Raw genomic sequence first — 72089 nt, 5'->3', positions numbered from 1 at the left:
TAGAAAATCAAACAAATGATTTTCAAATACATGAAAGAATGATTTTTAGACATCGGCCAGCAGGCAGCCTTGAACAGTGATTCCTGAAAGAAGGATAACAAAGGAGGTGAGTCCCAGAATATTGCCAGGAGGGTATTGAGGCTACAGCTTAGGGAGGGAGATCCCAATCAGAGCCCACTGGTCTCTTTGAGTTCAAGAGACAGAGTTCAGAATTTAGGGAGGCCAAGAAAACTAGAATTTGCAGGACAGAAATTCCACGAGGAAAATGCTGCGTGCAGAGAGAACTCCGGAGATCTATGAAGGGTTTCCTCTGAGTCTTCAGCCAAGTATTCATGTGTTCATGTATGTGAGAAACTGTCTGGGGCTGGGAAGAGTCACCAGAGTGGAAGAGATGGAGCAATCCAAGACCACATAGGGCTGGAAATAGTTCCTGTTCTCACCTGCTACAAGAGGAGGAACTCCTAATGTATAAGGCACTGAGTAAAGTCCTCGGAAGGATATTGTCTTAGTATTGGGGCCAAATGAGCCCTAGACTTAAAGCTACTCTCGACTTATCCGGACAAAGTTTAAAAGCTAGTCTTGACGGGATCAAACTGATCAGCAGTAACTTAACTGCATCCCAGAACAATGCCCAGCAATATTGAGGCAAATACAACAAAATCCAGTACCTGAAATTATAAAATTCAAAATGTCAGTCCTCCAATTAAAAATTACCAGTCATGCAAATAAGTAGGAAAATACAACCCGTAACTCAGAGAAAAATCAATCAGTAGAAGCAGACAGAGAAACGACAGAGATGATGGGTAAGAATGTTAAAAGAGCTACCATAAATATGCTCTGTATAATCCAGAAATATGTACAACAACTTGTATTAACCTAAAAAGCATTATATGAAGTGAAGGAAGACAGACATAAAATGCGACATAGTGTATGAGCCCACTTATACGAAATTCTAGAAAAGATAAAACTGCAGTGAGAGAATGCAGAATGGTAGCTTCCAGGTGCAGAGTAGGGGGAGAGAGTTTTTCGGACAGTGAAAGGAGGAAATTTGCGGGGGAATTGAAATGTACGTTATTCTGATTTTGTTAGTGGTTTATGACTACATTTGTCAAAACTCATTTACTTGTACGTTTAAAATTCATGAATTTTTCTGTGTATGAATTACTCCTTGAAGCTCATAAAGAAGCCAAAACATTGGAAGGATACCTATGTGGAAAGGGAGGAAGGGATCTTGGGTGGAGGGATAAAAGGGAACAAACAAATAAGTGAAATGAAAAAGGGGCCAAATAAATGTATAAAATAAAAAAATAAAAGCAGTGAAAGGTGTATCTTTGTCTTGTTTATTACTTTACTAGAAGTGTCTTTGGTGCTTCCAAATTAAGCATGCTCCTTATCTTCAGTTTTTTTGTTATAGTTTTATATATTGATTCTCTATTATTTGATCCAATATTTTTATTCACAAATGCTAATTAAGTATCACTGCTCTCTATCCTATATATGTGCCATCTTTTTTTCCCTCATTTTTCTCCCAGTTCCTTGCTTTCTTCTGCATTTTTGGAGAGTTTTTTTCTCTGCCTTCCACATCACAGCCTGGAATTTACGCAATGTCGATCTGTCCATTACTGCCTCTATAGCAAATTTTAAGTCTGCTATTGCATTTTAACTTCCTTCTATTATTTTCTTATTTTGTCCAGCTCCCATTTGTTTATGCCTGACGATAAACCCATATCTGAGAGAGCAGCTAAGTGGGGGAAGATCCCCGTGGGAGACTCATATTTCCAAATTTGGAACAGTATATTTGACTGTTTTATTATTAACTTATCTTTTATCTTTTGCTTCATAGTCCAAATTTTCCCAAAATTTTATTGAGAGCGAAAAATAGAAATGGTAGAAATGGTTTCTTTTTTATATAAAAATATTTTTTCAGATGTATATATGCTTTTTTTTTTTGACTCTGCAGTGCGTTATTGTCCATTGTTGTCGCTACGGTTTTTATTTAATTGGGAATGTTCTCAATGTCTATTTATTCATCCTTGCATATAGGTGAATGGATGACCTTTGGTCCTCATTCGTCCTAGAGGACGGCTGAATGGATAATCATTGCTTCCCTTCTCTGTTCACCTTGTTCCCCACATCGTAGGCTGGAGGGCAAGTTGAAGGGAGTATTTATTTCCAGTCCATTGATAAAGCAGCCAGAGGGGAGAAGGAAGAGAGTTTGAAGCTATGAGCCATCTCATCTTTGCTGTTCTCTGTGTTTGTTTAAACCATGGTTCCAAGGGTCACCTTTCTGCATAGGATTTCCCATTTAACCTTGTTTCTTGTCCAGGTACAACGTATGCCTGTAGCCAAGTACCAGGGCCTGGTGAATGGAGGAAATGTCTGTTCGTTCGCTAACTTTCTGGCAAAGCTGCTGCATCAAAACCATAGTAATTACCATAAAATGATAGTATACATAGAATGCAGAGCTTCCTCTGTATCCTGTGTCTTCTTGTTTTTCTCCATTTGGAAATTTCAAGGCCCTGCATGGATCTCCTCCGCTTACTCGCTTTCTCAGATGTGGGACTGACAAGTTAGTTCTCACTGACTTCCTTTCAGTTTTTGGTCCCACCTAACAGAGTTCCCTATAATAAAGGGATTGTTCGCTAAAATGCACACATGCAGGCTTTTTCTAAATTTTAAAAAATGATCTTGTGGTAATTTCAATAGGGATGTAGGAGGGGAGAAGTTACATCCTTTTCTCGAGTCACATCTTATTCGGGTATCTTTGGGTAATATTTGCATTTTAACAGGATATTAAATGCTGTAAGGAAATAAAGACAAAGTAGTGTATATTTCCACCTACCACTGAGAAACATTTTTGGGGGATCAGGAAGGACTTTAGAGCTTTTCAAATTCTTCTCTTTATCCATAAGTTTAATCCCAGCAATAAGTAGAGGAACCCCTTTAAATATTAGCCCTGTCACAGCTAAATTGTTTTATTCCACTGGACTTTGAAAAAACAAAAAGCTGTCAGCATGATTTTTATAATTACTTTAAGGAGCTTTTGAGTTGTCCGGCACTATTCCAGTGGGAAGCAAGCCTTGTTCCCTTCTTGGATTATAAACAGTGCAACAAAGGACATAGGAAGCCCTCATGCGTGTGCTTGGAAGAGCCTGCAATATAACCCATCCTTCAAGCATCCTTTTTGACCTATAGACACATCTTCATATATTAAAGAGGATTTAGGGAGAGTCTGTGAGCCAAAAATTCCACATGTACTGACCCCCAGTACAAAATAGTGTTGAACTGAATATTTTCTACATAAACTACTATGACCATCCCAATGTGCTTTGAGAAAAACCAACCCTCTTCCTGGACACAGTCAATTAGAAAGATGAGCTGAAAGGAGGCCAGCTATTTCTGAGATGTCTCGGTTGAAACTTTGACCAATGGAAATATTTCATACTGAGGGGCAGCAAATTGAGCCAATTAAGTCTTCTTTGGGGGAGAGAAAGTTGTAAGTGCTAGGTTAGTAAGGGAAAGGGTAGTCACTTCAGCTTAGGCTGCTGCCGCAGGAAAACTGAGCAAACCTTCCAGTTTCAATAAACCCCATGCCCACCTCCAGTACAGAAGTATTGAGACCCAGGGGTCTCATGACTATGGCTCATGCCACAGTTCCCAATGTGTGTCTTTTCCTTGCACTCTCATTGAGCAGGACATGACTATTAAGTCAGTCCAATATTTTAGTGGTTAAAGAAAGAGAGTTTCACATGCTTTTCAGACAGGAGAACATTGGTCTTGAAAAGAACAGTCCAATACAAATGTTTTATTCTTTCAGGAAAGGAAGCCTAAACAGGGTCCCCACTCCACGCACGCCATCTCCCAAAGAACTCTATGCTCTCTCTTGTGATGAGAGAAAAACACATCAGGATCTAGCAGCATAAAACCTAGGCAAATGTGCCCTTTGACTTGTTTAATGGGATTATCCCTTGTAGTATCCTGAGAGCTAACCCCAGTTCAGATGAAGACAGTCTAGAAAGTTGGATGGGGTTTCTGTTGACAGTATTAACTTGGCGCTAGATGCGTTATTACACATCCGAGCATTGGAAGATCATTTTATGACTAACATTTGGGTTAAATCTGTAAACGTTGTTTATCTTTGACATTATTTTCTTTAAAAAAAGGCAATAACAGCCACATTTTCTCCCCGTCATTTTGGCCTGCATGAGGAGCAGGAGGTTGGTGGAATAAGGGTGAGGAAGGCAATGATGACAAGATGTTGAGCCTGCTATCTCTCCTCCTATCTTCCAATTTTGCTGGTAGAGGGAAAAAATTGTTGACGTGACACAGAAGTTCTTGCCTCAGGGAGTCTCACGAGTGAAAATTGATGGATGTTCACCACCAAATCCTTTTCTTTAGGGGATGTTATCATGTCACATTTCTGAAGATATGGAATGCACCCTGGATAATATTTTCACATATGCTGATAAACACAGTTGCCAAGAAAAGCATGCTTTAAAAAAAATCCAAGAGATGTTGAGGGTTGTGGCTTTCCTTGAACAGAATTTATATTTTCAGTGTCCTTCTTAATTCTCTCAGTGATGTTATAAGGTTTACCAATAACTCTCATTGCTTACTCCCACCTTAACTTTGTCCAGAAAGGGAAAATTGGAAGTAATTAAAGCTTGATTCTTAATTTTCTAATAATAGATGGTGATGAAGATAAAAAATTTGCTCCATTTTGAGTGAAAAAGCTCACACACACACAGCTAAACCAAACCAAAATGAAATACAATTTTAAAAATGGGAAACAAAATCATAATAAAACATCATAATATTTTGATTTTTATTTTCTAGTCATCAGTTTATATATTTTGCATCAATGTGATCATTTTGAATTCCACCCTGCAAGTTTCATTGAGGAAACTGAGCCAATTTGGCAAAGTCATGATTATCATTTTTTATGTCTCCAGAGTAAACAACGGAAAAGATGTTCTATATTGTAACTAGTTATTGCCACATTTTTGCATAACTAGCTTGCTTTTTATTTAACCAGTCATAGAATTACAATGACCATCTTTATTCTTTGGCCTTTGTTTTTGTTTTAATCGAATCACTTTCTTAGGAAAAAATTTAAGAATTTTGAATATTGGTTATTAACATTTTTGCCACTTTTGCCAAATTATTTTCCAAAAGAGTTTTGCTGAGAGTGTCTGTGGGTACCATTCTCTATCCCTAATTTCAAGTAGCAGGACAGCTTTACATCGACATTAGGGCTTTGCTAAAGTGTTCACAGACACAAACAGCAGATGTGAGAACTCAGGTGATTAGGTGACGGAAAAAGGAAATAAGGACCCCTGCTTATTCTGATGCACGGTCAATGGATGACACTTGGAAAAACACTCAATAACCAATTGCTTTTCTCTTTGCATTGTCTCCTATGACATATAGCCTATCTTAACCAGAGTGTAGAATTACAATGGCTTAGTTCTCATGGATTAATCATACTGCTGGTGTCATTTGATTTTTCTGCTCTTATTTTTACTTAATCCCATTTTCTTCCATTATTTATTTTTGTATCCATGTTTCTCCAATTATTGCTATATGATCATCTTTTGAACTAGATCAGAATAATTAAAAAAAAGAATTCTAAGAAAATACTCGGATGTAGCATGTGCTCAGTGAATAATTGTTGAATAAATAAATAAATACACTGTTTAGAAGGATCTTGAATGTTAAAGAGCATTTGTTTTGTTTTGTTTTGTTTTTTTAATGCTCATTTTTGTTAAATAAAGCTAGGCAACATAAATCCTGACCTTCTAATTTAGGTTCTTGCTAATTTAAATTTTTACTGCCATGCCATTTTATAGTTTAAAAAGTTATTTCACTTCCATTATCTCATTTGATCCTCACAAGAGTTCTGTGAGTTAGAAGAGGCTGTCATTACTTTCTTCATTTCACAGAAAAGTGAATAAAACCAAGAAAGAAAAGAAAGGCTTTGAGGACTGACACCAGGTCATACCCCATCCTAGGGGCTTTACCTATTTTAAATAGTGACATATCATTATCCGATTTTACCAAAAGCCATTGGAATTTCAGAGGAATTAAGTAGCTTGTCTAGGAGCAAGAAGAGCACCCAGGCCAGTTGGATCCCAAGGCTCATGCTGCACTTTGTACATCACCCCATTGATCATTCAAGGCATGATTTGGCAGACCTATGACTACTCTTCTTTTGCAGATAAGGAACTGAGGCTCAGAAAGTGTTGTAACTTGCCTAAGCTCATGCAGCTCGTAAATGGAGCATCCAGAATGTAGATCACAATCTCTGTCAAAGAAATCTGTGCTCTGCTCATGACTACAGTGGAAATACAGAATCTTAGCATCTGAAGTCACCTTTGAGGTCATCTGGTATAACAACAGTACAAACAAAACAGCTAATATATTGAGTACGTATTTTGAGTCAAGCATCATGCTAAGTATTATATATACATATATATGTGTGTGTGTGCATGCGCACACACACATACACACACACAGAGTTCTCACAAGAACCTTATGAGGAAAGTACCATACTTTCCCTTTTATAGATAACAAAACTGAGGCCCAGAAATGTTAAATAACTTGCCTATGGCCACAAAGTTAGTAAAGGCAGAACAAATCTTGTGCCCTGTGTGTGAATTACTCTGTACAGCTCAAAAAGCATTCTCTGAGCCCGTGCACCTCCAGAGATGAAGGCTCTCCACCTGATGAGGCAGTCTATTGAGGGTGTGGGAAAATTCATCTGACATCTGCCTCCATGAGACCCCACTTAGCACCCTGCCTGGCACATAATTAGCACCATAAAATGCTTGTTAAATAAATGCGTATATTTCTTTTAAAGTCTTGCTCTGTAGATCTGTTCACCTTTCCCTGCTGAGGCCCTTCTGAGACTGTAGTGCTGGGATCATGTTTTTCTGATTTACCTTTTCTCCAGAACACGTGTTCTCATCTCATTTTTCCCAAATATTTCTCACCTGTCATGTTTTTCAATGCTTTCGTTTATTCTTCTAGAACTTCAATATAGAATGAGTACTACAAGGCCAATGTTATCTTCTATAAATTACATAAAAACATCCTAAATCTGGAAAATACATGTTCTCAGTTAACTAACATAGATACACTTCCTATTTCGTGACCCCTCATTTCCATTCCTGAACTCCTAGAGTAGAGGAAATCCACTGGCTTCATGGTAAAATAGACACAATGACTTTGTGACTTCTTTTCTCTTGGTGATAAATCCCCAAATGAAGCTTGGATGATCTGTCCATTAAAACTTTTTAGCATATTCCCCCTCATTAATGTAAAATACTTTTTATTATTAAAGATATTATAATATTTATTATGTTAAATCATTTTTTGTACCTATAAAAGTTGAAGATATGCATAACCATTTGTCCAGCAATTTCTGTTCTAAGTACAAGTCCTGCATTGCTTAACAACCGGGATACATTCTGAGAAATGCATCGTTAGTCAATTTCGTCATTATGCAAACATCACAGAGTGCACTTACACAAATCTAGACGGCATAGCCTTCGACAAATCTAGGCTATATGGTACTATCTCATGGGACCATTGTCATATATGTGGTCTGCCATTAACTGAAATTTAATTATGTGGTACATGACTGTATATACCATAAAGAATTGTGTACACATATATATTAGGAAATTCCAACACAGATGTTTATGTTAGCATTGGTCCAAACAGCCAAAAATTAGGAACAATGAAAATGTTCATCAACCAGTAGAATGGATCAACATGTCATAGGGTATTTTTATGAGGAGGTATTATATAGCAATAAAAACAAGTCAGTTATAGATACATGCAATACCATGGATGAATCTTAAAAGCATAATGTTAGGTAAAAAAAAGTTGTACTCAAAAGCACACACACAACTTGAGTCCATTTATATAAAATTTTAAAACAGACAGAGTATAGTGTTTCAGGAGGTGTAGAAAAATGGTTAACCGATGAAGATAAACAAAGTCACTACCGTAAGAGTCAGGAGGGTAGAGATCTTTGGGAATGGGAAGGGATGGGTATTATGAGCAGGAAGCACACCTTCTAAGACACGAGTGACTATCTCTTGACATGGGTAGTGGCAAATGAGTATTCAACAACGTTCTATACACTTTATGTCTACAGGTTTAAACCTCTTTATTTATATACATATATTTCACATTAAAAAATCTGTAAATAATATACTGATGGCCAACAGGCACATGAAAAGATGCTCATCATCGCTGATCATCAGGGAAATGCAAATCAAAACTACACTAAGATATCACCTTACACCCGTTAGAATGACAAAAATATCTAAAACTAATAGCAACAAATGTTGGAGAGGTTGCGGAGAAAAAGGAACCCTCATACACTGCTGGTGGGAATGCAAACTGGTGCAGCCACTATGGAAAACAGTATGGCGATTCCTCAGAAAATTAAAAATAGAACTACCATACGATCCAGCCATCCCACTACTGGGTATTTATCCAAAGAGCTTGAAGTCAGCAATCCCAAAAGTCCTATGCACCCCAATGTTTATTGCAGCACTGTTTACAATAGCCAAGATGTGGAAGCAACCTAAGTGTCCAGCAACAGACGAATGGATAAAGAAGATGTGGTACATATATACAATGGAATACTACTCAGCTGCAAAACAGAACAAAATCATTCCATTTGCAATAACATGGATGGACCTTGAGAGAATTATGTTGAGTGAAATAAGCCAGTGAGAGAAGGATAATCTGTGTATGACTCCACTCATATGAGGAATTTAAAATTATGGACTAAGAACAGTTTAGTGGATACCAGGGGAAAGGTGGGGTGGGGGGTGGGCACAAAGGGTGAAGTGGTGCACCTACAACATGACTGACAAACATTAATGTACAACTGAAATTTCACAAGATTGTAACCTATCAATAACTCAATAAAAAAAATGAAAAAAATCTGTAAATAAAATAGCAAATAGGAGAAAAAATAAATTGCCACATGACTACTACTCAAATCCACCAGTGAAAACATTTCAGTGTATTTTGCTTGCAATCAAGAAAATACACTTCTGGCCCCTCATCTGCTCTCATGGCTTCTGTAAGGTATAGCCAACGAGTGAGGAGAAGAGTGAAGGTCTCTTTTGTTTGCTTGCATTTTAGTTTTTTTCTGCTGTATTTGAATGAGCCACATTGAATAAACAATGAGTTGATGGAGAAACATGTGTCTAATTAAGGTCTTGCTTCTCTGATGCATTTCAGGTCCCTAACATTTACCATGTTAAAGACAATGAAATGTTATATTGCCATGTACTGCTCTCCTCTGGTGAGACCTCCTTTTATGAGACAGTAAACAAACTGCTTGGCTGTGGGATTTTATTAGAAGCAGTAAGTAGTGGCAGGAATAATAAGCAGTGCCCAAGTGATCCTAGCTTTCAAGGATCCTTGATCTCAAGTGATGCCTGTCAGCCTTGCTCCCCTCTGTGAGGGAATCGAGGGGTTCATTTCCACTGTGTTATATAAACTGAGAAACAGAATCATGATGCATTGATGGACTGCACTCAGCTGCCTTCTTGCCGAGTCTTCCAAGACATCTAGCTTCTCCCTGAAACGATTCCCCAGGCGGGCATCTGGTATGCAGTCTATATGCTCCTTCACTGACCCCCACATATATCACAAAACATTTTTGTTTTATGTGGATTGCACCATTGCCTAAATATTTGTTCTTATTTTTCTAAGATGCATGGAAACTGGATGAAGCTGAAGATGAAGCAAACCAGGCCTGTCTAATTCATCCAAGCCAGTCTCATTAACATCCTCCCATTCGCTCAGATCTGAGGCTCATTTTGAGTCCTTCCCATGGTGACTAAGAGTGGGTCTCAAAACATCAACAGCTGCTAGGTCATACATCTCCATGAGGTGCTTTTACCAAGGCAGGGCATATCTCGACAATTTGGGGTGGTTAACGAGCTGGCATGATATGTCTGTCTTCCAGACTATTCGGTGTGCTCTTTTGAATTAGACAATGACTTCAGTAGGGCAAATGCATTTGTATCTGGTTAAATTTATTCAGGACCACATTTACCGAGCATCCACTATGTGCCAGGCCCTGGCTTTGTGCTGGAGCTCAGAGCGAAATTAAATTTCACAACTGACATGGAGACAAACACGTCTCAATCAAGTGAGAGAAATGCAGTGTTAGGGGTGTTTATGGGGCATTGAGGAAAAAATTATTAATGATTAATACTGAAAAGGGCAAGGGCAGGGAAAGCTTGACAAGAGAATGATATTTCCCTAAAGGAAGGAAGATTCATTATAGCCCAACAAAGCAGTTTGGAAAAAGTGAAACTAAATCATCCCTGGGCAAATCGAGGCACTTAGCTGTGAAATGCCCCAAGAAACCCTCCTAGGGAAGAAAAAAAGAACAGTAGGTAGCTAGGAGCTCAATAATTCCTTCAAGGTGATTAAAAATGAAACACAACAAGCAAACAGCAATTAAAAAACCTCCAAGATCCTTCATAATGGAAATACAGCTTAGTCAATATTCCTCTATGACTTGCTCATTGTTGTATTCTCAATACCCAGTGTGTCTCAATAAATGCATATTGATGGAATGAATGGATGATTTATTATAAACCCTGAAAATATGTATATATACATGTATAGAAAGTATGTGTGGACAGGTACCATGTGTATAATATGTGGAAACAAACATGGTAGCAAAGAGGGCTAGCTCTAACTGGCCCAGCTGTTGAAAGCACGGTGCTAATAATAGCTTGGTTTCAGCACTGATTTTTGGGTAACTTAGAGAGTATACTCAAACTGCCCCAGCCACCTGTGGTAGTCTTTACTCTATTGTTGCTTGAAAAGGAGGTTGGGTGAGAGAAAAGAGACACATAGATGGGTTTCTGTTCATTGTTTTCCATGATGGTCTGTTGCATTAAGAACAGTGTCAGGGCCCATTAGGGAGAAACAGTCATAGAGCAAACAAAAGGCAGAAGTTCAGTTTCTGAGCCATCCTTCAGTTGACCATTCCTCTGCCTTCCTTTGGCCACCCCAGCCAGACTTCACTGTGTTTCTCCAGAATAATCTGGCTAAATGAGTTCTAAATGGCTTGGTGACCACCTCAGGGGTAAGTTCAGTAGCTTTTCCCATCCCACAATATTTGAATAGGATGTTCTCTCTCCTTCCTTGGAGTGGTGTTTGATCATGAGTCTTGGGACTTGCCTGCCAGACTGCATCCTGTTAGCTCTCACATGCGGCCCTGGCTGGGATCAGCTCAATTTCTCCCCACTGGGATAGATATCTCACAGCTGGATTAGACACATCCATTCTTCCTCTGGGACAACCCAAATCCCTCTGTGTCCACCCTCACTGGTGCTGGGTGAGCAACGCATCACTGTGCATGTGGAACTCTGAGCGTCCAACCCTGCCTCAAAGCATTGCCAGGCAGAACGAGTCACTGCAAGGACACATCTTCTTTTGATGACAGAAAAATGCCCTACACTTTTCTCTGTCATTCCCTAAGGGGCAAAGCTGTTGCTGTCAAGTAGCTGTCCTGGATCTGAAAGAGGTGGGCACTTGGACAGGGAGATACTCTTTAAAAGGTGGATACTGTTTAAAAGGAGGATACAGTTAGGCTGGAAGGAATCAGCTGGAAGCGTGATCATGTGAGGGCCAGGTGAGGCTGGAAGACACAGGAGAAAAGGTAGAAACACATACCCACTCATTGTTTGGGGAGACAGATGATTGACACAATCTGCTTCTCTCTGTCCAGGCTTGTGCAATCGTCTCCAGCCACACAATAGATTTGTCACTGTTGTAAATGGAAAATTCTTTGGCTGGACTTCAGACCATGTTCTTATACTGACTAAGGATGAGATGATGGGCGGGTTACTTCACATCTCTGGGCTTCAGTCTCAATCTATAAAATGACTGAGGTTTGTAACGTAATGGTCTTTCTAGTTATTATAATCTATTAAATTTCAACGTGTTCTCAAAGATGTAGTTTGGAAGGAAAAAAAAGAATTTGGAAGAAAAGAAAGTTCAGAAGCAGAACAAACTCTCAAGTCTTTTCATTTAGGAAAACAAAATTGCAGACACAAATTCCAACAGTGTCTCTTATTCAGTGACTTCCCATAATATCTTTTTTCAATAAAATGCAAATGACGGCAACAAAGCCCTCTGCATGAAGGGATTGCCAATTTCAGCATTCCAGCTTCTTAATAACACATCCTCTCAAAGATTTTCTATTTACAAGTTATTACTTCCTTACCCCTTTCTCAAAAGAAAATAGAATTTGGAAACACAATGTCACAGTTCAAGTAAATGAAACAGGGGACACTTCACTCCCTTTAGATTTCTAAGAGAAGCATCTTTATGACTACTTCTGCAGTGGCTTTAGACACCAATTCCTGTGGCTTCCCCTGGTTATTGGATCTTGCTTTTTAGATATCCCACAAACTCAGCACGTGTAACACTAAACTCCTAACCCCTGCCCCCTCTGCCCTTCAGTTTTCAATAATAATTGCACTTTATGTCTTAAAAGAACTTTACAATTTAGAAAGCATTTTCACATGCAGTCTTTATTTGATTTCTATTTTAAATCATCCCCATTTTTCAGGTGAAACAACTGAGGCTCAGAGAAGTTAAATGTCTTATAACTAAGATGATACAGGTTGTTTCCAGAACATTAGAGATGCTTTTCTTGACCTCATTTGTCTGTTAAAAATCCCTTGCTGGCTTCCTGTCACCTATAGAACAAAGTTCAGTCTCCTTAGCCTGGAATTCAAGGACTCCATCACACCCAACCCTCTCTCCAGTATTATTTCCTGTAAATTTAGACATTTTTCCCTCACATGACTCCAGACAAATCACCATTCCTAATCCACTTGCTGGTTTTCCCTTACACATTCTGTTCCTTCCATCCTACTGGGATCTTATCCATTGTTTAGGACGGTTCAAATACTGGGCCATAATCCTTTATCCAAAACCCTTGGGGCCAGATGTATTTTGAGCCTAGAACCTTCTTGGATTTAAGAAAAGAATAGAGCTTATACACTCTATATTACAAAATGTCTCCAAGAAATCTAGCGCAGCACCCTGCATTCAAATGCACTAACGTTTTGCAGCGAAGCATATGAATACCTATGCTAAGTGGAATAAATAAAGCTACTAAGTGGGTTAAGTGAAGTTTTGTCATCTAATCAGTTAAGAAAAGACTTGGTTTTTGGAGTTTTTGACTTTGGAATTGCTCATAAGTGACCACTGACCTGCATTGCTTTTTTCTGCCTCCCTGATTTGGCTTCCTCTCTTCTCAGGCCACCCTCCTTTCTGGCCCCTGAGAATTTTGTTCTATATATTCATTAATTCAGTTACTTATTCTGTAAATATTTATTGTGTATTATGTTAGATACTGAGAATCATGTGATAAATCAGATAAATCAGGCCGCCTCCTGCAGTTCCTGGTCTGGTAGTGAAAGCAGACACATAAAAAGGCAAAAACAGGTGGGATGAGTGCTAGGATGGAGCTGAGCACAGGGAATTATGGGAACAAAAAGGAGGCACCAACTCAGTCTGGGGTAGAAGGTGGAGGGGAAAACAGTAAAGATTTTCCGGAAGTGAAATCATCTGGGCTGGACCTTGAACAAGGTGTAGGGGATAGCCAGGCTAAGAAATGGAGAAGGGAACTGAAGGCAGAGAGAACAGGATGTTAATAACATGGAGGAAAGGCAAAGCTAGGGTGATTGGCATCTGCAAGTATTTTGGCTTCAGAGGATTGAAGGATGTGTCGAGGGACAGGGCAAGAAGTGCAATTACTGAGCTTGGCTGGTGCTAGAACTTAGAATACCTTGTATGGGTGCTAATGAGTTAATAATACTTTATCCTTAAAGGCCATGAGTATAGGACACAGCATTAACCGCATCGTGGAAAATGAACTGGAGGGAGGCAGGACTGGAGGCAGGACTCTTTAAGATGCTCTCGTTGTAACCAAGGGTTGGGGGCAACACTGAGGAAGGGGAGGCTCTAGGACTTCTTCCCCCCCGTGACAGCACTTGTCCCAGATTGCCTTGTGTCCAATTTCATTTTACCAGTGAATGATCTTTCAGGCAAGGATCATGTCCTAATTTATTCATTCAACACATTTTCTGGAACATCTGCAATGGACTGGGACCGCTCTAAGCCCTGGGGATACTCTGTGAAGAAGCCAAGCCAGACTCTTCTTCTCAGGGAGATATTTATTCAAAGGGTTTGGGGTGGGGTGTCAAACAATAAAAAATAGACAAACAAGCAAGCTAAATTCAGACGGTGAGAGGTAGGTGTTGCGAATAAAATAAAACAGTTATGTGATAGTGTGAGTGGAAGGAAGGGAAGCTCTCTCAGAGGAAGCCATTCTGTCTGAGTCCTGAATGAGAAGTGTCAGCCATGCAAAGAGTGGGGGAAAGAGCATTCTAGGGAAAAGCAACAGTGATTGCAGAATTCTTGGGGTGAGAACTGTCTCGTGATCTAGGCAGAGAGAAGTGCCCAGAGCAGTTGGAGCATAGAGAGCTTAAGGGGTAGTGATGTGTCAGGAGTGGGATGAGGGACAGGAACTGGGTCACGTGGGGCTTTCTTGCTGATGGTAAGAAGTTTGGATTTTATTGTGAGGAACTTGAGAAGTCATCAGAAGGTATTACACAAGTGAGTGTTATCACACAGTTTAGATTTTACAAAGTTCACTTGGCTGCTGTGCAGAAAATGGATTGAGAGATGACAAGAATGGAATTAGGAGATGTTTAAGTCTACTGCAAGGATCCATGTAAGAGGTAATTGACCAGAGCTGGAGTGGTGAGATGGAGAGAAGGTAAGAGATCGTGGCTCTGTTTTGGACTTGCCTATGGAGCGTGTGTGTGTGTGTGTGTGTGTGTGTGTGTGTGTGTGTGTGTGCGCGTGCGCGCGCGCGCGCGCGCGCAGGAGAAAGAGAGAGAGAGAGGGAGGGAGAGAGAGAGAGAGCGGGAGGGAGAGAGAGAGAGGGGGAGAGAGAGAGAGGGAGGGGGAGAGAGAGGGAGAGAAGTAAAGGCTAATGCAGATATCAAGGGTAATGTGGTCACCTCAAGACAAGGCACGTAAGTAGCCCTAAAAAAGTGTGTGATGCATTGAAAGCATGTGTTTCTCTTTATTTAAAAAATATCTTCCCTCTGAACAGTGATTTAATAATTTAATGATTTAATAATTTAATTTTACACAGCCTGTGCATCATACGAGCTTAATGAAAGTGTTCTGAGAGGTTTTTCAACAAAATTGCATTTAGAAGTAAATATTTACTGCAGTACAACTCACTTGTGAAATTAAGTCATCTTTATGAGGCACACAATTATTTGTTTAACTAGTCAGCAGCATAATATCTATGGAATTATAAAATGTGAAGTCTTTCTAACTATTTACCTCACTTGGAAAACATAAACATAGACTTTTTTAAAAAGTGCAGTCACAGACAAAACAAGTTTCTAAGCACCTCAAAAACATCTAGCAAGTATATGTGCCCTGCCTGACTGGGTACAATTAGAAATCTTGGAAAATCGGGAAGCCATGACTTCTTCTGTGCCTTTTCCCAGTTATGAAGCAAATTCCAAGGTCCTGGAATAAAATTCAGTTGTGCATCTAGGCTATTGTGTCCGTGCATAACATTTCCCAGACTCACTGAGGACACTGAGAGGAATGAGAAATGATCTCTGCCCTAGAGGAATTCCTAGGTTAGTGGAGAGAGAGAGAGAGCCATATGAAGAAACCACCAATAACTGGGTATGATAAATGCTAAAGATAGATGCAAACTCAGGGTGCTGCTGTGGGAGCCCAGAGGGCAGCCAACCCATGGAGGAGTGGATGAAGGGTATAGTCAAGGGTCCGAGGAAAGGCTTCCTCAGGGGTGGGAGGCATGATTAGAATCTTAAAGGGTGAGCCCAGGCTATGCAGATGAAGACAGGGGAAAGGCAGAGAGAGCAACCTGGGAAAGGGTGGGGAGGTGAGAAAACCTAGTGAGGAACTGAGATGGAGGTGAGGAGGGTCATAACAGCAGAGCCCAACAAGTCACAGAGGATCTTGTCTGCTGTGCTAAGGACCTCATTCAGAGGACCATAAGGAGCCCCTGAAGGGAGTAAGCTGTAAGAGGAATGAGCAGATTGGCCTTTTACAAAGGTTTATTTGTTATCAGTGTGGATTGTTATGAGGGAGCATTGAAGGGTAGCTTGAAGGCCAGTGTCTAGAGGCAGGAAGAAAGAGTAGGAGGCTGCTGGGCCCCCAAACAGACAAACTGAGGCTCTGGGGTCAGGAGGGGGTAATCAGGAAGTAGGATAAACAATGGGAACGTGAAAGGAGGATGATGAAGGAGGAGATAAGGCTGCCTTAAATTTAGGCTAAACCTAGATTACTTTATATTTTAACAAAAAAGCAAGTAAGTGGCTCATCAAAGGGAACGCTCTCAACCTTAAACAACTACCAAGGATAACAACATCACATTTCCAGGCAAAAATAGTTTTTTCTGATTTTAACTCGTATTTCATAGATGAGAGCCATGACCCGTGAGTGTCATTTTACATTTGTTAGTGTTGTTTGATGCTAGTTCATGAGTTTGAAGATATTTTTTCAAAATGATATTTGTATTGCCTCCTAAGTATTTGACTTTAGCAAGGCATTGGATAAGAATCATGAGACTCAAATTTGCTGTCTGGGGGCAGAGCGGCGTGGTGAAGGAGCCTCGTTCTGGAAGCACCTGGGGAGCAGACTCACAGCCTCTAATAAGATACACGAGCTACTTTCCCCTTACCAGGCTGTCTTCTGCTTCTCTGTAAAGTGGAGTCATAAAAGTTATCTTGATACCCTTTGAGTTATAAAATGGGGTGTATTAATTTGAGATGTTTATTTGAACTTACTTTATATTTTAACTCCCTTTAATCCTCAAAACACTCCTCTGAATCTATTATTAGTCCCCTTTTATAGAAAGGTTCAGTCACTTGCCCATGGTCACCCTGCAAGGACATGGAAAATGTGGGTTTGGAAGCAGGCAGCCTGGCTCCAGGGCCTTCGCCCTTCACCCCCGCGCTCTACAGCTGCTCCCTTGTCCCGGATTAATTTTCCATTCTGCTCTAGAGGGACTTTTAAGTTGATTTTGGTTTTTCTGCGAATATGAACACTGCTTCAATAAACATGCTTTCATGTAACTCCTTGTTTTCACATGCAAGTGTCTCCCACAGACAATTGTTAAATTAGTGAAACGAGGCCATTAGACTGAGGTGGCTTTAATGCCTTAGTAGCCTACAAAGGCAAACCCAAACCTAAGCCTGAAATGCCTCAAGTTTAAGAAATCAAAACCTAAGGACATGCAATCACAAACAGCCAATTAGGCTTTTCCAAATAAGGCATCCCTTAAGCTATAGCCAATCAAACGATTCTTTGCTTTGCTTCCGCATCTTCTCTATAAAAGTCTTTCCCCTGGCTTCTGTCGTGGAGCACTCTGAACCACTTCAGGTTTGGTCCTGCTTGATTCAAATCAATGTTTGCTCAAAAAAATTCTTGAAATTTTTAATATGACTCAGTTAATTTTTTTTAACACTATTAATGGAATTGCTGAGTCCTGGGGTACCCATTCACTCTATAGACTACTACACACTAGTTTCTGTCCCCATTACTCCACCAAAGCTGCTCCTTCACAAGTCATTGAAAGCCTCCATGCTGCCATCCCCAGTGGAACATGTCAGCCTTCTGTCTGACTTGCCATCCCAGCAGTGTTTGATGCCGCCTCTGATCACTGCCCACTTCCTCAAACACGTCTTTTTCTCCAGCTGCACCACATTCTCATAGGGTTTTTTCCCCTCCTTCCTTTCTTAGTCCCCCTGGTCAGCATCTCTAGATCTTCCTACCCCTTAAATATCGGAGATCCTCAGGACTCAGTTCCTGGTTCTCCTCGTGCTCTCTAACCAATCTCATTCGCACACATTGATCTTAAAGATCATCCACCCACTGACAACTCTAAAATTTACATCTCCAGCCCAGACCTCTTTGGAGCTCCAGAATTGTACTTCAGACTGCCTCTTTGACAGCTCCACTTGCAATGTCCCCAGGCATCTCAAATCTAACAGATGAGGGTCCGGCATGGTTGTGTAGTGGTGGGGTTCGTGCACTCCACTTTGGTGGCCGGGGGTTCACAGGTTCAGATCCCGGTGCGCACCTATACAGCACTCATCAAGTCATGCTGTGGTGGCGTCCCACATACAAAATAGAGGGAGACTGGCACAGATGTTAGCTCAGGAACAATCTTCCTCAAGCAAAAAGAGGAAGATTGGCAATGAATGTGAGCTCAGGGCCAATCTTCCTCACCAAAAAAACAAAACCAAACAAAACAACACCTAACAGACGCAAAACCACTCTGGACTTGCTTCTCCTTCATTTATTTCCACCTAAATGGTACCACCATCTACCCAGATGATTATCTCAGAAGTTCCGGAATCTTGGAAATCAAGTCTCCAGGAGCCCTACACAAATACATTACCCATTGATTCAACCTCCCAAATATATCTTGATTCCTTGCACTTTCTCCATCTCCATTGCTAATACCCCAGCTTAGCCTCCATTTTCTCTTCTGGGCTATTGAAAGTCTGCTCACTTGCCTCCCCACTTTTGATCTCCATACAGCATCCTGAGTGATCACCTAAAAATGCAGATCTGATATTGTCTCACTTCTTGCTTAAAAACATTCAGTTAAAAAATTGCCTTCCCATTAGTAGAAAATTGAAACAACTTATCCTGTTCTAAAAGGTCTAGCCCAGTGGTATTCTTCCTCGGTTGTACATTAGAATCACCTGGGAGCTTTTTCAACGTTCTTATATCCAGAGCCCACTTCAGAGCAACTATTAAGATCTCTGCTGGGGGCCAGCCCGGTGGCACAGCAGTTGAGTTCGCACGTTCCACTTTGGCGGCCTGGGGTTCTCTGGTTTGGATCCCGGGTGCAGACATGGTATCGCTTGGCAAACCATGCTGTGGTAGGCGTCCCACGTATAAAGTGGAGGAAGGTGGGCACGGATGTTAGCTCAGGGCCAGTCTTCCTCAGCAAAAAGAGGCGGATTGGCAGCAGTTAGCTCAGGGCTAATCTTCCTCAAAGGAAGAAACAACAAAAAAAGATCTCTGCCTATGGGACCTGGGCACCGGTACTTTTTCAAACCTCCCCCCAGTGATTTTTAGGTGAAGCCAGGGTTGAGGACCACTGAGCTACCCTTTTTTAACTCTCCACCTAATCTCACATTTCTCTCCCATGTGAAAAAATACACTCTGACCTCGATAGAGTCCTGGCAGTTTTATGCTTTCAAATATGTCCTTCCCTGTGCCTGGAATGCCTCATTCTGGGTCTGGCTAAATCAGACTCACACTTTGTTTCGCCTACACTTTCCTTCAGCAGTTAGGACTTCTAAATCCTTGCCCATCTTAGTTATTTCCCGTCTGTCTTATTCTCTAAGAGACTTAGTTGTTTCATTTCATCGTGTCATTTATCATAGTGTGTAATTACATGTTTATCTGGATGGTTATTTACTAAATGTCTGTGTTCCCCAGTGGTCGGTAGGCTCCTGGAAGGCAGGGACCAGATTGGCTTGAGCGAGCTCACTCTCAGCATCTACCACAAGGCCTTGCCCACAGCAGGCGCTCTGTGGGTCCCAGGGACACGGAGAACAGTGATTCGTCCAATAGCAGTTAGCTGTGCCATTTACTAACCTCCTGATAAAGGGAAAATCCTTGATCTCCTTCAATCTCAGTGTGAAACATGGCTAATAATCACTATCTTGCTAACTTCAGAGTCATCTGAGATTCAAGTAAGATGATGGATCAGAATATACCATGTGTATCATAAGGTATTAATAAATACTGGAAAAATTGCTAATATTTTCCAGTAATTATCAGCTCAACCCATCTGTAAATAGAGTCTGATTTTTTTGTAGATCAGGAAAGTGGTTCAGGGAGCTCAAAAAATTGTTCTTAGTTGCCAAAGGTGCTGACTCTCGAGCGGGGGGTAACCAGATGCTGGCACAACCTAGCTCTTCTCCCTTCTCTCCTCCCTTCCCCCCTCTTCCCTCCTTCCCTCTTCCTTCTCTCTTGGCTCCCCATTGTCTCAACTCCCACCCCTGTCTCTCCACATAATTACTTTTTAACACCGATAATCCTTACTTGACCTCATCCTCAAAACTTTTACGCACTAGGGGACGGTTTCCTACAACTCACTGCTACAGGAAATTATTTAATAATGCCCAGTGTGCTGCTGAGAGCCAAAGCAGCTCCGCCAAATGACGATGGAACCAGGGACCACGGGGGTCTGGCCCCTTCACAGCCTCAAGTCATTCAATTAGTCTCTTGTCAAACCGGAAGAACAAGGAGTGATAAAGCAGTGGAGAACTCATTCACAAATGGGATTTGCTTTAAGATCCTGAAGTATTTTTAAGGGGAAGAGCGAGGAAGTATGAAAACATCTTTCATTCAATAGACACTTAGCGTTTACCGCAGTAGGAGCTGGTGTTTATGCCAGCACTCTATCAAGTTGTATCCTCTTCCTTGTCTGATTTGAACAACAGCTCTGTGAATGTCATTTTATAAAGGAAAAAACTCAAGAAATGCTCTATAAATGTCTCCAGGTCACAGAGCTGGGAAGTGGTGCTGATGTGACTAGAAATTCTTAAGCCAAATCTTGAATTTTTTTTTCCATTGTAGCAAGCTACCAGATGCTGAGAAGGCTAACATGGGATATCAAAAATTCAGGAGGCATTTTTGAACTGTCCTTTCTGCCTGCTTTGCCCCTGCCACCACTACCTAATCCTCCTGGTGACCACCACTTCTTGGAAGAGCTCTGCTTCTTCTGAGAGCTGTCCCTTTCTCTGGGAGTCCTCTTCCTGTTGCAGTCCCTCCATGTCCCTTTACCCCTCCCTTCCTAGAGGGCTTGTGTGAACATGGACCTCCCAGCTGGTTGGATGCTGCAGATTCTGATTGTGTATCATCCAGACCTTTCCCTCGACTTCCTCCCACTCAATCTGTAGGCCATTTCTCTGAATTTCAAATAATCAGCTGGAAAACAACTGAGGGATGGATGCCACTCTCCTTCAAGCTGCCCCTTCCCAAAGCCATGGCTGTCCTGGGATCCATCCCAACCAGAGTTGCCAAATAAAATACAGGAGATGCAGTTAAATTTGAGTTTCATATACACAGTGAATAATTTTTTTTTTGGTATAAATATCTCCCAAGTATTGCTTGGGATATACATATACAAAAATTTGCTTGTTTATCTGAAATTCAAGCTGAACTGGGCACCATGTTTTGGTTTTTGCTAAATCTGGCAACCCTAATCCCAACTCTTCCATTTCCTGGGGACCCAGGTATTGGGAAGGAGCTGTGTGTGGGGAGAGGTTGTTTGGGCTGGGCTATAGGAGGCTGCTCTGGTCCTAACTCTTCTATATACTCACTGTGAGGCCTTGGTGGAGTCTTTATCCCTCTCAGTGACTCAGTGTCCCCATCTGCACAGTGGGAGGTTAAATTGGGTGGTCTCTGAGGAGATTACTGGCATAGGAGAGTAGTCCTGTATTTTCCATGCTCCTACCACCTTGCTCAGATGATAAAAGGGGACGGTTAGTTAATTATGGCACATGCTCCCACTAAGTACAAACTTCTAAGTGCAAGAATTGTTTTCTATTCACAGGCAGTATGATATATTGTAGGGAAAAACCAAAACAACAAGATTTTGACATTCTGAGTTGAAGACCTGGCAACACCATTTACAAGTTACTTAACCTACATAAGCCTCAGTTCCTGCATCTTATTACAATTGGAGGGTTGATGTAAGTTCCTAGCACATAACAATCACTTAATAAGCAGTAGCTATTATCACTGAGTTTGGATTTCCAGAGCCTGGCAAGGGTTCTGACCCAGGATTGGCACTCTAAGTATTAGATGTAAAAAAAAATGAAGGGGTAATTGGAGAGCTAAACTTAAAGATTAACTGGCCATTAGCACCGAGGGATGCCTGGAAACTTCCTTCTTGTGGAAGGATTCCAGTAGGGCCACATATACTGGGCTTCATGAGAAGGTAGTTGCCTTAGAGCCCCTGAGCAGGCTCACAGTCAGCTCACAGGGATGGGTAGGGCCTGGGGCCCTCATCCAGGCTCAGCCAATCGGTTCAGAGTAATGGATCTTTGAGCAGGAGATTTCTTGCAACTGTCAGGGCCTGGCTCCAGTGCACAAACTCCAGGCTCAGGATATCTGGCCACTTCCCAGGCAGTTGGAAGCATCCAGTACATTCTTGGCCACAGCACATAATATGTAGATGAGGAAGTGGGAAGCATAATTTATTCTTTGGGCAAACTAGGGCTGATGAATGGGTATGTTGACTGAACTTTCTGATTGGAGTGCCAACTGCAGAAGATAAATGAAGTCCTGAATCTGGGGGAGCTGAGAGTGAGAGCCAGTCCAGGGAGAAGGGTGGAGGAAATTGAGAAAGATGGGGAGAACTGGCATCCAAGAGGGTCAGCGCCTAGGTATGCTGGGCTATCTGTGCTGCTTGAAGCAACAGCAGAGAGGCAGCCTGCAGGTGGGAGAGCTCTGGTCTTTTGGTGGAATTGGTCCACTCAGAACAGAGTTCAGGCCCCTGGCAGGTACCATGTCACTATGAATAACAACATTAATAACTAACATTTATTCGGCATTTACTGTATGTCAGGCATTGTACTGAGTACTTAACATGGATTGTGGAATCTAATCATGATGATTGGTCTCTGAGCTATTTACTAATAGCAGGGCTCATAGTAGCTGATGTAGCTGGGTGTTAAAATATTGAAATAATTCAAATCCAGGTAGTAAATTGCTGCTGCTTCTGGATGCCTCTGCCTCTCCCATGAGGCAGGAAAGCAGGGGACTGTTCTGAGGGATCTGGTGCTATGCTACACTGGTTGACCCACATTTTTAATGTGGTCGTGGTAGACTGAATAACGGCTCCCAAAGATATCTAGGTCCTATCCCCTGGGATCTGTCAATTACCTTATGTGTCAAAAGAGACTTTGCAGATGTGATTAAGCTAAGGATGAGATGGGGAGATTTCCCTGGATTGTCTCGGTGGGCCCTAAATGCAGTCAGAAGTGTCCTTATAAGCGGGTGACAAGGGGAGATCTGACACAGAAGGCTGAAGGTGACGTGATGATGGAAGCAGAGGGAGACTTGAAGATGCTGTGCTACTGGCTTTGAAGCTGGACAGAGTAGCCACAGTCCAAGGAATGCAGCTCTCAGAGCTGAAAAGGAGCAGAACAGGGCTTCTTTCCTGGAGCCTCTGGAGGGAGCACAGCCCTGCTGACACCTTGCTTGTGGCCCAGTGCAACTGACTTCAGACTTCTGGCCTCTGGAACTGTAAGCATATAAATTTGTCTTGTGAAGCCACCAAGTTGGTGATAATTTGTTCGAGCAGCATAGGAAACTAATACAGTTGTCTTGACTAATAACAGTTCAGCAAGGAGACTACAGCTTGATGGGGTAAGTGATTTGCTCCAAGTTGACGGTCTGTGTTTGAATTTGGACTCCTAACTCCGGAACCCATATTCGTAACCACTAAGCTGCCTCGCAATAATGCTTCAAGGAAATTATCATTAAACCCTTTTCGACATGAGACCCATCCATCGCACAGAATTACATCAGTTTGTCCAAGGTCAGAGCTTTGCCTAAAGACAGAGCTGGGATTGGGAATGCAGGGGGATCTCGTTCTAATGATTTCTATATTACAAAGTCCTCCTGCCCTGTGGCCTGGGCTAAATAATGGCTGCAACTCGGAGGTTTGTAGGTATCTAGAATTCAGCCCAGGTCAGCAGTTGCTGGCCTCTCAAGGGGCAGCCAGTATCCCTCAAGTGCTGGTGGCAAGATTGCAGGTATTCATTTTGGCCAAGTGGGGTGGCTTAGGAATGTAGGTGGAGAAGCAGCCTGGGCCTGCTGGTTGTGCTGCTACAGGGAGCTGCGAATACTGGGGTGGGGGAAGGAAGTGGCCCTGACTCAGCCAAACCACATACTGCTCTTGCTCTGGAAGAGACCACTTTCGGGATTCGGCAATATCCAGAAAAATCAGTGGGAGGATGCTGCTTGCCTGGCAGGCAGGCTGAGGCACACACCTCAGAGGGACCCATGGGACGTCCGTTAGCCAGGGCTTTCCTGGCCAGCTGTGGTTAGTTTGTGCCAGTGCCTCCATTCAATCTTGCATTCTGTGAGAGGCTTCCTTGCGCCAGATCACTATGTAGATTTCAGGTAGGGCCAAAGAATGAATGCAGAAACTCTATAGTTGTGAGAGACTATGCATACATAAAGTAGGATCTTGGGCCCAAGTTAACATTCTCATCTCCGTGCACAATTCATTTCTCTTGTTCATTTTCTCCAAATTACCACATCTATGAGGCAGTATAAGACAAGTACCAAAAGAAGGAGACTGATTCCTGATAGAGTGGAGGAAGGAAGGGCCCCATAGGGCACAGTCACCAAGGATATTAGACTGAGCCTTCAAAAATGAATAGGTCCTGTGGTGGGTTGAGTTATGTCTGCCAAAAAGATATGCTGAAGTCTTAACCCCAGGCACCTGTGAATGTGACCTTATTTGGAAACAGGGTCTTTGCAGCTGTGATCAATTTAAGATGAGGTCATTAGGGTGGGCCCTTAATCCAATACGACTGGAGTCCTTACAGAGAGGACAATGCCATATGAAGGCACAGAGACACATAGACATGTAAGGAAGAATGCCGTGTGACAACAGAGGCAGAGATTGGAATGATGCAGCTGCAAGCCAAAGAACACCAAGGATTGCTGGCCCCCACCGGAAGCGAGGAAAAAACAAGAAAGGAGTCTACCTTGTAGAGAAGGCAGGCTCTCCTGACGCCTTGATTTCAAACTTCTGGCCTGCAGAACTGGGAGAGAATAAATTTCTGTTGTTTGAAGCCACCCAGTTTGTTGTACTTTGTTCTGGCAGCCCTAGGAAAGTACTATAGGCCAGAGGGCTCATGCCTTAAGGTAGCCCATTCTTTTTCATGTCTCCTTCAGCCCTGCCGCACAGAGGCTCAAACTAGAGCTGAAAGTAGAGATGTGGGAAGAGCTGTATGAGCAAAGGGCTAGTGGCTGGAAGATCTGGATTATGTTTGAGGGAAAAATGAATTTGGCTGCAGAGCAGACAGCTATGGCGAATGAGGCTGGATAGGCAGGCTGGGGCCAGATTGTGACTGGCCTCGTTGCCAAGCGAAATATAATATTCTCAGCTTTGGGCTTCCTCTTTCTCAGAGGAGTATAGCATGTGAGTCTCACGTAAATTACCGTGAAGACAAAAACATCAGAGCAACCTTCCCCTCCTCCATACCTTACGCAGACACACTGGAGTTTTTATTTTGAAAATTCCTGCTTGACTGTTCTGAAAAGTTGATAACCTCCCTAATTTCTACCTACAGTTGGAACAAATTGAGAGGCAGATGCAAAAGTCAGCATAGTGGATATCAAAAGATGACTTTCAATATGATAAAACCTTGTTTGGATGCATGATTTAGTGTGAGAGCCACACGCGCCTGACCGTGGAATAGTTAGACCGTAAGGAAGTTGGAGTCTGCAGAACAGACCTGCTAAACCACAGTCACTACTTGCTCTGGTTTGGAGTGGCAGGGGAGAAGTTGAGTGAATCCCCAGGCTCAGGATTTTTGATGAAGATGCCCATAGGGAGCCATGGAGCAAGTGCTGTTGCCACCAACTAGAGGACTCACTGCCCCTCTGGAGGGAGGAGTCAGGGCTGGGCAGGAGACCAGAGTGCCCAAGGAAGGTCAGAGGTGTGGAGAATACGCTTTCCACTCCTTGAAACCTTACACTTTGACTGCATGTGTCTATGGGACACCATCCTAGGTGAGAGAGGGCTCGAGTGGGAGAAGTGGGAAGGGGAGAGGAACAGCCTTCAAACCCACATCGAGATGGTGAAGGCCTGTGGGACACTGAGGAGGAACCAGGTGAGACAGAATACCCGGGTTAGAGTCAGAAGACATGGGATATTTTTAGCTTTGCCATAAACTTGTTAACTTTCTTGCAAGCTCCTTCTCCTTTTGGGCATCAGTCTGTCAGTGGACCAAAAAAAAAAAAAGTTCATGTGTGTATGTGTGTGTATGCTATATATTTGATATGTATAGTATACATTTACATATGATATATATCATATGTTCATACATATATCTATATGTATATATGATCCTTCTAAGTCCAGAGCTAAGGTCATGATCTTGGGGACAGGGGCCTGACTGAAATGTCTCTGGAAGAAAATATATAGACAACTCTTTAACTGGACATTGATAGAACAAATGCCCACCAATAAAACTTTGCCTGGATGAAAAGAGAGAAATCTGGTCCATCACTGCCAGTTTCCAAGCATCTCACAGGGCAGTCTATTTTTCATGCTGGCATTTGGCATCACTTTGACATGGCCTGAGAGCAGTGCTTGGAGTGATAAATAGAAAAGGATTTGACTCCTTCAGGCTTCACCAGGATGGGGCCATTCTACGGAGAAATGATGGTGTCCATAGAGCTGGGAGGCAGGGGAAATTTCCCCCCAGCCTCGAGCCCCACTCTGTCTTGGTGGGAGAAGGTGGAGGAGGCAGGACCCTGGGCTCCTGGGTAGGAGGTAGCCTTCCCCAGGGCTCTGGGCTCCTCATGCGTCTGTCTGCCCCTAACTGAGCTCTAGGACGGCTCCCAGATCTCCATCCTCAGTCCACAGCTCTTCTCTTTGTAAACTCTCCCAGACTGCTTTAACCACCTCCTATACGATGCTGAAGACTCCTAGATTTGTGTCTCCAGGCTGCTCCAGGCTTGGTCTTCTTATTGCCTGGAGGACATCTCTACCTAGATATCCCAGAGGAGCCTCAAACTCAACATGTTGAAGACTGTAGTCAGTATCTTTCTTCCCTGTCCCCAGATCCGTTTTCCTTTCTCAGTGAATGATGCAACCTCTACCTGGTCACCCTAGAGAGAAGCAGAGAGTCATCTGAGCACCCTCCCTCCATCCCCCACCAAACACTGAGTCCTGACAATTCTATTCCCTTGACATCCCCCTGTATCTGCCCCTCCTCTCCATCCTCAGTCTACTGGCTCCTGGCAGGCTCCTAACTGCTCTCCTTGCCTCTGAACTCACTTTCTCCTCCCTCTTCCTCCAGAAAAGGGGTCAGCAATTTTTTTCTGTCAAGGGCCAGATGGTGAACATTTCTGGCTTTGTGGGCCCAATGGTCTCCATCACGACTACTCAACCCTGCCTTTGCAGTGCGAAAGCAGCACAGACAATATGCAAAAGAATGAATGTGGCTGTGATCCAACAAAACTTTATTTACAAAGACAGGTGGAGGGTGAGATTCGTCCCACAGGCCATAGTTGGCTGGCCCCTGCTCTACACTGGGATCAAAGTGATCTTTTTAAAAGTCAAGTCACATCATGTTCTCTGTCTTGCTTAAAGGCCTTCAGTGCCTCCCCATCAGCTCCAAGCTCTTCCCAGAGCCCGGTGGATCTGGCCCCTTGCCAGCTCTCACACTGGAGATTGCACTACAGCCCCTGCATTATTTGTGGCTCTGTCTTGTTTGCAATTCCCAGAACACGTGGTTCTATTTGTCAATGCCATACTTTTGTACACCTATCCCCTCAACCTAGAAAGCTGCTTATCTTCCTACCACCAAGCTTCTGGGGATGCTGCTCATCTTTGTAAACTCAATCCAGACACCCTTCTTTCTTGACTTCATTCATTCATGCCTTCATATGTGTATTCCCTTAGCATTTATTTATAAGCCATTTGGCGAGCAGTTACCATGTGCCAGGAAGGGCCAATACAAAGCATAGTGACATGGGGGTGGAAGCTGAGGACTGCTTAGCATGGGCTTCATATGAATAGATTGAGGTTTGAGGCATTTTTTCCAAATGAGGTTACCTACGGGATTAAGAGAAGTCATTTATCATGCAATTTTAAATTTGTGTCCCATTACAGGAACATATTGTCCAAGGTGTACTATAATTCAGTTTCTAAAAAATACTTGAATTATTCTGTGACTAAAAGAATAATGTGGCATTCTATTTTTTAAAACATTCATTTGGTACATACAAACATTGAAAACACAGCATAATTTTTGTCATCTCTTTCTGGCATTGCTTCATTTTAAATTATATTAGAAGTTTAGAATAAACAACCATGGGTCCTTTGGAGTTCTAAGAGGTTATGGGGCAGTGGTGTCACAAGGGGGCAGCTAGGGGGGAGATGTCTGGAACTGCTTTTCCCAAATCTCTGGCAGTGTCCCCACCAAAGTTGTGCCAAATGAACTTGTGATCGCTGGAACAAGTAACATAGGGCTTGCATGAAAATGGAACTTTAGTCCAACTCTCATTCCACACAGGCTGCTGTCCCTAAACAGCCCCCACATGGAAATTCTGCAGGTGCCACTGCCCAGAGCTGGGCGCTGTTCTAGATGCTGGACGTACAGTGGTGACGGAGAGACACATGGCATCCCCATTCCTGGAGTTTTCATTACCGTGTAAGTCACAAGTAAACAAGATGGTGTGAGCTCTTGATGACAAAGGAAATTATACAAGTGAGGTGACAGAGGGACAGATATGGGTGGAAGAGAAAGATTAGGGAGGGTCACTGGGCATTTCCACTTCAGATGGAGGGGCCATAGGAAAGTTTCCTGAATTGTACAATTCCTGACTGTGGTCCCACTAGACATGGCTAGCTTCGTAATTAAGCTGTCACGTTCCATTTATTCATTTGTTTACTCATCTGTCTCCCCCTGTCGACTGTGAGCTCCACATTAGCAGAAACCCCACCGAGTGCTCCCTGCACCCCTGGTGCCCGGGCCCTAGGAGCTGCTCTATTAGAATTTGCTGAGTGAGTACATCTCGTTGCGCCCTCCAAATGCTGCCTGCAATTCTGCCCCTAACTGCAGTAAGTAATTTAGGGAGACCAAGGCAGCATTAGCGGAAACTTGAACTTAAAACTCAGTGGCACGCCCACTCCAAAGGCAGATAACTGAAGGGAAATGATAATACACGTGCCTTAAATTTACCTTAGAAATGGAGAGCCAACATCTTCCAGACAAGTGCTGTTGGGGTTTCACCAATCATCTAAACATCTTAAAAATAGCCCAAGACATTGAACACACACACGAAACGTGGCTGGCTGTAGCTGCTTGTGGTGATGCCTCTAGACAAAAGAGCCTGATCCTACAGTAAAGACATGTCCTCGAAGTTCTGATGGGCAGAGCATTGGTTTTTAAATCCTACTTCTCAAACAAAATTTGTTTTTACGTATTTTTTATTTCCCAATCATGAAAGGAATACTGACTTACTAGAGAACATTTGGAAAATATAGAAAATTGCTTTGGCACATTTCCTTCTAGTCTCTGCTCAATACGACTCATACACTGACAGCAGTTAGGAATAAGCAGGATAGGAGGGAAAATACCATCTATTTCTCTCTTTTTGTTGTTGCAAAGCGTACTTAACACAAAATTTACCATTCTAACTATTTTCAAGTATACAGTTTAGTGGCATTAAGTATGTTCACAATGTTGTTCAACCATCACCATTATCAATTTCCAGAGCTTTTTCTTCATCCCAATCTGAAGCTCAGTACACATTAACCAATAACTCTCCATTCCCCTCTCTTCCAGCCCCTGGTAACCACCATCTACTTTCCATCTCTATGAATCTGCCTATTCTGGATGCCTCAAGTGCGTGGACTCATACAGTATTTGTCCTCTTGTGTCTGGCTTATTTCACTTAGCATAACATTTTTGAAGTTCATCTATGTTGTAGCATGTATTAGAATTTTTTCCCTTTTTAAGGGGGTTAAATTAATTCAAGAAGGAGGTCCTTAGACTGAGGGGACTCTAATGCCTAGGCAGCCTATGTCAGCAAACCAAAACTCAAGTCTGTAATTGCCTCAAGTTTACGAAATCAAAAAACTAAGGACAGCAAATCACGAATAGCCAGTGAGGCTTTCTCAAATAAGGCAACCACTTAAGCTATAGCCTATCAAATAATTACCTTGCTTTGCTCCCACACTTTCTCTATAAACGTCTTTTCCCTGCCCGCTGTCAGTGGTGGGCTCCTAACCACTTCTGGTTTGGCTCTGTCCAATCTGAATAAACTTTTCCTCAACTAAACTCTTAAAATTTTTAATATGCTGTGGTTTATCTTTTAATAAGGGTGAATAATATTCCATTGTACATATATACCACATTTTGTTTATCCATTCATCAATGGACATTAAGGTTTTTTTGCCCTTTTAGAATATTGTGAATAATGCTGCTATGAACAAGAGTATGAACATGAGTACAAGTATCTGTCTGAGGCCCTGTTTTCAATTGTTTGGGGTATAACCTAGGAGTGGAATTGCTGGATCGTATGGTAATTCTGTGTTTACCTTTTTAAGGAACCGCCCAACGGTTTTCCACAGCTGCTGCACCATTTTACATTTCTACCAGCAGTGCACAGGGGTCCCAATTTCTCCACACCTTGACCAACGTTTATTATTTTCCATTTTTTATCCTAATGGGTGTGATCTGGTATCTCAGTTTGGTTTTGCTATGCATTTCCCTAACGTATGTCTCTTTTTCATAGAGAAGGAGACTAAGTCACAGCAAACTAACTTAGCTCAAGATCACATAGCTGCTAATTTGCAGACACAGGATTCAAATCCAGTGCCCTCTTACTCTACTGTTCATGTTTTTAATTGCCTCTTTGGTTTGCCTCCCTTCAGATCAGAAATACTTGAAATGGTTTTCGGCAAGAAGCAGGACCTTAAGTGGGAGATTCTGCTGTTATCCAGACCTTCATCAAAATATTCATTTAATGGACACAAGAGATGGTCCCTGCTTTCAAAGATCTCTCAAACTTTGATAAGTGCTTCTCAAACTTGAGGTGAAGAACTAGTTTTATTTCTTTAGTTTCCATTCCATTCCATACTGATAATTTTGTAAACCACATTGAAAATGAGTTACTAGAAAAATAAAATGAGAAAAAGATATATATATATATATGTGTATAATACAAGCCCAAATACCTTATTTGATTCACTGCAAAAAATTACTCTGTCAAGGGGCTGGCCCCGTGGCCGAGTGGTTAAGTTCGCGCGCTCCGCTGCAGGCGGCCCAGTGTTTCGGTGGTTCGAATCCTGGGTGCGGACATGGCACTGCTCATCGGACCACGCTGAGGCGGTGTCCCACATGCCACAACTAGAAGAACCCACAACGAAGAATACACAACTATGTACCGGGGGGCTTTGGGGAGAAAAAGGAAAAAATAAAATCTTTAAAAAAAAAATTTAAAAAAAAATTACTCTGTCAAATAGCTATAAACGTTTATAGCTGTAAAGTACAGTACTTTCAATTTCTGTACTTATCTCACCGTGGATCAGTAAGAGGGCACAGACAACACTGTTCACAAATCACATACCACAGGAGGAGCATGATTCCAAAAAAGAGACATGTTGAATTTTGAAGGACAAATGTGAGTTGGGCATTGTTAATATGGAATGCCTGAGCCTCCATTGTTTCCATCTCTTTTCTTGAGAAACTAGAACCTAGAGCACGTGGCAGATTCCAAGGGCATTAAAATTTGGCTGCCAAGTATTGGTATATTAAAATAAAAATAGACTTGGAGTCAGGCAGATCTGGGGTTAAATTCTAGAAGCTGTGTGTCCCAGCTTGGTGATCTTGAGCAAGTCAGTTCTTCTCTCTTAACCTTATTATCATCGTTCTTAAAAATGAGACTAGAAAGTCCTATCTTACAGGGATGCTGTTGAGATGGAATGCCATTAAGGATGTAGATCACTTAGCACAGTGCCCAGTCTGTCATAGTCACTCAAGCAATGAATGGTACTCCCTTCCCTTTTCCCTTGGCCAAGGTCTGACAGCTTTCAAAAGCTGCCAGCAGAGTACCAGACCACAGCAGTCTAAAAATGCATCCTCTCTTAATTACTGTTTGGTTTGCAGGGAGACTGACTCATCTTTAGCCTCAGCAGCAGCAGGTCTTGGTCAGGAGAGAGGTGATGCAGGGCCACTGGACGTGCCCTGGAGCTCTCTGCCTCTTCCCAGCATGCTCTGCGCTGCTGCCACATTGGGACCATTCAGACTCTGCAAACTGAAAATGCTGCTAATATGCCATTTTATTTAAAAAAGCTGGACTTTGGAAGAGCCAAACAAGGGGTCCTAACAAAGCAAATGCAGTGTATCCCATTATCTTGGCTTTACTTCAAAAGAACCAAATAGTCTATCAAAGATGTGGCACCATCTTTGAAAATCTGTGAAATCCTGGTATTCTAAGACTTTGGCAAATAAATCACATTTCCCATCCTCCACCCTTTCCTTTTGGCAAGACTTTTTTGGACATAATGCATGATAGATCTTTGGTTTGGGGATCTGGGGTAAATTCTATATCCAGAATGCCAGCTATGTGATCTTGGAAGAATCATACATAAAATGGGTTGATAATTATCATTACAATTCCTGTTTTGAAATAAACAGTGGGATTATGAATGTGAAACTATTACACAGTCCCCTTCGCCTCTCCATTCCCTCCCCCTGAGCGGAAAGGGCAAATGAGTTTTAGGCACAACCAAACGTTTTGGGGCCCATGGCTCAAGGGACGTAGAGTCTAGGGCTGTTCTGCTTACCATCCAGAATACCAAGGTTCCCTTTGGGTGGGTGGAATAAACTTTTACTGTTTAGAGGGCGTACATCAAAGCCTAGTTTGACTGCCGGCACACCTCAGAGTTTACAGTCCTGAAATGTGAGCACAGCCACTGAGTTTTGTGTGCTAAACAAGGAAATAATTTGTTCATCATTCTTTAAAGAGGCTCTGAACTTAGACCAATAACAAGGAGCCTCTGTTTATCTGGAATCTTTCTTTAAAAAATTTATAGTTCAGCACAGGCCTGGAAAAAAGGGACGAGGAGTGATGGGGACCACATGGCTCCAGGAATGCAACTGACTTCATGCTCACCACGTGTAGGAGTCTTTCCCTACTTCTTCATGGAGAGTTGGATTGGCCTTTCAGTATGCCTCCAGGAGAGGCCATGTATCAACCTGGCTCCTAGAGGGTAGACACCCGAGCAGGATGCGTTCACAAGTACCAGCGTTAGACCAGTGCTCCTGGAGATCAGCAAGGTGTCTTTACCCTGGCCCCATCGTCATCAGCAATTCACACCTTGCACATATCCATGATTTCACTGCATGCTTTGCTGCTCTGTCGCTGTCTTGTTGCTCAAAGAGCTTTTGGTTTCTTGGTGAAAACCTTGACAATCTGGCCCAAATGCCTGTCTGGTGCAACATCCGTACTTTGACCTTGGCTTTAGAATTCTTTCCATGCCAGAGTTGTTCTTACAAGAAGCTCTCCACCTTGATTTACCCATGCCTAGTGTAATTTGTTCATCTGGAACACCTGTTGAGCTGGTGGGATTGGAGGTAGAGCACCTCTCTTGAAATTCAATCAACGGGTATATTCAGAAGCCTGAGTGTGGTTGTGAGAGGATATATATGGAAAGGAACAGTCCCTTCTGTTTTTAAATTAACCATAGGACTAACCATAGATGCATCTTGAGTTCTCTTCTATTTATGTTGTTGACTGACCTTTAGCTTTTTAAGGAAATGAATCCCTGAAGACATGCTCTCTTAAATTAGTGAGGAGAGAGCTAACTTTTCATTTTCTGTGCTTAAGGGTACCCATGGGTAACCCAGAAAGGCATATAGCCCCCAAGTCTTTGATTTATATTTTGAATTTATTATGATAATAGCACAACTGGTAGAACACGTACCACTGGAAAGGTGCAAAATAGTCTATGGGGGATGAAGGGCTTTCATAACTGTTGTTAAGCATCTTTAGGCAAATTTAGTCCCATAATTCATGCAATTTTTTTTTTTATCAGCATGGAACCTGGAGCAACTGAACAACCAACCAAAAATAAAATCCTTCTGTAGAAAAGTGGGCTTTGTGCTTGGAGGGCTGCACGTTTCATGGGGAAGAGAATAGACTTTTGGACTTAACCTTTTTACGTGTAGCAGAACAGAAGAAAAAAAGTTCATTTTTAAAGAACTATACCTATTTATATATTTTAGCAGAGTTCATCTTTGGAGGAATAATATTTTGTTATAAAATCATTTTGATGAGGCTAGATTTTATTGGTAATTTAAATATAAAACCTTGGACCTAGAATGGATGGGAGATCTTAAGCCAAAGGGCAGAAAATTGCTCTGCATATAAAGTAAAAAGGGTCCTCATTAGGAAGAGAGGTTGATTGTTAACTGCTTTTTACATCCTTTGGAGGTAGAAAATCCAGGAACATAGAATCTGGGGCTCTAAGAAACAGAGTGAAGAGAATACTCAGGAGGAGGTACTCAGGTGTGGTAGGAGTGGACCCAGCAACATGGCAGCAGGTGTGCCATGGGAGAGGCAGGGGAGGAACAGAGACATGGCTGTGGTTCAGACATGGCTCCACATCAGTGCTGGGCAATTCCCCAACACTTCTCCACTTTTACCCCAACTTAGATGATGCTGGGAGAGGGAGAAAAAAAAGAAAGGAGGAAAACACTTTGAGTTGACCAAGATTTTACCTTGGATTGGCCAAGTGTACATGAAGATATTAAATTTGCCACGGTTTTAATTAAATTTCATTAAACTAAAGTTATAGCTTCGCCTCTCTTTGAGTCAAATGGCTATGAAATTCCTCCCCACACTCATGGCACCTGCTGATCTTTTATCTAAACTTTGTGATTTCTGTGTTCCTTTTGCTCCTGGAAGTCGATGACGTGCTAGAATAGCTTTCTGCTTCCATTCTTCTTAATTCTTCCCCATCGCAGCCCCGTCCACACGTCTGTTTACTTTTCTCTTCTTCTTGAACTCCATGAAGGCAGAAGCTCTGGAGGCCACTTTCACAGTTGTATCCCCACCCTTTAGCAGAGTGCTCAGAACATAGTGGTGCTAAATAATCATTCGTTGAGTAAATGCCTGAAAGAAGGAGGAGGGAGTGGCTAGGAGAGGAGGGGCAGTCAGAATGGGAGCAAAGGAAGGGATGGTCAATGATCCTGGGGTTGAAGGAGGCCATTGGTTGGGTCAGTACAACTGGGGACACATAAACCGGTAGCATGGCTGCAGGATATGAAGACGAGAGAGTTCAAGGTGGGTTGGAGAGGACACAAGAGAAGTTGTTACAATTCCATGTCAAGCACTCAGTGAGCTGGCAAATTGCTAATTCCCTCTGGTTGACTACAAGCCTGGTGAAAGTTTGGGTGGGGAGGGGAAGAAGCAGACTCGTTTGGTTCAAGGCGTTTGGAGTCAAACTCTCACTGGAGAACAGGTATGATGCCAACTCTATGACTCTACAAACAGTGCTCTCCTCCTGAGCAGGCTGTATTTATTTTGTTATCATTTCAAGCTCTCCATTAGAATGTTCTGCCAGCACATGAAGCCAGAAGTTCAGAGAAAACCAAAACCCTCTGCCACAAATCCTAAAACACCAGCTGGATTATGTCATTCCCTGTTCAAACACCTTCAGTGGCTTCCTCTTGCCTTTTATTTTAAGGAGATGGGGTCTATTTAAGTCTTCTTACACAGTAGTTAGGAGTATTTGATGCCCTTCCAACAGAATAAACCTTCTTGAAGGGTTCGGATTCTGTTAAGGAAGAGGAGTGAGAATGTGAATAGAGGCACTGGAAACAAAATCCTTGGTGGGTGGAAGACAAGGGGAGACTGGTACTGGGCAGACCCTTGAGTAGGCTGTGTGATGGTGAGAGGAAGTGGGGAGAGCTGATATTTCTCTTGGCAGCAAACTTCCTCTTTCTTGTATCCTCTCCTGCTCAGCCCCTCTGACTGGAGCCTTTATGTTGCTGTCTATCCCATTATGAGTTAATAAATATGAAAATCCTTAGAGCAGTGGCTGGCTCAGAGTTAGCACAGAAAAAATGATTGCTACTCTTTGCACTTATTATTCTATTGTATTCTTTCTGTTTCTTACCACTCATGTTTTGCTACCTTTAATCAAGGTTTGAGTCAATGCACAGCATGGCAAGGCGAATATGGGGTGTGGGTGGTGTCCAGGAGGTTTGGGGAGGAGATTAATCCATGCACAAATCTGGAGTGAGGGTGGGTATAGAGTGGCTGGTGGGAGAGTCCAACATGAGGGTCAGATGAAAATGGCCCATCTCTGCTGCAGGGCTTGGGTCAAAAGGTGTCAGGTAAGCAGCCATTAAATCTTTGTTGAACAAAACGCACATTCGACTGTGCTTTGAAGTGTGGGTAGAATTATCAGCCAATCACAGAAAGAGATGCTCAAGGGAACCGTTTCGCTGTTGGAGAACTAAACAAGTGGCAGAGAGAAGTAATTCTGTGACTGTAATAACAAAAGAATGTGAACCAAATGGGAAAAAAAAGAACAAAAGTGTAAGTAAAAGCTTGGGAGAATTTTGCCTTCCAGATTTCTGAATAAGCTTTGGGGCTTAGAAAAATCCCCATGGAAGTCAGATGTGTGTGTGGTGACACCAGGCGGGTGGTCTTTCCTGCCCAGAGACACTGTGCCCACCCACTAGCACAAGGAGAGGGCTGAGCATGCCTTCTGGGAACGCTAATAGATTGTGCTGAGTCATCTCTGTTTGCTCTGAAGCTGCATTCCTGAACATGATGTTGGTCAGGATGCCTCCCTGCCCCTCTGTCTGCAGGGTAAGTCCAGGTTGTTTGGCATAGCCGGGTATGCCCCTGCTGATTTCTTCACTCCTGCACACCTCATGCACACCATGCATGCACAGTCCTGCATCACGGGGTTGTTGGTGGGTACCCGAGCACACCATGCTCTTTTCCACCTCCATGTCTGTGTACATATCATTCTCTCTATCTGGATTTCTTTTCCCCTCTTACATGCATGTCAGACTCCTATTCGTCCTTCAAAATCCAGACCAAATGATCTTTTCTTTCAGTAGCTTTCTCTGAAACTCTGTAGTATTTTGAATATAATCCTATGATAGCTGTAAAATAGCATGTACTTATGTTCTCTTTTAAATGTGTCTTTCAAGAGCATTCTTTCATTTAGTAAATATTTATTAAGTACCTACTACATGCCAGGCACTCAGGGCAGGGACTACATATTGCTCGTGTAACTGTTCTTTGCAATCTCGGTATTTCCAGAAGCTAGCACACACAAGTGCTCTGGAAGTATAGGAAAAATGAATGAATGAGTAAAATGAATCACTTCCCCTAGGCTCTTCAAGTTCCCACCACAGATTTGGTTGGATATGACATGAAAATGTGAGTCCTCTGAGCCCCTTGGGAAAATGCTGACACCCTTCTCTGGGCTTCTCTGCTGCCTATAATTTTATGTAAGTCAGCGAGTTCTATGCAGGTCTCTGGAGAAGAACTCTCTCTCATGGTCATACGGTCTCTTCTGTACTGAACTCACGTGTTCCTCTGGTTCTAGAGGTTGACATAAAGCATTGACATCATGAGTCACCATTCTCTTAGTGGGCCACAGCCAGGTGGAAGGCTGAGCACCCAAACCTGCTTGCTGCCTGTCTGTGTCCTGTCGCCAACCTCAGAGTAAGGCTGGAGCAATTTGGGGTTTTTCTAAAAGTACTCTGCACCAATTTCAAAGACAACTCTCAAAATGGGGGTTGAGGCATAAATAGGCAGCCATATAATCACTTTCTCTCCCTCTTTGGCGGAGACATAATAAGCTCCTGTTTTGATTTGCTGATGAGTAGCTTGGTCCCTGTGTTTCCAGGCTCTTGGCTGTAATTAGAACATTTTTATAAAGAGTAACTATGAGTCAATAGGGCTGATTTCTTCTAACCAGCACACCTGAATGTAGATATGATAATGATGTTCACAACCCTTGAGATGGTCTCCTTCTGGAGAATAGTGTACTGGAAAGAGCACTTGATTGGGAGTCAGAAGGACTGGGTATCAGTATACAGCTCAACCATTACCCAAGGATGACATTAGGTAAATCATCCATCTCCTCCCTTGTAAAAATGGAGATAACGCTTACTTTGCAGGGATGTTTTAAGGTTCAAAAGAGGCGACGTGAAGATAAACATCCTGGCACATAGAAGATAGTCAATAAATGTGAACTTCCTATGCTTCTTTGGAAATCATGTGTTCTTTGTACTAATGCTGCCTTTGGAGTCCCTCCTTGAAAATGACTGGAAGAGTCATATGTGAAGTGACAATATTGCAGCTACCACTTATTGATGATCTTGGCACTTTTATCAATCCTTGGGACCCCCTGGTGATTCATTCTCTACTCTTCTGTCTTGTTGCTCTCGTAGCCTACATTTTTAAGGAGGGCAGAGCATTTGTCTGGTCATGGGCCTCCTTCCCACTGGTCCATGTGGAGATGGAAAAAGAAAGACACCTAATCTGACAGTTTTAAGATATTTGAGAGAATTAGCTTTTTAATTGAGATCAGTGGCTGTGGCCTGCCAGCAAGGAAACTCGCCCCACATCCATTTAGTTGAGTGAGGGGTAGGGCATGGGGCCAAGAGTGTTCATCGTGGCCCACATCCAAGACGACACAACCCATGACACCTGAGCCATGACTACAGCCTGGCTGTAGCTGTCTTGGGAGTTGTCGGCCTTCTGGACCCCCCACTGCTATCAGGATCCTGTTACTGCAGCGTTGGCAGCTAACCCATGCCCTTGTGAACCAAATGGAAAGGCAAGGAGCATTCTGAAGCTGCTCATTCTGTCCTGGTGGTGTCACTTTGGCTCTTTCTTGTTCCTGGTTTCCTCCTGACTGCCTGGCTTGTGTTGGTGCTTTGGTTTAAGCTTTTAATGGGGCTTTTGAATAGTTCTTAGTTTACACTTTAGCAGATTCCCAGTCCACCCCTTTTCACAGCCAAGAATTCCAGCCCCTCACGCCGGTCTAGAAGAGATCCGTGGCTGAGCTGGCTGAGTTCCCACGGACACTGTGAGGAGCTGGACTAACACTAGAAACTTGCAGAGTCACCTGGCCTCATGCAGTGCTTGTCAGAGCCCTGGATCAAAGCAGAGGGAAACTGCTTCCCAAACTGCAAAGTCTGGCCTCACATGCTACACTCTGCCCTCTCTAGGAAACTTCTGTGAAACATCTTGGGCAGATGACTTTTGTCCCTATTTGAAACGGAAAAGAAAAAGTCACAAGTCCCTGGGTTGATTAAACACTGAGCAAAGCAGTTTCTTCGGTTATTCAGAATTGTTATTTTCCAAGAAGAAGAGTCAGCGACTAGAAAGACAAAATCAACATTTTGTATAGTGATCTGAAAACAAAACCCTGCATTTCATATTATTGAATTGTCAACATGTGATGATGTTCTTTATGTTTCTTCAACCTCTATTTGAAGCAGGTAGCAGGTTTTAATTCATTTCACATTTCGTGAAATTTCCCAATGTAGAAAATAGCCTTTTGCTAAAGCCTTAACTGAAAGTATTGTGTTAATTGTCCTTGATGGAGAGAAGAGGTGGAAAATGTGAGCAGAGTGGGTAGGTGTCTCAGAGATGGAGAAGGTTCGTGCCCTGCCCTGTTCTGTTCTCTAGGTAAATGAGCAGACCTGAGAGTGGGTGGCTACTTGGTGTGTGTAGAAGGTAGGATTCTAGGCACTGAAGTGACAGAGTCCCACACTTATGGCATGAAAGCAGCCAGACTTCAAGGGGCTGAAGATATTCATGATGACCACGACGGACTGGAAATTAGAGAACGTTTCTCTTTTTGGGACACCAAAGAAGTCTCCCAGATTTTGATGTGGGCTTATGGAAAAAGGGGGCTACCCTTCATACCTGAGATTGGCTTCTTGCCCCCCTGGCAGAGTGACAGCTAGAGTCATATTTAATTTGATTTAAAGAGAAGACAGAAGTGTGATATTTCTTGTACAACTGGAGATACAAATTGAAATTCACACTTTCACATATAAGTTGGGTCTTTAAAGGTAGCTACTTGCAGCAGGGTTGCCAATGGGGTGTGGTAAATTGGTAGTTTTAACCTTAAACAGTGAAAGTTCAGTTTTAATCTTGTTTTAGCTGAACTGCCCTTTCTTTAGAAGAATTCGTATGCAACATCAATATACAATTCAGGTGAAAGTGGAGGTGTCCTGATGGGAGTCAGTGGGACCCAGAGCCCTTCTGCTTGGCCTCTGTCTCATACTGCTTTGCCCTTAAGTGACATCTGTGAATTCCCAGGGCTCTGAGGATCAGCTTGGATCCATGTGACAGGTCACAGACTTGCTTTGATAAGTAGGTGGCTGAGTTGTCAAGAGCTAGTAACTTCTGGGTCATGCCAACATCCCTTAGCTCTTACTTAAGGTCCTTCATAATGCGGCCCATGCCTCCCTCTCAACCCCGTCCCTGGTCACTTGCATCCATCTTTAGTGTCCACCTTAGTGCCTGGTGCAGATGTGTGTTAAATAAAGGCAAAGAAGTGATGTAACACTTGTCATTTGAAGGAAGTCATTTTGCAGCCCAAATGATTCAGGGGAGTAGAATAAAATATTTGGTATTACAGAGAAAGAGAGAGCAAATTAAGCTTTACATTTATATTTTCTTAGTTTGTAATGACTTCTACACAGTTTTATTCACGGTTGGAGTTTAACACACAGAAAGTCCTGTTCCAACCTCACAGGACACGTGTACATACACATGCATACACATTGTGTTTGAAACCAATTGATAGAGAAGTCAGGGAGATGGCGCTCAAAAGAACTGTTCTTTTGCTAGTAGTGCTGGGTCAGAGCCCGTGGCTTGAGCAGGCTTCCTTCTCCTTGGCCTCAAATCTAGGCTTGGAATGATCTGCCTTAGCTCTGTAAACGGGATTACTTCACCAGCCAGCTTAGCCTCAAGGAAACATGGCCATCACACACTTGAAAGACCTCAAAGTAAGAACTGGAGATTTAGGTCTCCAGAGCTGCCTCTGGGCTCTGATCCAGGTGTACTTCCCCTTGGAAGCGGATGCAAAGCACAACACACACAGACACCAAAAAAGAAAAAGAACCTGAGACTTCTCAGAGAAGTCTTTCCTACTCTCCGGGGCTGGGGATGGGGCCAGAGGTGTAAATTAAGGGTAGAGGAACTACTTCTTAATATTTATGAATAGATAGTAGGTCCCAGAGCCAGCCCTGGTGGTCTAGTGGTTAAGATTTGGCAGTGAATGGCCCCAGTTCATTTTCTGGTGAGGGAATCACACCACCTGTTTGTCAGTTGTCACACTTTGAAGGCTGGATGTTTCTGTGATGCTGACAGTTATGCCACTGGTATTAAAATACCAGCAGGGTCACCTATGGTGGACGGGTTTCAATGGAGCTTCTAGACCAAGACAGACTAGGAAGAACGAACTGGCCATCCACTTCTGAAAAAATTGACCATGAAAACCGTGTGAATGGCGGCTAAGCGTTGTCTGATATAGCACCAGAAGATGAGAAGATGGTGCAAAAAGACCTAGCAGGGTTCTGCTGTGCTGTACACAGCGTTGCTAGGAGTCAGAATTGACTAGATAGCACTAACAGCAACAGTAGGTCCCAGTTTAGAGAACAGTGTAGAAAATTCAGAAAGTGTCCCTAAGAGTCATTTTTCACTACATTAAACCTGGTTGTATTCTTGAAAGATCCCACTTGGACCTTCGTGTCAATCAGACATTTTGAACTGGTTTTTATGTTTATTGACTGGGACGAGCCCTAAGCTCATTTCTGGCAGGGTAAAAATACTTGGTGTGTCTTGCATGATAGTTGAATTCCACAAAAATGAAATAAAGCTAAACCAAAATTTCTGAGGACTGTGTTTACAAATATATAACAAAGTTGTACATTAAACACCCCCAAAGAATTTGGCTTTAGTTTACACAATTAAGCCCTGGTACACACCAAACATGATGTGTATAAGAAGAAATTAGGAACAGTAAACAGATGGGCAGAGACAAAACACAGCAATGCAACTGAAGAGACACAGGGCCACATAACCTACTAGGACTAGAAAAAGCACACACACATTTAAAGATCAAAGTATAAAATTAATTGTCGTGTTGAGCATCCCCCTAAGTGAAGTGCTTAAAGCCAACAGTTTTCAAGGAGAGAGACTGAAATCTGAGACCAGGCTGAGGATGATATGTAAAGAATCTGGGTGAGGCAGTATCTACAGAGAAGGAAGACATAGGTGTTAGAGATGGTTCACAGAGAGAAAAACGGTGTGCCAGCCAGACTCCTTGGTTGCAAGCAACAGTATCCACTCCCTTGGGATAAAAGAGAATTTTTGTAATTCACAGAAGCTTGAAGAAGTAGATTTGGCAAACAGACAAGCTTCAAAGAGCATCTGGAAGCCAGGCAGCAATAGCAACCTGACCAGGACTACACATCACCACTGCAGGGCATTACTGCAGCTGTGGCATGTGGCTTCCACTGCTGTTAGACATTGCTTTGCACTGTAGGTCATCACTGCCACTACTGGATACTGACCTTGGACACCACAGCTGCTGCACGAACCACAAACAGTTCCAACTTGCTTCCTTTTGGCATCTCTTGCTTCCAATTCTAATTTCCTAGTTGGAATGTATCTTTGGCTCAGCCTAGGTTATGTGCCTGTGCCCTGACTGCCAAGGGGAGATGGTAGATTTTCCTTCATTTACCATCAAGAAAATATGCAAAGAGGGTCAGCCCTGGTGGCCTAGTGGTTAATTTCAGTGCACTCTGCTTCAGAGGCACAGGTTCATTTCCCAGGTGCAGACCTACACTGCTCATCTGTTAGCAGCCATGCTGTGGCAGTGGCTCACATAAAAAAGAAGAAAAAAAAAAAAAGGAAGATTGGCAATGGATGTTAGCTGAGGGCGAGTCTTCCTCCATAAAAAAAGAGGGGCCAGCCCAGTGGCATAGTGGTTAAGTTCATGTGCTCCATTTCAGCAGCCCAGGGTTTGCAGGTTCAGATCCTGGGTGTGGACATATGCACAGTTCATCAAACCATGCTGTGGTGGCATCTCACATACAAAATAGAGGAAGATGGGCACAGATGTTAGCTCAGGGCCAATCTTCCTCAGCAAAAAAAATTTAAAAATACAAAGAAAATTTTTAAAAAAGAAAAGAAAACATGCAATGGGAAATATTCTCCACCTCCTACCCCTCAACAGAAGGAGAGTTGAATGATGGGCAGCCTAAATATATTCACATATAAAACTAATGAATACATCAATTATGTCTCTTGAGGAGATTTAACATCCAAATGCCAAAATTAAATGGACATCTAAAAGTACTAAGTGCCACAAAATAAACAAAAACATTTTTTAAGTCACAAAGAAAGTGGAATTTATTTAGTTTTATGATCATTTTTTAAAAAATAAAAATCAAGTTGCGTGTCTTCTTGTACTGATAAATTATAAACTGCCTAGCCCATACCTCCCCTCATATTATTTCTTCTTCTTCTCTCCCTATTTGCCCTTGCAATTTCCAACATAAGTACATTATATAAAGAGGTAGGTACTGGTCAATAAAAGTCACTAGGGGAAAAAAAATGTCAAAGTGGAGCAATGATTCCATTTACATTTTTTAATGACGTGGGTTGGCTCATATACTAACAGACAGATTGCGCTAGTTATGCTTGCTAAATAAAATACCTGAGATAATAATAAAAGATAGTATTTATTGAGTGTTGCTGAGTCAGATGCTTTGCATATATTATCTTGTTCAATCATCATGGCAACTTGGTTGAAATTATTATTACCATTTTCCAAAGAAGAAACTAAGGCTGAGAGAATGTAAGCGATTTTTGATGAAGGTTGTAAAACCAGGCAATGAGCAGAACTGAGATCTTAATACCCTGTCTGTGTAACCCAGAAAGTCCTTCTACCGTGCTACGCCTCCTCTGAGTATTAGCACAGTTGAGTAGATCTGAGTCACTGTTACTCTGATGGGCGTTGGCTTCCTGCACAGGCACATTCCTTCAGAGATAAAAGCATCGCTCTCACACGTTTCTTGGCGGAGAGAATGGGAATCTCCACTGCAGACTGAAACTGCAGATTTGCTTCAGGAAGTGGGGATTGGGAGAAAAGGGAAGAAGAGGGTCTTGAATTGCAAAAGTCAAGCACTGGCTGAACAAGACTGTCTGGAAAAGCAGTGCCCTGCGAGGATGTCCTGGCCAGTGAAATTGCTTTTGGCCAAAGTTGTCTTCTTCACGGAAGGTGGAAAGTAATGTTACCCCAGGATAACGCAACACAATTTGCCTTTATTTGATGGTTCCTTCTGCCTATGTGATGTTTCCCAGGCTTCTTTTTATACAAGCACTGGCCTTATAAGTGAAAAAGAAAAATTTGTTACACATTTTGTAAATCATGAACATTTTGCCTTGGCGTTGGATTAAAAAAAATGCTCAAACTGTGTTGCAATTAAACTGGAAGCACAAATAAATTCATGAAAATCAAAATGCATTCTCTTCCAAAACACCAAATGCATAAAAATGCCATAGATCTATAACACTTCACATATGGTACTAAAACCTTTCCCCCCCAGAGAAAATATATAAGTAGAAGCTTTGAATAAGATGGAAAAGGAACAAACTGAATATAAGATTAAAATGATGTGACTTTTCTCAGATGTTTTTAACCTATGAAGATTTATTTCTTCAATATCCAATAGCATAACCATGCCAGAAATCCATAAATTAATAAAAGAAAAAAATCACTAATTATTTTGCCATTTCAGTAAATCAAGCGCATTAATTATTCCTTTTTCACATGAAGTCGTGGTTTATCTTTTTTCCCTTAACCCTGTGTCATAGACATTTCCTGTGAATATATAGTATTTTAAATTACAATTTTATTTGTTGCATCAAATTCAGTTGAAGGGATATGGCACAATTTATTTAACCAGTTTCTTATTTGGGGATTTTAAAGTTGTTTCTAATTTTTCACAATTATGGAAGACACTGCCATAAATTTAGTTTTGCATTTAGTTTCCTCCACTCCTACCCTTTTAGGGAACTAGTTCCTTAAAATAAATTTCCTGGAGTTGAGTCACTCTGTCTAATGAAATGAGCTATTTTGCTGTTCTTGGTAGATATTATAAAATTGCTTTCCAAAAAAGTTTTTATCAATTTACACTGCCACCAGCAGCGTTTTCATAAGCCATTTTTCACTACAAACTTAACAGCATAGGGCATTTTATGTATTTTAAATTGAAGTTCTTAAAGGAAGCTTTCTTGAGGTTGAAGTGTGGCTAAAAACTCGCCATTTGGCTATTGTGTTAACTCGTAGAGACTGTGAAATCGTAGCAATAAAAATTGGAGATGTCAGAGGCCTTTTTAGTTTGATCTGTCCCTCTGTGGCAGGTGTTGGATTGTTACCCCCAGGCCAGTGCTTGGGAACAAAAATGAGTGGAATATATTTGTCAAATATGTCAGTCTGAGTTCCCGTAAGACTTGGCCACAAAATGTTGACAAAGCTGGAATACAAAGGCCTGGCTTTTCGCCTGCCATCTCCTGCAAATCTTGGGAGCCCATGAAAGGAAGGGCATCTCCTGGGTATGCTACAGAGCCTTCTGGGTTCCAGAACTTTGCTTGGACACCTGGAATTCAAATTTCCCCCACTGCTGAACTGGAATAAACAAATGTACCCCAGGGCCATCTTCTACTATTTCCTTCTCTGAATGTATTGTTTGTAATGTTGAAATGTATTCTGTTAGAATGTCATTGGACGTACAAATCGCCAGGGTATTCGAAATCACCTAGTCCAACCCCTTTATTTAAAGAGGAGGAAACTGAAGCCCAGTGAGTGGGGGCTTCTAATGCCTAGGTTTGCTCATTCCCAGGGTGGTGGTGGTACCCATTGCCTTCACATATTATTTTAGTGATGAAATGTCTTTTATAAAAGCTGTCCAAGGCTGTCTTGTTAAATTAATTTATTACTGGGATATTCCTCGTTATTGCTGATTGATCCTGGTATATCAGACAATAATTGCAAAACATGCTACTGAGAAATTATAGGCATTAATGTCAGGATTGTTTTGTAGTTCAGTTACAACAATAAGTAACATCTATTTAGTGCTCACTCTGTACCAGACTGTGTTCCAAGTACTTTTTATGATCTAATTCACTTACTCCAACAGTTTTTAAAAATACATTCTTTCATCATCTTCATTTTACAGAGAGCTAAACTGAAAGTGGTTTCTTAGATGGTATATTAAACAGTATATGCCAAGTTAAGCTTCAGTAACAAACAAACCCAGATCTCACGGACTTACAACAGTAGAGCTTTATTTCCCTCTCATGTTGCATGTAAATGATAGGTTAACGGCAGTTCTTTTCTCTGGGACCCACTCTGAAAGAGTAGCCCTTATCAGAAACTGTGTCCTGGCGGATGGAACATTGTGAAACTAAAACTCGCAAGGGCTCTTCAAGCTTGAGAAGGGGCACGTGCTACTTCCTCTCAGCTTCATTGACCAAAGCAAATAACATAGCCAAACCTGACGTAATGAGGCAGATAGTAAGATACTCCAGCAGGGAAGGTCCAGTGAATATATTAAACAAGTATAATCCACCATTGACAGTAACTTACTCCAGGGCCACATCGAGTAAATTTTGGAGGCAAGATTTGAACTCAGTGTGATACCAGAGCCAACACAATTATCTGCTTTACTCTCTCAATGACCAGATGCTGGGACACGTCCTTGGAACCCGGGTTAAACTTTAGAAGCTAGTCTTTAGCTTCCGTGAAAATGCGATTGGTAGTGTTAAGCATGCACTCATACTTTTTAGGCCAACTATTTCACAACATTCACTGAATCCCTCCTCTACTGGAGCACTAGCACATTACTAGTTTGCATGCCATTTCTTTCTGGGTGAAGGAGATCTCTACAGCCACTTAATGCTCTTAAACACAAAACTTTTTTAAAAACCTATTGATAATCTAGGTGGTCAGGGCCTCAGAGGATGGCAGGCCACCTCCCTGCCAATGCTGCTGTCCTTGATATGGAATCCTGCCGGGAGGCCACACAGCCTCTCAGTGCACCTCTAACACCTCCCACCCCAGGAAGGTTGTTCCGTTTGTGGACAGCTCTGACTGTTGGAAGGGGCTACCTTAGTTGAATCTCCCTTCCAAAGCTTTCATTCTTGGGGCTACATTTTAAGATAAATGTAATCCTTTAAAGTATATAAATGTATGCACACAAGCACTATGTATACAGTCATGAGTCACTTAACAACGAGGATACGTTCTGAGAAATGCGTCATTAGGTAATTTGTGGTTGTGCAAACATTATAAAATGTACTTACACAACCTTTCTACACACCTAGGCTATATGATACTAATCTTATGGGACCACTGTCTTATATGTTGTCTGTTGTTGACCTAAATGTTATTATACATATGTATGTATATATATGTATATACACATATATGAGATATATAAGCATATATATCTTTTATATATTATATTTTGTTTATATAATGTTTATACATTATATGTTTATATATATTTATATGTATTATGTCATATATATAAAATAATCTCTCTCTATATACATAAATATGTATCTCTCTCTCTCAGCTTTTTATTTTAATGCAGGGATTGTGACAGCCAGTTCTTATCTTGTCTAGCCTCAAAAGACCCAACTTCTTCCTAATATGATATGATTTTGCTTCTCAAAGCATCCCAATTGCCAGTATTGAAGGTACTCTGGTCTATTTTTAATGAAAAATGGGGTTTGTATAATGTTACTCTTTCCCCCCCTTTTATTTATACTACTGGAGTTATAACTCCCAAATAGGAATATATTTTACATTTAATAAGCTATCGTGATCTTTTCTATGATGAATTATATTTATTTAGCAATTTCCATTAATATAAACCAAGTTTGGTATTTAGAATACTCGGAAATGCTGAGAGGCAAGATAAGAATATCTGCAGATCCTTCAATACATCTTTCAGAAATTGTTACAGGAGAAAGAATACCTTACTCTTTTGATAAGTAAGATGGTTTTGCTTTCATACTTATTATTTACTTTAAACAACTGGTTGGTATTCAAGTATAGACTATATACAGTTTATTTCTCTTCAGTAAATGTTTGACAAATTCTCTTTATAAATTAGCTTTTGATTTGGGGGAGCTTTTGGTATGTAGACGAAATCAAGCCACTTTCAGAAATTGCTTGGGATGTTTCACAATCTTTGAAATAATTTACTTTACAGAAGCTCTGTAAGCTTTGGGGGGAAGGCCTATGTCTTTCTCATTCATCACCAACCCCTCAGTGGTTGGTATAATTTGTGGTACATAGTAGGAACTCGAAAAATATTTGCTGAGTTAAAAAAGAAATAGCAATGGTGACCATAGGGGAGTGGCCATATATTATGGTTCATTTTTCCCATAGCAGTTGGTCATGATCAGTAAATATAGTAAAATAATAGCACAGATTACTGTAATTTATCTAAAGGCAATGGTAGTAGAGTGAAGGAAAAGAGATTTGAGATCTAAGAGGTACAGACTGGTTAGATTTAGTGAATGATTGGAAGGTACAAAAGATTAGGGAAAGAGAAGAGTCTAGAATAACTTAAGAGTTTTTGGTTTGAGTGACTGGGAGTAGGTGGTTCATGGACTATTCAAAAACAGTCCATTCTTTGCTTTTGTAAATAAAGTTTTATTGGAATTCAGCCACACACTTTCATTTGCATCTTGTCTGTGGCTGCTTTCACACTATAATGGCAGAGTTGAGTAGTTGTGACAAAGACCATATGGCCTACAAAGACAAAAAATTATTGACTGCTTGAAAATTGACTATTGACTAACATTTAAAAAGGAATGTTGGCTGAATTTTGCTGTACAGAATACAATTTTTTTGGGGGTGTGGAGAGATATTGGGGTAGATAGCTTCCATTTATTAATATGCTGAGTTTGTGGTGCCTATAGAACATTCCATTGAAGATATTCAGCAAGAAGTTGTAGATACGAGCCTGGAAGTCTGGTGTGAAATTATGGCTGAACACACAGATTTAGTAGTTTGTGGTGAAGTTGTGGCTTTAGCAGCCATGTTGAAACAACATGGTGGCTAAGTATCTAAAATGAAGATGCTGTTGGTGAGTACAGTACTCACTGAGGTCTAGCTTAGGAGGTGAGTAAGCAGAGTTTGATTTCATCTTGATTTCAAGCGCATGAGAAGGACAGGATGTGGGGGCACATCAGCTTCCTCTTCCAGAATGTGGGGCAGGGGGCCCCCTGAACACAAGGCCCAGGCAGAATCCTCTAGCTAACATCATTCATTTGTTTCAGAGTGACCGACGCTGCTCCAGATCCTCATAAGAGGCCCCAGGCTAAAATCAGAAGTGCCCCTTCCAGCTTTAATATGCAATTTTGCCAGCCCAACCACAGAACATCTCATATTGGTTGATTAAGAGGAGGAAAAACTAAATGTTGGTTACAGTTCTAAAATGATGCCAGTCCTAGAGAAGTGCAGCTTTGCTGTAACCATCAGGGTTAAGCCTAACAAGGCAGCTCATGTACTTTCCAGGCTGTTTTCCAGCTGGTAAGTGAATATTTCTCTACTGCACGTGGTGCAGAGAGCTCAGCCCAGCTCAAGGACAGTTTGTTCCAACAGAGTTTTTAGGCCAGTTCCAACATGCCTTTGAATCCTCTTACTTCCGGAGTGATTCACTTCCATTTCCTCTTTTGCCAAGTAGGGGAAATAGCCATCCCTGTTTCTCATCCTTGGTAAATGTTGTAAGAAGAAATATTTTGAATGAGATGGAGAGTGTGGAGCCATATGGATAGTGAGCTCCTGGAGGGAAGACCCTGCAGCTTCTACAATGGTGACTGAGAAAGAGTAGACACTCAGGATGTTGAATGAGTGAGTCCACAAAGAATAATTTACTCCAAATGTTGTTGTATAGACTCTGTAATCTAGTGACCTGGACGATAGACATTGGCTGTCTGAAAGAAGCAAGATTATTGGTAACTGTGCTAAGATCTTCCCTCTTTTTTCCTTTTTCGTTAGCCACTGGTAATAATGAACTTTGTGCAGGAAGTTAATTTGATTTTCTAATTTTTTTGGTGGATTTACCTTCATAGATGGGAAACCTTGCTAATACCTCTGCATCTACTCCTATACACATTCTTGAGTTGTATTTCTGCAAATGTAGTTTTGGAGCATAAGTGTTTGAATTTTTTCAGGACCAACAGAGGTTATTATGCTAGATATTGCAATGCCCATTGAAAAATGGGTGGAACTAAAGGGGAGAAAAACACTTTAAACTACAATCAGATTTCTCCTCAAATCATGTTTTCTATTTTTTTTACCTCACTAGGAAATTCTTCGTTTTTATTTTTAACATTGAATTTTCATACTCCCTTTTTGAATTTCCTGTAATATGCCAGGGTGCGCCATATGTATATGAATGTCAGTATGTCACAGCGTGCATGTGTGTCTGTGCGCCCCTGCCTGGCTGGAGTAAACTTGTGGGTCTGTGTGCATGTGTGTATGTGTGCAGATGAGCGGGGGTGTATTTTCCTTGTGGATGTGTTGGTCTGATGGAAGGAGCTCTTAGATCCCACAAGAGCCACATGCCTATCGAGAGGGATCTTTGTTACATTTTTTAGCACATGCATTTGCAGAATTAAAGAGGGTAGGCACCACGGTAACCACAGAACCGTCCATGAACTATTCTGGGTCTCCCCAAAGACCTTTAATTTACTATTGTATTTAAAGACAATGCATGGCCTTGCATAGTTGTATCTGCAAATGCTCATCCTCTCAGTGGCTTGGAAGACGGACCATCACCTAGCCAGGATCCACTCAAAGGTTGAACCAGCATCCACAGAACCTTAGTTGAATAACACATTTCGCTGGAGAGTTTTTGTTGTCTGTTTGTTTTCCTCCTGGCTAACTCTTGGCCCAGACTCAAGATAAACTTTGCTGCCTTTCTGCCTGCTGTGCTTAATTTTCTGTGGTACCTAAAATGCTGGATTTGTAGCCTTTTTCGTTTGGCTGAGGTCTGGCTTCTCCTTTCCAATTCAACGTTCAAGTTTCCTCTGTGTGCAGGACTCAGAAATGTTTCACTTAAGAGTTTAAGTTTCATGATTTTAATTATTCACATCATCTAAACTTGGCTTTGAAATCAACCATATCAGGCATGACAATTCACCCAAGAGTCTGAAATGGAATAAAGAAAGCAGAGATGAGGCGACATCTGGTGCCAAACCACCCCAGTGAGGTGCCCATATGTTTATGAAGGGGGCTGGAGAGGAGGAGGGGCCTTGAGAAGAGAAGAGAATGAACTTTTTGAAGCACAAAATACAATGAGATAAGTACTGGATTGGAGATACATTATCCACTTTACTATCCCAAGAATCCTTTTGCAAGTAGGGATTTCCCAAATTCTTTTTCTTTTCCTGCTCGCACCTCCACACATCTGTGCTCCAGGGTAGATGCTGTAGTTGCAGTGCACTGAATAAAAAAATGTTACTTAAACACTCTGGGTTACTTAGAAGGCTCTCTCTCTCTTATCCGGATGTTGTTGTCTCTCTCTTTCCCATTAACAAATACCACCCTGGTTTTACGAACTGAAGCTAAAAATTGCCAGCTCCTTTTTTTGACCGCCAGTATTTTATTGTTCAACTGTTTCCTGCCCGCTCTGTGTGAGTTCTTTCTATAAGGAAGCATCAGTCTAATATTTAGGATTCTACAACAGAACAGAAAGGTCCCATAAATATGTTGATATGAAGTTTCAGAGTGAAGAAGCTCCTCCTGTCCCTTATGGCCAAGATTTTGTCATTTTTGGAACTCTCCTTTAATGAAGTCATGTGCTGTGAAGCCAACAACAGTGGGATCTTTTGCATGAGAAAGTAGATGCCTGTAAAAATTATTTGTCTGATTATAAAGGTGTAAAAATATTGGAAAGAAGCTATGATAGAAAATAAAACTTATGCATAACCTAACCAACTCAAAATAACTCTACGAACATTTTGGTGTATTTCCTTTTTGTTGTTGTTTGTTTTTTCTTCTTTTCTTTCGACACATTTTTTAAAACGTTATATAACCGGTGTCTAGGACAAAACAACTCTTGAGATACAATCACAAAACAAAATTATTTGATCTCCTCCATTGTCTCTTTAATTAGAAGGCACAGTCCTTCCTCTGCCCTAAAAGGAAAGACTGAGCAGTCTCCTGACTCTTCTGATCACACCTAAGTGATAAGAGAACCGATGGTCCCTTTTCAACAACCTCAACTGAGAAATTGCAAATCCCAGTTCCTTATAGTAATCCAAACTTTGATTTAAAATTGTCTTTTCCACTTCCCCGGCCAGGCTGGCTGCCGCAGGAAAACCTGAAGAAGGCAAAGGGGATGTGGCTGGCTTTCACTCTGTTTTTGCTCTCCACCTCCACTTTTGTCCATTCCAGACCCCTCCAGGGGAAGAGCTAGAAGCTTCTTAGTGACTGGCACTGTCCAAGGCGGCCTTCCCACTCCCTGGACTGAGCAGATGCTAAAGTCAGTGCTCTCATTGACCGTCAATGTGTTCATCAAGCCACGCTTGCCCGCACACCATACCTCCCCAAGAACTTTTATGTGCAGTTCTGCTGATGTTGGTGATGTGCTCTCCTTCTCTAGCTCGTGTTTACTCCTTCATCAGGTCCTAGTAATGCAGCACTACCTTCAGCTTCTCTCTAGTGGGGACTGTCTACCCTCCAGGGGTCCTGCTGGGTAGGACTCAAACCCCATACTAGTTCTCTCACTCTCTCGATAGTTGCTCCATGAGAAACACACATCCTTTGCTCCCGCAGGAGTGCTTGCCATCCAACACAACCATCTCTTCTTCACTCCCACCACCAGAAGAGCTGGCCAAGCTAGCTTTCTCCATCGAGATTTCCCACTGTGTGACTCCTAAATTCAAGAAACATATATCCAGTTTTGGGTGGTCCTGTTGAAACTCTTCTCAGAAGGTTTGAGATGAGTTTCAGACACTCCCCTCCCCCACCAACATACGCACACACACACACACAAACACTTTGTGGACACACATGGTGGGTACTCACACCATAGCAATAGTTCTCTTCAAAGAAATTCTTCCCTGATTCCTCTTTCTTAACTTTCAAAACTGGCCCTTTTCATTCTCTAGAGGTAGATGTAACCTTTTCATAACCATGTCTTTTAGAAATTTGCATCTTGATCTGGTACCTCACTTTGAAATGTCATATCTGTCGAATCATAGTGACAGCTGAAACTTAATGATTTAGCATTTATACAAGCTTTTATAAACCTTGTTTTCAAATAGTATTTATCTTGATAATGATCCTATGTCATTCTTTATTTTTGAAAATATGACTTTTAATGGTATTTTAGTACTAAAATTAGTTTCATTTGCTGCTGTTACAAATTATCCCAAACTTTATGACTTAAAGCAACACAAATTTATTATCTTGTAGTTCTGAGGTCAGAAGTCCTAAACCAGTCTCAGTGGGCTAGAATCAAAGCATTGGCAGGGCTGTGTTCCTTCTGAAACCTTTTAGGGGACACTCTGTTGCCTTGCCTTTTCCAGCTGCCTGTGTTCCTTGGCTTGTGGCCCTACATCGCTCCAACCTCTGTTTCTATCATCATATCGCTTCTCTCCCTCTGCTTCCATTGCCACACTGCCTGCTCTGAGTCTGATTCTCTTGCCTCCCTGTTATGACCCTTGTGATTACATTGTACTCACCCAGATAATCCAGGACAATCTCTCCATCTGGAGATCCTTAACCATATCTACAAATTCCCATTTGCCATGTAAGGTAACATATTCACAAGATTAGGACCTTGATGTTTTCTGGGGGGCAGAAAAAAACATTATACAGCCTACAAACTACTATATGTTTTGGATATTTCACAATTTAACTAATTTTACTTTCAATTCTTTATTCTAAATATTATAAACAGCGCTGGATTGAGTTTCCTTAGAAATGAAAACATGTTTATGAGTTTCTCTGATGGTTTCCTCAGTGTAAATTCCTAGAAGTGGAATTATTGGGTAAGAACATTTTTTATTTATCTTGCCAAATTCCCTTCCAGAAAGACTTTGTAAATTTGGAGTTTTTTTGTGCTTGAGGAAGATTAGCCCTGAGCTACCATCTGTGCCAATCTTCCTCTATTTTTGGGGGGGGGGGGGGTAGGTAGGACACTTCCACCGCATGGCTGGTGAGTGGAGTAGGTTTGTGCCCGAGATCCGAACCTGTGAACCTGGGCTGCTGAAGTGGATCCTGCGGAACTTTAACCACTCAGCCACCGGGCAGGGTCCAAGACCTTGTACATTTTTGACTCCACGAGCCATAAGGAGTCTACCCTCACCAGCACTCAGTGTTCTTCCAATTTCTCACTTTTTGATCAGTTTGATAGCTAAAAATGGTATCTTCTGAGTTTTTGATTACTAGCAGGATGAACATTTATTGTATGTTTATTAGCCAAATGCATTTCTTCCTTTATGAAATAGGTGTTCACTGCCTTTGGACATTTCTATACAGGTCACGTTGAGAATTGAGAGCATTAGACAGATGTGTCTGGTTTTGATTTTTTTTTTTTTTTTGGCTTAGCTGTGTGACCTTATGCAAATAATGTAACAACCCTTTGCCTCAGTGTTCTCACTTTGTAACACATAAATAATAACCCCAACTCCACAGTGTGAGGTTTAGATGAGATGATGGGTGCAGAATAACTAGACGAATGCTTGTACTTGTTGAGAATGGGCTGTTGTGCGGCTACTAGAATGATTATACTAGCAAGTTTTAGAGAAAAAGGATTTGTTAGATGTGTTTTTATATATTTTTAAAGAATATTAAAGCTTCATTGTTTATATTTGTTGAAAATGCTTTTCCAATTTCTGATTTCTCTTCTACTTTTGCATATACTTTGTGTAAAAATATCTCATATTTTGTGATCCTTGTGTTATTATTTGTGATTTACTTCATTTATTTTATATTTAGAAGTTGTGACCCATTTTCAAGATAATTTAAATATTTAGTGTTATTTTCACTTTTTAATAATTGTTTTCCTGGTTTTCACATAGATCTATAAAACGTATGGAATTTGAATTGGTGGATATGTGACATGAGGATCAAGTAAAAGTGTATTTCTCCCCATACTTTCAGCCACACTCCCCAATATCATTTGGTGAACATTATACCTTTTCTGCATTGAATTTTGCTGCTTCCATAGTTACCATATATTAAGTTCTACAATATTTTAAGATTGTTCTAGAACTTTCTGTTATGTTCTATTGATACAACTACCTAGTCTTATGACAATATGATCCTGTTTTAATGATTATAGTATTATACATGTTTGGGTGGGCAAACTCCCTCTCCTTTCTCTTTAAATTTGTTCTTAGCTCTTTTACTCATGTTTTCATACTCTTCTGAATAACTTTCAACCATTTTCCTAGTATAAAAACCCCACCTGTTACTTACTTACTTATTTATTTATTTATTTTTGATGAGAAAGATTGTTCCTGAGCTAACATCTATTGCCAATCTTCCTCTTTCTTTTATTTCTCCCCAAAGCCCCAGGACGTAGTTGCATATCCTAGTTGTAAGTCCTTCTAGTTCTTCTAAGTGGGACAACACCTCAGCATGGCTTGATCAGTGGTGTGTAGGTCTGCGCCCAGGATCCAAACAGGTAAACCCCAGGCCTATGGAGCAGAACGTGAGAACTTAACCACTCGGCCATGGGGCTGGCCCCCCACCTAATTATCTTGATATGCTTATATATTAATTTAGGAAGATCTGGCATCCTTGTTCATTCATGTCATCTGGGCACTTAAAATCTCTCCTGGTTTTGTAAACTTTTGTTTTAAGTCCCTATAAAACTCTCAAGTTTCATTTCCATAGATCACACAATTGTACTAAAGCTACCTACGAGTATATTTTTATGAGTATAATCAATTCTTTTCCACTATGTATTTTAAATGGATGTTGCTACTAGATAGAAAAGTTATTGATTTTTTCTTAATCTTATTTGGCTAATTTACTGAGCTCTCTTATTAGTCCCAATAGTTTTTTTCAGCTTTTCTTCCTTTAATTTTACACCATATAGTCAATCATTTAAAAAAAAAATAATTGTATGGCCTGGTGGCGTAGTGGTTGAGTTTGCATGCTCCGCTTCTTTGGCCAGAGATTTGTGAGTTTGGATTCCGGGAGTGGACCTGGCACTGTTCATCAAGCCATGCTTTGGCGACGTCCCACATACAGAAAGGAGGAGGATTGGCACAGATGCTAGATGAGCGACAACATTTCTCAAACAAAAAGAGGAGAATTGGCAATAGATGTTAGCTCAGGGCCAATCTTCCTAACCACAACAAAATGAATCATCATCCTCCTCCTCATAATAATTTTTTATATCCTTTCCCCCAGGATTCTTGCTTTATTTTGCTGATTCTTGCTTTATTGTATTGGCTTAGATGTCCAGAAAAATAATAAGTATTAATCTAACTAATGGGTATCCTTGTCCCGTTGTTTATATTGAATGTAATTCTTCTGATAATTCACCATGAATTAAGGCAAAGTAGGTTTTCTCCTCAAGGAGGTACTCAGAGATTTTTCTTTTCACCCCTTCTGAATATATTCATTAGAATTATCAGAAAAAAAAAATGCATGTTAGTAGTCCAGAGATATAACAGACACTTTTTACAAAACTGAGTGGCATTTTAGCGCAATGAAAAGAACATATGATTTGGAGTTAAGGGCTGTCAGGTTTGGAATGCTTGTTCTAGCACTACTGGGTAGACAATGTGCATAAATATCTACCGTTTTTATTTCTTTCTCTTTAAAATGTAGGCCATAACATTCCTTTCCAAGACTGTATTGGAGATTCAATAAGATATGGAAAAAATACCTAAGACAGTGCCTGGTAGACAGCAGGCACCGGAGATGGAAGACAGCCCGTCTGCATTACAGTAGTCCCCCTTGTTGTGGGGGATACGTTCCAAGACCCCCAGTGGACGCCTGAAACTGCAGGTAGTACTGAACCCTATATATACTGTGTTTTTTCCAGTACGTATATATTTGAGGTGCAACAGCAAAAGTATTTCTTTTCCTTCTTAGCAGTTTCACGGATAGAAGTTTTGTTCTTACTGTAGATCTCAGCATCCTCAACATGCGATTTTTTTCTTTCCTTATTAAGTTGGGAACTTTCAGTTTTTCACTTAAAGGAAGCACTTTATGGCTTCTCTTCGGCATATCCGAATTGTCACCATGACTACTCTTGCACTTTGGGGCCATTATTAAGTAAAATAAGGGTTACTTGAACACAAGCACTGCGATACTGCGACAGTCGATGTGATAACCGAGTTGGCTAACAAACAACTAACAGGCAGGTGGCGTATACAGTGTGGATATGCTGCACACAGGGATGATTCATGCCCCAAGAGGGACAGAGCAGGACAGCACAAGATTTCATTACGTTACTCAGAACGGCACACAATTGAAAACTTATGAATTGTTTATTTCTGGAATTTTCCATTTCATATTTTCAGACCACAGTTGACAGCAGGTTACCAAAACCGCAAAAAGTGAAACCTCAAATAAGGGGGCACTACTGAAGTTTTGTTCTGCAAAATGTGGGTTGGAAACCTGCATAATGAGTTTTCATAAGAAAGGCAAGACTTGCTGATGACCTCTGTGGACTTCAATTTCTTCCTCTATTTATATGCAAACTAAATAGTATGGTCTCTCCTAGTGGGGAAAACTCTGAAAATTCCATGCCTCTCTAATCACAGCCACTAGAGCTCCCATTTCTCAGATTCTCTTGCAAAGTGGATGTCAAGGCAGCTCTCTCCTCTGTAGGATTGCTACAGAAGGAAGAGAAGCCCCTGGAAGCCTGGCAGAAGCTGCATTTTCCTCCGTGGCCCCTCCTCCGGAGCTGCGCTGCGCTGCGTGTTGTTGCAGTTGTACTGTACTGTTCTACCGCATGGATTCATAGTTAACATTTTTCTTCCAGGCACATTCAAAACATTTGGCTTGCATCCTCCTTGAGCTGTTTTATAAGGGCAATAACCGAGGCCAGGGTGTGCTCTTGTCAGCAGGCAAAGCACGCAGCGGAGGCTGCCAAAGAGTTTCCTGCTCAGGGGCCACCCATCCTTGGCTGCAGGACACAAGGCTGGAGCTCATGGCAACTTGCACAGAGCGAGCGCCGGGACTTTCTGTTCTCAGGGCTCATGCTTTGGATTCCAGCCTTCAGCCCTGCTGCATTGATCAGTGGAGGCTGTTGTGTTTGTGCTTGTTTGGGACGAGCTCAGAACACATGTCACAGCAGTGGTTCAAGGCCTAGCTCTAAGGCTTGGAGCTGGGAGAATGCTCTTTAAAGACTAGCAAGCCGCTCTTCCCGCCTGTTAATGCAGGCACAGAGTTCCCACGGATCAGCTGCAGGGGAGAAAGGCATTCCCTTCATCCCACTCTCTGTGAATTAACTTCGGGAAGGACAGACAACACAGACGCCAAATGGAGGGTTCCAACACTGCTACCCCACCCTCTCTGAAGTCCACCTTGGCAGAAGCGGATCTCTTCTCATGTGTTATTTATTGCCAAAGACCGTGACCGGGAGAATCCGCAATAGATCCCTGAAGCTGTTTTTTCAGGATTTCCTTTGATTGGAAGCTCTTGGCTGTGCCTTCTGCAGCTGGCTCTGTCACAGAGCTGAGGGCTCAGAGTGTCCCCCAAGTGACAGCTGCCATGCCAGCACAAAGGAGGGTCTGGCTGTGAAAGTGCCTTGATGCTCTAAAGAACATACAAATGGACAGGGTATTGTTACTCCTTCACTCACCAGCAGGGAGGCAATGCGATGTCATGAGCAGAAGGAACACGGGCTCAAGCCCCAGAGACGCAAGTTGAAATGTCAGCTCTTCCACTGACCCACAGTGTGGGCTTGGTCTCAGTCTTCTCGTCTGTAAAATGGCAATGAAAAGATTTACCCCCAAACTTTCAGCCAAGAATCAATAAGACACGGCATGCAATGTTCAGCTCCTTTCCTCTAAATTCCAAACTTAGTCTGGAAATTTTAAAGCCGTTTAGATGACCCTAAATACTTTCTTTATCTTTTTCATTTATCCATTATTCATTCTGTCAGCATTCAATAAATAAGAAAGAATATTTCAGTGACTTTAACATTTTAGGTAATGCACAAAGTACTATGAATAAAGAAATACATATTCAAGACATGGCTTCATCCCTTATCTATCTCAAAGGTAAAAAAATGAAATGACAATAAAATATACAGGATGTTATGGTGGTGGAAGGTTCAGGAAGTAAGGAGTGCACCCAGACAGGATATTTACACCAATTGTGGAATGACCACAGGTCTTCCAGAAGAAGGGACATATAACCAGGTGGCGATGTTAGTATATAGAGGACAGCATAAAATATTCCCAGAACTTAGAGGCAGGGACCCTCTGAAATGTGGCAAAAGTGACTTGCCTTTAGAGGTGGACAGTTCATGGGCTGCTATGGGAAGAGTGAAAAATGTCAAGTCTCGTCACAGATGCAGGTTGTGATAGTCTGTAACTAAATTCATCCAGATCCTACTCAACAGGACTGCCTTATAGATTTCTGCCTCCCTATTCTACTTCTGTCAGACTGCTTCGACTTTTACTTCTCCTTCATTATTTTGTTAGTGCTTTCACCTATCCTTTTGGTTGAAAAAAAATAGTTTCAGGCTAAATAAAGACTTTGTAAACCATTGCAGCACACCATATTATCTAGAAAGAAATTTCTTGGAAAATGAGTTTCATTGCTGAGGACAAGGAGTGCATCGTGATTTACAAAATTTCCGCTTCTTCTGTGCCTTCCCCTGCATTATCTGAGGATACATTTTCTCCCGGGAGACCATGAGTTCCTTGAGAGTAGAGACTTTGGCTAGTCATCCTGTTACCCCAAGGACTTAGTGGAATACGGGGCAGACAGTTATTACTCATGTACTACTCAACACTGCCCCAAAAATGATCATTTTAATGTGCAAACTTGATTATACCACTTGCCCAATGCTACTTAATATTCATCAGTGAAAGCTTATTAAGGGTCAGGCATGAGCGTGGGGATGAGGAAGGAATATCAAACACAGCGTGAGAGGAATAAGAAGCAACGTCTCTGTTCCTTATGATGCAATTTGGAGTTTAACACCAAAGCAATTTACCAGACAGCCAAGGTGTGGAAGGAGTGTGCCAGAAACAGGTCTAGAGATGAATGATGGACAACAAATCTGAGTAGATCACAGACTTGAGCTTCTCTAGGTTCTGCTGTCCTGCTCCCAGGACTTACACATTTTCATCATAGTCTCCTGAAAAATATTGTGAGGGGATAAAGATGTTTGGATATTAATTCTTCCTTGTAGTAGATATTCCTTTTAAGGGATTCTCCTGGGGCCAGGACAACACCAGAATATCTACAACAATAACACCCTTTACTAGGGAAGACTCTCAGGAGCCCAGAATGACCAAACCAGATGGATAAGTGAAATTGTCGAGGTCGTATTTTACGGATGGGGAAACAAACTCAAAGAGAGGAAGTGAGGTGACCAAATTCTCACAGAGGTTATTGTCTGGGACCAGGGCCCAGATTCTCAGACTCCTTGCCCAGTGCTTTTTGTACTAAGATCATGTGTGGAAAGAGATCTTTTGTCTAATTCAAGCCTGAGAAGATGTGTTGAGGTTAATTTAATCTTTAATTAGGGAAGGAAAATAACATTTATTAAATTCCTACTGTATGCCAACCATGGTACCAAACGTTTTATGCACATCCTCATTGACCATCACAATACCATAGTACATACAATTTACCCAGTTTACAAATGAGTTACCTGAGACTTGGGAGACTGAGGCTTTCTACCTTCAAGGTCATTTAGGATCAATTCATTCCATGCTTTCACCTTGAATCAGAGTCTCATAGTTGTTCCCTTAGTGATAGGACAGGGGATAATGGGACTCTCTTCGTCTTACTGCCATTCTACTTCATGGCATCCCATAAAATAACCTCTGGCTCTCCAAAGTTTACAAATTGTGCATGGTGTCAAGCATAGCAATTGTCATTTAATCCTCTGGCTAATAGAATTCTGAGATTATACTGGGGAAAATACAATTAAATCTATTCTTGGGTAGATATTCACCTTGATATATAATTTCTCTGAATTTAAATTGAAGTATAGTTATCCATATATACTAATCTTAATTATTTCAAATTGAATCAAATAACCTATTCAAAAAGACCATTCCTTTTATAACTTATAATGGATACAATTTTTGCCAATCTTATTGCTTCACTGATCAACCTCATGAGAAAATTATCTACAAATTTACAGCACGTGTCTGTATGCTTATTTGTGTTGTGTGATCAATATTGTCCATCAAATTAAACTTTTAGTCTCAGAAGCCATGTGTATAGCATTTTGAAAATGAATTTTATGCATGATCGTTGTTTGTCAGTAGTGGATTTATTCACAGAAATGTCATATCTTATAAATAAGAAAGCTAGTCAGAACTGGATGAATATTGAGGAAATACAATAGCCTGGCTATGTCCAGTATCTGTGGGTATGAGGTGCTGGAGAGTGAGAGAGTAAATATGTACAGGACCATGTTTACGAAAAAAAGTAGCAAGTCAAATAGGAAAAATTTCTTCTGTGCTTGGTGGCCAAGGTGAGGTCAATATCAATATTGGCATTGGCACTGCCAAGTTCATGTTTTGCATGACGATAATTTAATCAAGATGTATTGGTGACAAAAGGCTTATCAAACATAGAATGTTTTATTACACAGTTTGGTTTGTTTGACAAAAGTGACACCCACCTTCCTTCACAAAGCTACTGCAAAATTCGCATCCGGCCTTGCAAAATTTTATGTTGACAGCAAGGACTACGAAGTACAAATTTATTGAACGTTTGACATGCCTATTACTCATCATTAAAAAAAAAAGAAAGAAAAGGTATTTCTTTTCTCAGGAAACAGGGATGTTTCTTTTTACCCCACAGAAGCAAAATGTGTAATAGAAATTATAATGTATAACCTGGGAGTTCAAACATACACATATTGAATCTGACAATATTTGTACGCTAAGAAAAGTTCAGATATTGTTCCCTTATTTTATTGTTTGGTAAATTAAGATCTAATGAATTTAAAATGCATATCAACATCTTCTATTACTTTAGGCAACTGTGATAGGGCAGCAGTCCAGTAGAGCCATCCGACATTACACTTGTAGTTCTAAGAAACCAGCTCAGCAGAACATTTTCTATGTGAATTTATCCTTTCATTATTTATTTGGTTTATTTATTCATTCAATTTCCGCCAAATTTCCAATTGGAGTTTTGTTATCCAAAAGCCTTTTGAAAAGAGGAAAAATTAGCAATTTTAACAAAATTCTATTCACAGGCAATTTCTATTTGGTGAGGACCAAATTGAGCAGAGTCTTTTGTTAGCGAAGACTAAAAAAAAGGAGAAAGAAAACAGATTACTGTCACTTTCAGAATAAGAGGAAGTGTACCTTTTCATAGATTGTAACAAAATTTTCCCAAGCAGTAAATAAAAATGGAAATTCATCCACCGCTTTATGTACACACACACATACAGGACACAGAACCATCAAACCACCTGTGAGACAAATTAGATGAGCAATGAAGTTCCTTCATGTATTATTCACAGAGCTTTCAAAGGTAGTGACTGGCCACAGGAAAGTGGAGGTCATTTGTAGTTCATTCCCAGGCCTTATAAATAGTGAAATATCCTGATTAAAAGAAACATACTTCCTAAATGAATTTCCCTTCCTTGAAGATTGGCTCCTTGCGGGGGAAGTTTCCAAAGGTATTTGGATGTGGCTGGTAAAAAGTGAAGTGCATTTCCAACCGTATTCACCACCCTGTGTTTGTACACCCCCAGCAACCTGATCCGCTGAAGTCCTGATCATGCAGAAGGTCTGTTTTAGCGGAGCCATAACTGCATCCTCGGAGATTCTACCCACTTGTTGACATTTTCACTCTGGACCATACCAGTCAACTCCATTTCTTCCTCTAAACTGCAGCCCTTCAACTCTTTGGAGATGGCTGTCTTATGTGGCAGCTCCAGATTTTTGTGTAGAGAGAGTTGAGGGGTGGCATTCTGACTGCTTAAGGAGCTGGAAGACTTGTTGAAATACTACCTCTCTGCAGCAAGCTTGCTGTTCTGACGTCCACTGTGCATTCACTTGTGTTGACTTGGAGGAAGAGGTGTCACAGAGATCACGGGAATGATCTTTAGCCATTCCCACCCCTGGCCATTCTATGATGCTTCCACTGTTTATCTAGACAGTTTGGAAATATGCAGGCAGTGCCTACTGGTCTGTAAGCCTACTGGTATATGAGCAAACAAATTAGGATAACTCTACTCCCAGTTTCCCATCATTCAGCTATCCAAAGGGAATACCTAGAAAGGCACCTCTGCCTGAAGCCAGCGGTGAAGACAGTGTTCCTATAAACCCATGTTGTATCCTACAGAAATAAACAGCTCAAGGATTCAAGGACCTCAGCTTGAAAGTTTAAAAACCAGCTATTAAAGATTGATTAGGCAAAAAGAATGGATGGGTTGGCAAATAAGGTCCTCATATGTACCTCTCAGAGACATGTTACATGGTTGGGCTGCATCACACAGATTTGAGTATAGTGTAACCTCTTTGTATTGTTGGGATGAAAGGAAGAGCTAATTTGATCTCTAGTGTGTTGGCTATGGAGCATCGACATCTTCCTGAGCCTGCTGTTCATTACAAGATTCACCAAATAAGCTGTTTTAGTCTCTGAGATAGGTAGCATAATTCTAGTTAGATCTCCAAATATCTTCCATAATAGAAATGCCAGAATCCACAATCATAATATTGACATAACAACAGCAATAGCAATTTTTTACATTTGTCTTGCTTGGCAGTGTATAAGGAACCTTGATATTTGTTCTTCACAGCATCTCTGTAAAGGTGGTGTTAAAAGCCCTATTCTACAGCAAACAAAACTGTGGTTCAAATAGGTGATATGACCTGCTTTCAATTGTACCAGCTAGAAAGTTGCTGTAGCCCTGGGAAAACGGAAACTCCCCCACTTAAAAGGGGGTCGTAAAGGTGGGTAAAATTCAAAGGTAGCATTTGGTGACAGTGCTTGAGAATAGGACTTCCTTTGTGGAGGAGTGTAGGGGTTAAAGTCTGAGGCCAGAAATGGGAGGTGAGGCAAGAAGAGGCAGAGAGAGGCTGCCGCTCTGGGAAGTGGTCCAGCCATCTGTCTTGGCTCTTGACCTTCTCATTCTCTCTTTTACTGCCTGCTCCTCTCCAACCTCCTTTAACAAAATTGGATAAGGTTAGAAGCTCTGTTGTCTTGCCTTAAGAATGTCTGGACCAGTAGACTTAGGTGAGCTCAGCCCCAGCCTTTGGGGAAAGCTCTTTGCACTTGCAATGAGCAGCTTTCTCTTCCTGGACTGGCTTTTCCTCTGCATAAGAGTGGTTAGATTCAGGGAGCTAAGGTACTGCTTTAGGCAGTGACCTGCTGGTAAAAGTTGAATAAGAACAACAACAAAAGGAAAAAAGAGAAGAAAAACAAAGAAGTCCTGATCTGTAGCATTTGCCAAATTCTGTGGTGTAAATTCTCCCACCGTGGTACATTTCAGGCAACCAACTTGAAATCAACTGGCTTGCAGAATTTCTGAAAATTTAGCTATTGGCTCTCACAAGCCAGTACAAGCTTCTCCAGTACAACATTGGTTAGAAAAATGGCCAGAGGTGAGCAGGCAGCCAGCTTTGTCAGGAGCCAGGCTAGAGGCATTTTCCACACCACTCAGCCCAGCTCACCAAGGAACTCCGTGTGCTTTTAGAACCAAAGTTACAGAGTTATAAAGATGATGTGTGGACAGGTCTTTATCCTTAGTACATTCATTTCCCTTAGAAACTGCAAGGGGACATAGAGGTGACAGATTAAAATAGGATGTCCAGAATCCTCTAGTATTCTTATATTTCTCTCTCTCTCAACAAAAATATGTGTGTGTATGTGTGTGCACATATGCTCACAAATATAAAAACTCCCCACCGTCTTAACAAAATTGTTAAGAGCATGAGCTTTCTAATGAAATAGACATAAAGTTGATTCCCAGCTCTTTCACTTAGACAAGTTGCTTACATTCTAAGTGTCAGTTTCCTTATCTGTAAATTAGGGAGTATTAGAAAGCACCTGATAGGGTTGGTCTAGAGATTAAATAAGATTCTAGTAGTTTAAAACTTGTTGACATCCAATAAATAGTAGTTGTAGTTTTTATTTTCCCCATACACACCTCGATTAATTCTCAGCTGCTTTCAACATCTTTCCTCCCTGTCGTCTGTGGACATTTCAGGAATAAGCTGCAGAGTACATGATGGCAGAGTGACATTTATTTGGTTCCTGTTTAAACTGAGTGATAGGGGTGTTGATAATCTTGTGCATTTTTTTATTTAAATAATTTTCCCACATGTTCAAGTAATATACTTGTCACCCCTTACAGGCCTGGGAACAGATCTTATTTGCTTTGCCACACTATGGTACCTGCCTGAGTAAACACAAATACAGAATGGACAGGCAAAGTCTTTGCTCAGCATTTGTAACCTAATTCGCTAAGGCAAACAGGCAATATGGCCACAAGGCTTAGCCTTCCAGAGCAATTTTAATGTCAAAAGTAATGATTTATAAGCCTCTAAGATGCAAATAAAACATTGTTAAATTGTCCCAGGGGCCATCTTGAATCCTTAAAGAAAGAGCAAGTGTGTTGGTGAATATAAATATTTAGCGATTAAAATAATCCCTGAGAACCAAGAGTAGAGGTTAATGTCTTACCTTTCTCCATAACTTGATACATTCATTTAAAAAAATTTAGCTTTCCTTTTTATCAATGTGATTCACATGCATAGCTTAAAGAATGAAATAATTCTTGCAAGTGTGTGTGCTCACTCTGTTCATTTTTGCCTTGATATCTTCTAACTAACGTGCTTATGATGCTACTTCTTAATTTTTATTTTAGCTTAGGAATTATAATTAACTTCCCATTGTAGAAAATGAGGATTTAGCTCTCTTTGACCGTCTGTTCCACTTAATCCAGGTATATTTTGGTTCCCTTTTTATCCCAAGATAACTATGCTTTAATTGTGGTTAGATCAGTTTTTGGTATTTACACTAAAATGATTGTTTAAATGGTACTCACAGTTGATTCCTGCTGTATATTTCTTTGTCTGTGTTTTTCTTTTTGCTTAGTTTTCCATATTCATATCACTAATTTATCCCCAAATTCTTCCTAAGTTATGACAAATCTCCTAATACATTCAAATACATCCAGTAATACTGATGTCTTCTTGAAGAAATACCCGAGTCCTCTGAACTTGTCTTCTGTAGACAGATTGTTCTCTAGACCTCTGTCTTACATAATTACTCTTTGGGACCATTTCTCACTGTTACTCCCCTTTGCCCAGCTCCTATTTTGGATCCACTGCTCCCCAGATTCCACTTCATCTTTCTTGGCTTTCTCTCTCTTGGTGGTATACATTTTTCAAATGACTTCCTAAATGAGGGTATAGGATCAGTCATTTTTTGAGACCTTTTAAATTTGAAAATATCTTTATTTTACTATCCCACTTAATGGGTAGTTTGGTTAGGTATAACATTCTCAACTAGAAATCAATTTTGAATACATTGCTCAATTTTCCTCTAGCTTTTTGGAAAAGTCTGTTACCCTTCTAATTTTTGATTCTTTGTATGAAAACGTGTTTTCTCTCTTTCTGAAAGATTTTGAAGATTATCTTTGCTCCCACTGACCTAAAATTTTGTGATGATGTGTTTTGATATAGATGTATTTTTATCCATTGCGCTAGACTCATTCACCTGAAAACTCTGTCCTTCAATTCTGAATTTTTTTTCTTGAGTTATGTCTTTAATAATGTCTAACCTTCTGTTTCATATCTTGTCTTTTTCCTGGATTTCATTTTTTTCAGATGTTATACCTTCTGGAATGATTCCTTTATTTTCCTCCTCGATTTTCCATCTCTTTTTTTTGTATTTCTTTCTGGATGATTACCTCAGATTTACCTTGAAACCCTCTCATTTAATGTTTTCATTTATGCTCTCACTGTAAAATTTTTCTTGTGTGTTTTGTGTTCTCATTTCTTGCATACTGTTCATCTTCCATTGATGCAAATTCTTCTTTCTTCTCTTGGAGAATATTAATGGTAATTTTCTGAAATTTTCATGTCCCTGCTTAGGCCATATTTCTTATTTACTTGTTCATTTTGGTCTCTATATTTCATATTATGTGCTTTCCCCAAATGTCTCATATTTAAGTGTGGGGCACTAAAAAGCTCTGTGTATGTGGAGGGATGTTCCACAGGCTTCAATATAGGGTTATCTGGTTGGGCCATTTTATACCCCACTGTTATACCTCCTACCTGGAGGGTGTAAGTCTAGATCCCTTAGCATCCTGGAAGCTGTGTGAGGGGAAAGTCTGAATAACATGTGGTATGTACACTTTTATTCAATAACCCTTTTCAGTATGGCATCCACTTTGCAACTCTGTTCAGTGTTCTCCAATCTTGACATCTTCTGTTTTACCCTCTTAAGAGAAAAAAGCCTCCAATATTCTGCCAGGATGTGACAGTAGCAGTCACTCAGGTGCAAGGTGAAAGGTAGGGAGTCTCATCAATTTTTAAATATACTTTCAACCAATCCCCCTGTTTTGAACCCCCTTTACAGAGGGACCTAATGTTACCAAGCCTGGGGATGCTGCAGCGTTCTCTACTGCTGGCTTATAATTCAGCTTTACCAGGTCTGCTAATTCAGTTCCCATCTGCTTTCCACCTTCCAATACTCGTTTCTGTTTTCTTCTGTATTCTTTATCCCTCTGGGTTTCTGTCTTTATTTTTTAGTCGCTAAACTATTGTTCAAATAGAGTTTTGAGATAGAAGTAGAGGAAATGTATGTGTATAATTCATAACCTTTAACTAGAAGTTTGTATTTACTTTTCAAAATAATTTTTCCTGCGTTGTACTCACTATTTCTTACCATGTTATTTTAATCATCCTTGTCCACTATATCATCAGCTTTAAGTATGATTCAATATGATATATGAATTAGCTACTAGGAGTCAGGCACTATACTAATTGTTGTGGATACATAAATACAAGAATAAAACTCCCCATGAGGAAATTTGGTGATGATAACAAGAAGAAAGTCATAAAGTTCTTTTGAAACTTTCTGCTGAATGTAAATGTATCTTCCTGTTTCCTCTGAATTTTGCCATCTCCCTTTGAGTTAATCTAAAATTGTCAAAATGTTTACAATCTTTCTGAGTCTTCCAATGTCTTCCAATGCCAGCAACTTGAAGATAAGCCTCTTTCCTTTTATATTCTCTATACTTTTATATTTTTACCTCCAATATTTATAAGCTCCTCTACCATGCTTTATGTTTCTCCACTTCATCTCTACCATGCATTACACTTCATGGATCTTTTTGCTGCTTTTTTCACATGACACACACTTATCATACATACAACATTTAAGAAAAGTCTATTGTTTTCATCTTTACATCTGCAATCCCTTTGTTGCAAACAAAGACAAAAAGAGATAGTCCTTGTTTGATGGAAGTACTTGCTTTAGCAGACACATGGATACATAACCAGTAATTTCAAGATAGTATAGCATGTGCACAAGTAAATGAAATTAGAAATGAGTTGTTCTACAGATGAAAGAAAACTTACTGGAGATGGTGGCAGCTGAGCTGTTTTGAAGGACGATTAGGAGTTGACCAGGTGCTTTCTATAACGCATAATCTGGTTTTAAGTTACTTCCTCTCACTGTGTTGTGAGCATATTAATGCGGGGCCAGTATTTGAATCACTTCCTGAATACTTAATACCTAGAGTTGTGCCTGGCGCACAGAAGCTCAATGAACGCTGAATGAGCAAAGATATAGAAGGAGCAGAAATCTGAGTTAAATCTATATTGGTCTCAGAACTTTCCCTGAATTAAATACACAGATAAGTAAATAAAACCAATGCTATAACCTGACTTTCCTATGACAATTTTTCTCGAGTTATTTGCTATTTTATTCTTTTCTCAAGAAATAAGATATATTTTAAAAATCATATTTACTGTCTGCAATCACCTGGCATGTGTCCACTAACTTGATTAAAAGATATCGTACTTGATAAAACCTTATAAGAGACATTCAACTATTTCTCCTCCTCCAAAATAATTCAATTATTGTAGTTTGCAAACATAAAAATTTAGTGGTTTAACCCAAGACTCAGAGCTGACCTCGTGAGAAAGTCCCCATCATCTGGGTTTATCCTGGGTCACTCAGGAGAACCTGAATTGGAATGCCTGGTTTCTCGGCTAACATGAGACACAGAAGCGGGAAGAGCCTGCTGAGGTTATTCATTTATAAAGGGAATTGCTGATCTGGAATGAAGCTCATTTACACCCATATTTGTACCCAGGATTTTAGGAAGACGATAGAAAGATCAGTTCAAGATTACTGAATTCACAGTGGGACTGAGAAATGATGCATGATACTGTATTACAGTTGGCCCTCCGTATGCCAGGGTTCTGCATCCGCAGATTCAGCCAACCCGGGATCACATGCTACATTTACGGTCCTTGATTGCTCGAATCCGCAGTTGCGGAACGGGGCTACTGTATACTGTGCATACAGATTTTCGTATCTGTGGAACCAATCCCCCTGAAGATACCTAGGGCCGACTGTATTAATTTAAATATAAATATGTAGAACAAGTGATCATTTTCAGTCAATGAGATTCTGATGCCAACTCCCAATTCCTGCTAGGAAATTTCAGGTACTCTATTAAGTGTGCTTAAGCAAAATAGTTCTAGTCAGGCTTAGTCAGGATTCTCTGTTTTGAACCATCAGGCCTTGATGATCCTCTTAAAGAGGTCCAAAAAGTGAGTACTAGCTCACAGGTGCCCCCTGTGAATGAGATGTACAGACTCGACTTCACCCCACTGCTCGCCCTTTCCCTCCCAGTCCGCAAAAGCATTTAACTTTTCTGTCCCTTACTGTAAGATTATTTGCCTCCTGGGTTTGTATGATCTGCAGGACATCCAATAATAGTTCAGTTTTTAAAAACAAATTTGTTTAATGCCAAATTGTGTCTGTGATTTTACTTATGCAAGTTAAATAAGAAGAGTTAGAAATTGAAGCTGTCCCCAGGGACTGTGACATATCCCACATTTTAAAACCATGGACTGAATTCTGTCTCAGGGACTATTTCTCACCTGGGAAATTGCAGCATCCCCCTGGCTGGCCTTCTTGACTCCAGCGCAGCTCCTAATAGTCCATCCTCTGTAGGAATCTCCAAAAGAGCTTTCACAAAATTTGACTTAGTGCTCTTTAAATATATGCAAACATAAAAGTAGTTGTAAACTCTTGTAGCCCTCTTGAAACTATCAAACTTAAACTCTGAAAGCAATACAATTCAAATAGCATAGATGTAAGGACATATACGATGTGTTGCAAATGAAACATTAAGTTTCACAGTAAATTTCAGAGAGGTATATTTTGCTCGCTGTCGACTTGATTATTTTGATGTTGAACTTGATCAACCAGAGTGATTGCTTTCAACTCAGACCTGATCACCATCCTCCTGCCCCTCGTGATCTGGACTCTGACTCCTGCTTCAGCCCCATGTCCCAGGCCCTGCTCACCTCTTTGCACTTGATGCTCCAATCACAGCACATGGTGGGATTCTCACAGCATACTTCTGGGTGCACACTGTTTCTTCTGCCTTTAGTGCTCACCGTCATTCCCTATGTGAGGAACTGCTAAAGTGCCACCTCCTCTGGGAGGCCCTCCCTGGTACTCCCAGAAACCCTCATCCCCTGGACTAATTATGTACTTCATACATATGTGCAGAATTGAGCTCATCTTAATCATGATTGCTTGGGACACCTGTCTTTCCAACAAACTGTGAACTTCTCAATGTCAGGGACAATGTGAGAAGCTTGATCATTTTCATCCCTTTACTGCAGATTCAGAGAAGTAAAGCAACTTGCCAAAAGTCACACAGCTTGGTCTCCAGGTGTGATAAGGCATCCAGTAGCATGAGTCAAAAGACCCAACTCCACTGGTCTCTTTTCTGAGACTGGGGTTTCAGATGGTGGTTTGTTTCTTTCCCTGTCTGTCTCTTTTGGTGACTCAGTACCTGAAGAGAGAGTCTCAGAATCCCAGGTGCTTGCCTTGCTGCTGGTGACTTTATGTGGGACCTCAAGCTAGTTCTCCTCCTCTCTGGGCCTCAGTTTTCTCATCTGTCAATGAGGGTGTTGGGCCAGATGGCATCGAGCCTCCTCTGATTCAGTCCAGTGTGTACGTGTGGCTGGCAACTCTGGGTGACCTTATCATGTCAACAACCCAAGCTTTGCCAAAAGCGCTGAGTCAGGATGTGGAAATGGGCACAGGAAAGAATGGCTCCTTCACATGGGTAGTTTGTCGAGGCGAGCGTTATCGCTGGAGGAAATTGACTCAAGGAGATAGCCCCTTAGTATCAGAGAAAGCCAGGCTATCACTGGGCAGCCCCCGCAGTCCCAGCTGGCGTTGCCAAGGGTGCCTCAGGTTGGGCGGCTGGCCTTCCTGACAGGGAAGACGGCGCCAGGCCCAGGACAGGCCACTGTGGGAAAGTGTACACCAGAGTTAGGCCCTGGGGATTCAGAGAGCTCAGACAGGCTTGCGTGGTTCTCTGTGGCCCCCATGACACCCAGGCGACCAGACCTCAGGATCTGCCACTTCTCTAGCCACTCTGACAGAGAAGGGCAGGATTTCCCCCAAGAAAGGTTCTGCTGTTCCCACAGAGCCTGGTTCTCTGTCCTGTGCAGGCCTTACCTGGACTCCTGTCCTTCCACCCCGTGCACTCTATCACTGAGTCAGGGGACACTCAACACTGGCTCCATTCTGCCTGTCATGTCCCAGAAACAGGGAACACTGGGCAGAAGGCATTGAAGCAGCTTCAGCCCATCTTGAGGAGCTACGCCAACTTTCCCCAGCTCTTCCTGCTGCCTTTGCTGGGCCAATTTCACCTTTAGCTCCAAATTTAGCTCTAGAGCCACCTCCT

At 41.4% G+C, this 72089-nt stretch overlaps 2 long non-coding RNA genes across 2 annotated transcripts; both read left to right on the top strand.

The window, feature by feature from the left end:
• The first annotated feature begins 14649 nt into the window (after positions 1-14649).
• Positions 14650-31655, top strand: LOC138920773 (uncharacterized). The gene is made up of 3 exons (XR_011432544.1): positions 14650-14848; positions 28425-28562; positions 30791-31655. It is a non-coding gene; the product is annotated as an uncharacterized lncRNA (long non-coding RNA).
• Positions 31656-49715: 18060 nt separating this feature from the next.
• On the top strand, positions 49716-59172 carry LOC138920772 (uncharacterized). The gene is made up of 3 exons (XR_011432543.1): positions 49716-49852; positions 56801-56980; positions 57499-59172. It is a non-coding gene; the product is annotated as an uncharacterized lncRNA (long non-coding RNA).
• The last annotated feature ends 12917 nt before the right edge of the window (positions 59173-72089 follow it).

This window comes from Equus caballus, chromosome 25 (genome assembly GCF_041296265.1).
Source record: "Equus caballus isolate H_3958 breed thoroughbred chromosome 25, TB-T2T, whole genome shotgun sequence".
In the NCBI taxonomy this organism is placed as follows: Eukaryota; Metazoa; Chordata; class Mammalia; order Perissodactyla; family Equidae; genus Equus; species Equus caballus.
This window is presented reverse-complemented; position numbering and strand designations above follow the sequence as displayed.